The sequence below is a fragment of the Vicia villosa genome, linkage group LG7, assembly GCF_029867415.1.
Source record: "Vicia villosa cultivar HV-30 ecotype Madison, WI linkage group LG7, Vvil1.0, whole genome shotgun sequence".
In the NCBI taxonomy this organism is placed as follows: domain Eukaryota; kingdom Viridiplantae; phylum Streptophyta; class Magnoliopsida; order Fabales; family Fabaceae; genus Vicia; species Vicia villosa.
Window position 1 is genome coordinate 74,744,908 of NC_081186.1, and position 72,089 is coordinate 74,816,996.

At 33.2% G+C, this 72,089-nt stretch overlaps 4 protein-coding genes and 1 long non-coding RNA gene across 6 annotated transcripts in view; 1 reads left to right on the top strand and 4 right to left on the bottom strand.

The window, feature by feature from the left end:
- The first annotated feature begins 937 nt into the window (after positions 1-937).
- LOC131619355 (uncharacterized) lies at positions 938-1,602 on the top strand. Its single transcript, XM_058890459.1, has 2 exons — positions 938-1,102; positions 1,228-1,602. Exons 1-2 carry the CDS (start codon positions 938-940, stop codon positions 1,600-1,602), a joined length of 540 nt encoding a protein of 179 aa, XP_058746442.1.
- A 1,933-nt stretch (positions 1,603-3,535) lies between these two features.
- On the bottom strand, positions 3,536-6,944 carry LOC131620847 (uncharacterized). The gene is made up of 3 exons (XR_009289313.1): positions 6,727-6,944; positions 6,206-6,265; positions 3,536-5,744 (listed from the first exon to the last, which is right to left on the bottom strand). It is a non-coding gene; the product is annotated as an uncharacterized LOC131620847 (long non-coding RNA).
- An 11,379-nt stretch (positions 6,945-18,323) lies between these two features.
- LOC131619356 (uncharacterized) lies at positions 18,324-31,364 on the bottom strand. Its single transcript, XM_058890461.1, has 10 exons — positions 31,239-31,364; positions 20,387-20,441; positions 20,200-20,257; positions 20,060-20,102; positions 19,910-19,987; positions 19,735-19,803; positions 19,479-19,644; positions 18,991-19,299; positions 18,642-18,850; positions 18,324-18,521 (listed from the first exon to the last, which is right to left on the bottom strand). The coding sequence occupies exons 1-10, from the start codon at positions 31,362-31,364 to the stop codon at positions 18,333-18,335; spliced, it is 1,302 nt and encodes a 433-aa protein (XP_058746444.1). The 3' UTR covers positions 18,324-18,332.
- Positions 31,365-36,789: 5,425 nt separating this feature from the next.
- LOC131620848 (ABC transporter B family member 25, mitochondrial) lies at positions 36,790-54,667 on the bottom strand. Of its 2 annotated transcripts, none has more exons than XM_058892025.1 (20): positions 54,269-54,667; positions 53,926-54,153; positions 53,547-53,721; positions 47,392-47,453; positions 46,861-46,904; positions 46,435-46,537; positions 46,105-46,212; positions 45,813-45,896; positions 45,631-45,691; positions 45,013-45,158; positions 44,642-44,758; positions 42,809-42,894; positions 41,428-41,516; positions 39,586-39,641; positions 39,204-39,284; positions 39,049-39,114; positions 38,852-38,944; positions 38,266-38,330; positions 37,715-37,850; positions 36,790-37,382 (listed from the first exon to the last, which is right to left on the bottom strand). In XM_058892025.1, exons 1-20 carry the CDS (start codon positions 54,512-54,514, stop codon positions 37,239-37,241), a joined length of 2,190 nt encoding a protein of 729 aa, XP_058748008.1. In that variant the 5' UTR covers positions 54,515-54,667; the 3' UTR covers positions 36,790-37,238. The 2 variants fall into 2 exon arrangements, with proteins under 2 accessions (XP_058748008.1, XP_058748007.1); XM_058892024.1 differs by having other exon boundaries at positions 54,242-54,667.
- A 10,920-nt stretch (positions 54,668-65,587) lies between these two features.
- Positions 65,588-72,089, bottom strand: part of LOC131620849 (sister chromatid cohesion protein SCC4) — a 13,814-nt gene continuing 7,312 nt past the window's right edge. Inside the window, exons 8-13 of the mRNA XM_058892026.1 lie at positions 69,476-69,622; positions 69,233-69,322; positions 69,008-69,132; positions 67,903-68,108; positions 66,233-66,357; positions 65,588-66,148 (exon numbers count right to left, since the gene is read on the bottom strand). Of these exons, the coding sequence (XP_058748009.1) occupies positions 65,954-66,148; positions 66,233-66,357; positions 67,903-68,108; positions 69,008-69,132; positions 69,233-69,322; positions 69,476-69,622 (888 nt within the window). The 3' untranslated portion in view covers positions 65,588-65,953. The remainder of the gene's footprint in view (positions 66,149-66,232; positions 66,358-67,902; positions 68,109-69,007; positions 69,133-69,232; positions 69,323-69,475; positions 69,623-72,089) is intronic.

Consider the following 72,089-nt stretch of genomic DNA (forward strand, 5'->3'; position numbering starts at 1 on the left):
TCAAATCTTCCCGCTCAAGTCCTTTTCGACATGTGGCCATATAGTTATATTCGAAAATGTTACGGAAATACATTAAGCTTCAGTACTTTATGTAATTTTCCGCGAAATGTCTAAGTCTTGGCAAAGATATCTTCCGTGTTAGCTTCGAGACTTCTCTCCTTCGTTTCAACTTAGACATCTTCTTGAAGCATGGCCATCAGTAGCCATTTTTTAAATCTTCGAAGATGGTCATCAGTAACCATCATTCTTCGAACTTAAAACCTTTGAAGATCAACTTCTTAAACGAAATCTCCAGCTAACACTACCACTGCTTGAGATTGTTGGTGTTACATTAACAAAACTAACGTTTTCAGTTGCTTTTGCATATTTGGAACACGAAAGGGAGGAGAACTTCACATGGGCACTAGAGAGGCTCAAAGAGTTGTTCTATTCTGAGAAGTTGCTACAAGATGTCACGGTGACGGACTGGGAACTTGCATTAATGAATGTCATTGATTCTGTGTATCTAAATGCGTCTCGTCTACCATGTGCGTGTTAGCTCACCGGCTACCAGATTCTAGGCATACCTATACCTTTGGAATTTATTCATGTGTTTTGGACAAAATTGTAAATTTCTGAATATATGGTGAGTCCTGACGAGGGGAAGTGGGATTTAGAAGAGGAGTGCGAAAAGTTGAAGCGAAAATTTAGTACTATGGATATTGTGGGTCAAAGGGCGTTGAAGAAAAAAGTTCGTGATATTGCCTATCCATCCACATCTTCAATATGTCCACCGCCGGTCATATACAAACCAAAGAGAGGAGTTAAGAAGATTAGAAAGGGGGAAGAAAGTGATGTGCATCGTGATCCAATTCAGTAGGAATATGCTGATGCTTCGTAGGAGAGTCAGACTACAAAGAGATCATGCACACAACCAAGTAGAAGTCAATCGTCAACCATGCAGATTGGTAAGCAACCTTCTATCAATTCTGCAAAAGCCAAGTACTTGTCCCAGTTTCCTGCCTTCTTTCATCCATACATCGATGACATTGTTGATGTTGAACCGGATGGAAATTGTGGTTTCTGTTGTATTTCATCTGCATTAGGATGGGGGAAGAAGCATGTTATGATGTTCGAAGATAGCTTCATACTCAAATCCAGCAACACGCAGATTTGTTTTCCAAGTTATTCTATGACACTATCTCTGATGTTAGTAATTCATTACTCGTAAAACACTTGGGTTTTCAGGGCAAGGAGAAATGGATGACGATTCCCGATATGGGTTACCATGTTGCTTCTAAATACAGTGTTGTATTTGTTTCTCTTTCCATGAGAATGAACATAGCATTTTTCCCGCTTCTCATAGCTTCACCCCTATACACGAGTCGACATACGATCATTGATGTTGGTTTTGTCAACAGTAATCATTGGGTTCAGATAAAGTTGAGACTCGGTTGTCCACTGTCGTTCGTCACTGATCGGTGGAGGAATAATTGTTCTAATAATGCAAAAGCATGGGAATCAGCATATGCGAGTCGGTTTACACACTGGGAAACACTGGCAGGAAACTCAGACATTCGGAAGAATGTTTCTATGGAACCAGAAACTGTTGAGATATTATAATAATACATATGCATGATATTTATTCTATTTATATATCAAGACCGTTTGATATTTATTCTATTTGTGTTAATCAAGTTTAAAAAATAAATTTAACTCCCAGTATTGAATATTTCTGAAAATTTGAAATTTCTGATAGTTTTATATATTAAAATCATATCGGAAATTTGAAATATCGGATAAATTTCCGATATCAGATATTTTAAATTTCCAGTATGAATATTAACTAGTGATTCAAATCGAAAATATAAAATTTTCGGTACCGAAAATTTTATATTTTCGGTATAGTTCATCATGCACAGTAATTTGGTAAATCTTAACAAATTTCTGATACATTTGCAATATTTCCGATACGAACCAGAAATTTCAGACTATCCGGTATTTTTGCATGGGTAAAGTGGTCAAAACACCACCCTTAAGGAGTGGCAGATATAAAAATGGTGTGGTAAGTTAATTCCTCCATGATCTGCCACAAGTGTTACCCAAGACAATTTCCCAATTAGGGTTTTCATCTAAGAACTCTTAATCTTCCTTTTATAAATAGGGTCATGCTAACATGTGCCCTAAGGGCACATGTTAAGGTTACTATAATTAGAAAATATTGAATGTAATTAAATGCAATTAAGTTATATTTAAAGTATCAATATATTAAATGCACGTGTTCCAAGAGAATATTTCTTTAAATATCTCATTATCATGTGCCCCAAGGGCACATGTTAGCTTTTCCCTTATAAATATTACTCGTAGCTCATATCTAGGTACACATTTCTTTAAACCTCTCACACACCATCCATCAATGACTTCATTACAAGTGCTTGTAAATATTAATTATTTAATAAATCTAAACATTGAATTATGTCTTAGGTCTTATGAAGGAGTAAGGTTTTTACACATATTAAGAAATATAATGATATTGTCATAAAATATTATATTTTTATTAAATTAACCTTATTAATATATTAGAAGTTGTGTACATAGTTATAATTAAATAACAATTTTTTTACATTGAAAACTTAAAAAAAAAAACATTCATTTTAAAACAGTTTTTTTCTTCTAAAAAACACTCATTCTCATTCTAAAACGGAGGGAGTTGTATTTCCTATATAGAGCAACCACCATCCTCAATCACTCAATTCTCTCAGAACACATAGCTTCCAATATGAATCCGACTAATACCAACCTAAAAAATATTTAGTACTCAACATGTCTCAAATAAAATTACTTTTATGTCGACAAAATCTAATAAAAAACACCTATCTTCCACTATCCCATATTTTAAATGCTTTGAAAAGAAAGTGGCAGTTGTGCATTACACGAGACTTAAAGGCAAATTAGGCGAAGATAATAAAGTTCATTCACCACACCACACACACGAATGTCAAACAAATTGTCTCTAGAACACTATAGCTCCAAGTTCCAACCTCTAGCTTAGTGGTACACGAAACGAAAAGGTAAGGTTTTAAGTTCCAATTGCGCGGCTAAATACAGTATTTAATTCCAGGCTCTGCAAACTTGTTCAGATTCCAGAAGATTGATCGGTCATGCAATAACTTCTACAATTTTATACTCCACACAAGGCAGAGAAATATGGGTATATGACACATATTCAAAAGTTCTACAAAGAAAAATGCTTCATTCGAAATTAAATATTAAAAAACAATTTAATTTAATAATTTATATTTTCATATTTATTTTTAGAGAAAAAATTGTATTAAAACATAAATTATTATAAAATATCAATAAATTAATATTAGTATTTTTCTTATTAGTTATTATCTCTTTTTAAAATTATTTTAATATATTAATTAAAAAATAATTTAATGTACTTATTCATAATTTTTTACATATAAATTAATTGACATAATTACAATTTAATTTCTCAAAAATATTATAGTTTTAATAAAAGAAAACTAATTGTTTTTGGACTTAGGCCCTCCATTGTATAAAAAAAAAAAAACTTACTGTCTAAATAATTTGATATAATTAAAATTTTAAATAAGTAATTTTTAAATCAAATGTTATTAAACAGGAGAGAAATAGTTTGAACAAAACAATTGATACAAAGATCAATCATTTAGTTGGTCCAGTGTAATTGACACTGAACTTAGTAGAATCTGACCACACAGTTCGATTGCTGCAATTATGATCGGGAGGAAGCTGAAGCAACTACAATCGGAAGAAAGTTGGAACCACTATATGTCAAAACTGGAATGATTCTTATTTTCATTGCCATCAGCGATTACAACCTTCACTTTAATGCTAAACCAAACATGATATTAATGCTTTAACATATTATCATGTTTGAGTCAAGCTTGTGATGAATCTTACAATAAAGTAAAACTTGTGCAGGTTTAGATGCTATGCTTTGCCCAACATCATAACTCAGCAATGGTCTAATGGAACGTCACATTACAAGCATACAATCTTTGTTTATTATGAATCTGCATTCAAAAATTTAGGTCTTAAGCCACTAACTGACTATGATTAGTTTCATTTGTACGACACATGTAACATTTAATATCCAAGTAAAATTGCACTTGACTGAAAAGTGTGTAATTCAGATATCCATTGCCTATTACCCTGTGGTTTTTCTAACGATGCTTCGTTGGTTTTCCATTTTACACTCCGGTGAAAAATACGTACCTGATGATAATGACAGAGCAGAATGAGACAACCAAAAAAAGTGTTGTAAATTGCAATCAGCAGAGCAGGCAAACATGGTAAGCAAGCAAACACTATTTTTCATCGAAAAAAAGCGTGCGTGTGATGGGGACAACATTGTGTTTTTATTCGGAATAAAGTAACCGACATACACATACTGCATGCAACATTACACCACAATCAATGCTGTCATTCACATAGTTCTAATCTAACAATAAGTTCTCAACCAACAAACCCCCCAATCACAGCCTCACATGCATAGTAAGCAAAAAAAAATATTCAAAAAGTTAGAGAAACAATAAGAGAAGTGATCCATGTTTTTTTTTTTGAAGAAGTGAATATGTTTGGTATTACAATGACATTAAAACTTACACTAACATTACATAGTTTCATTGGTAAACACATTGGACATTTTCCAATGTATACAAAATGAACTATATCACATATTATAAGAGAAAACTTACTTTTTTTTAAATTTATGAAATGATTAATTTATTTGGTCAATATATGAACTAGATACATTAATCATTAAATACACCTAAAAGAGTGTGAACAAGAAAATTTTACATGAATTTCCCATATACTAAACTTCAAAACATATATAGATGTGATAAATTCCATCATTTGTTTAGTAAAATTGCAAACCAAGAACACTGGGTGTCATTCTATAATTAAAAGGTTCTAATAATACCGGATCTAGCTACCCTGAGCAAAGATCCTTTCCAATTATTGTAAGGAGCACCTCCATTTTTTTCTTTTAAGAAATGGAGGATAAAAAAAATGGAGAGATCCTTACTTTATCTGTGACACTGCAAGAAAGAAATATCAGTTCATTGATATGAATATTGCTTGTAAATAAATACTACAATTATGCAATAATGCAAAACACAATAAAGCTAGAACCATTATTACCACAAAAACCCTTATTTATAATCTCTGGCAGTACTTGAGATTCTTGATCATATTCAAGAGTTCTCCCAGGGCAAAACCCTAGATGAAATTAAGAGTTCATGGAAATAGAAGTATGTTAGTTAACTAACTAAAAAAATTTAACATGAAACCAATTATTGTTAAATGAGCTTAGATCTCATCTCAAAAATTAGATCAACTCCATAAATTGACCCAGCAGCTTGGAAATCTTGACAATATGTGATACTTCCATACATCCATACAGTCCAACACCATTTATACATTCAACAGCTCAAAAGATTAACAAAATATGAGACTCCAATACAACAATAGATAGTTACAATTATAAGCAAGGTAAGAGAGAATATTATTAAAGAGAGAAAAAGGGAGCTCCCTTCAGTCCAAGCAAAGAGAAGAAAAGGAAGAAATTTACCTCCTGCATCATTCACACATTCACAATAGCATTCTATCATTCCTTATCTATTGTGTTTGAATCAATGAGTCAGCAGGTAATTCTAACCCCTTACCCTTCCATGAGTGGACTGAAGGAAGCTCTCTTCATCTATCCATAATTCCTATTAATAATAATAATAATATTAATATTAATCCAAACACCAAACACCAAACCATGCACCAAAAATATAATATTTCAATAGATCTAAAGAAACAATATTCACATATAATTGCAAAAAAATTGTTCAAAAAATAATGTAAATGGTTTTCAGAAGAAAAGAAAAAAAACATTCAAAGAACCCTAACCCTAAATCTTAAAAACTTCCAATAGTACAAAAAAATTGAGATTTTCTCACCTACATCTCCCTTCACCAAAGGAGAACTTATTACCCCTAAATTGATTAACATGCACTATTCAAGAACAGTATACACATCTACTTCCCAGTTTAAATTGTGAACATGATTAAACCAAATAATAATCATAATTTAAATTAATTTTATTATTAAAAAAAGTCAACTTATGTGTTATAATCCAAATAACTAGCATACAAATCAAATCAAATCAACAACAAGTTGAACTTACTTAGTTTGAGATTAAACATTCTCATAATGTCATGAATCCAAAGCTTCAGCTAAAAATAAGCTGGAAAAAAAGTGAGAAACAACATGATAGGATATAGATAAAAAAGGGTAAAGAAAATATGAGTTATGAGAGAAAACATGTTAAATCTAATGAAATTAAAAACAAAGCAAGTAAAAATTAAGGGATGATAAAAGGGGAAAGGAAGGGAAAGGAAAGGAGAAGAGATGAAAGGTTAGATGAAAAATGAAGAAGTTTAAAAAGGAAAAAATATATGAGAGGGAGAGAGAGAGAGAGAGAAGGAGAGAGAGTGACTGTGTTGATTAGAGTCAGAGAGATTAAAGGAAAGCGATTGAAGATCTTAATAACCACACAAATCTGGAAAAAGCAGTATTTTCCAAAAGAAATGAAAACAAAGGTAAGCAAAGATTAACTTTATCTTTTTCACAGCAAGGGAATTTATGACTTTTGCAAAGTTATATACAAGAAAAAAGAGAAAACAAAACTAGAGTTATTTCTCTTACTTGTTGCTACAATTCCTTATAACAAATCAATCAACTCCTGAAACTGAAAGAGACCATTACCACACTCACACACAATCCAACCTATATCATACTAGTACTGTTTATGTAGTGTAGAGAAAAGAGATAAAAAATGTAGATAGTGGGATGAAAGGTGGGGTTTCTTGTTTCCACTTTAAGTCATTATTCATTCTCTCTCTCTATCTCTTCTTTTCTGCCACTCAACTCTAGTACTGTACTACTACTATTTTCTATTACACTCTACTATGACTACTCAATGTTTTTTCTACTAGAAAAATTATTATCCATATAAACATCCATTTTAGTAATCTCATTACTAAGTACTAACAACTCAATTTAGTGGAAAATAAATTAATTAATCTCACTAGTAGTTATTTATAATTAAGAAGAAAATAGTTTTCTGGATTATTAAAAAATTCAATTAAGTATAATTAACTTTTTAGATATTGTATAAAATATTGATAAAATTTATTATAATGTATTTCTTTATTAAATTTAATGAAGTGTTGAAAAATAAAATATAAAAATATATAGGATTTAAGAGTTATAGCATTAAATAATTTAGTAATAATTGATTTTTGGTTATAACAGTGACTGGAAGTGTATTAACTTACATTCATTATATTGAACTATTAGTAAACTATAATTAATTTTGCTATAATCAATAAAAATTTAAAACTATAAATAAATATTTTGCTACAATAACATAAATTCTTTACTTTCAATACTTGCGAGAAATACAATAAAAATAATGGCGATTGAAAAGTTGTTAGTAGAAATGGAAATAGAAAAATCAAAAAGAGTGAGAAATATTATTGAAATAGAATTATTTTATTTATAAATATGGCTTTCAAAGTTTAAATAGGATCATATTATTAACTACCTTCTACTTAGGAATCAGATATAGAGTTAGCAATAATCACATGCATAACTAGCATTAATCAGATTTGAACTATCAATAATCATATATTGAAATATAAATAACCACATATTAAACTGCCAGTAACCACATACTGAGTTTTCAGTAATAGATAGAAGTAATTCATGTTCAGAAGTTGTTATTTCGGAAATTGTTGTTTCTACATGCTTCAAAACCTTGCTTAGCGCAACTGAGAACTTGCATGTTCAGAACATTAGCTCAACTTCTGAGTTTTATGAGCATAGTTAATTTTCTTATGTGGCACTTGAAGTTTGTGTATTTAAACAACTTTGTAACTAGTTTTTTCATAATGAATGCATCAATTGAGTTTTTCAATCAAAGTTTATTATAATTGTTTTCTCTCTCTTCTACCATCTTCATCTCCATCTTCAACCTTGTGCTCCAATAATTGGTATCTAGAGGTCCGATTTGATTCACAGAGAAACACGAGTGTACGTGAGGCGATATTGATTCATTCTGTTTCGTGAATTCGTGTTAAATTACTGATCAAAATCGTAAAAAATTACATTTTTTTTATTTTGTGGGATCAGGAAACACGAGTGTTTGGTGAGATCTGAATGAGTTTCAGTGCACAAAAACAAAGATGGACGACTGAAATACCTTGAATACAAAGCTTCTAGTGTTTGATTGAAAGAATTAGGATCGGTGAATGATTCAAATGCGTGTGTTGTTTGGTGCTCAAGACGCTCTTGATCTTGTCACCGACGGTTACGTTTCGGTTGCAGCACATGCGACGGATGAACAAGCAATGTGTAGAGAGATACAAGGAAAAAATATCAAAAGGCATTGTTCTACATCCATCATTGTGTGGATGCGAATGTGTTTAAGAAAATTGATGATTCAACGACGGCGAAGGTTACGTGGAACATATTGGCACCGTGCTACAGCGGTGATGTATCATTGAAGAAGGTGAAGCTTCAGTCTTTACGTAAGCAGTATGAGAAGGTACTTTATTATATCTCTAGAGGGATTCGGATCACAAATGAGATAAAATCTTGTGCAGAAACTCTTTCTGAACAAGTAATCATTGAGAAGGTATTGAGTTTCCTTACTCCTTAGTTTAATTACATTGTTGTAGCAATTGAACATTCTAAGAACCTGAACACAATGAGAATTGAAGAGTTGTAGAGCAGTCTAAAGGAACAAGAGTTGCGTTTGACTGAGAGAATCTCTAAAAGAGGGGTTGAGGAGGCTCTGAAGGTGTATTATGATAAGAAGAGTCAAAAGCAGTCTTGGTCAGGAGCCAAGAAAAGACATGGTGATGGTATTTAGAAGTCATAAGCCTCCAATTCTGATGAGAAGAAACATCATAAGGTAAATGATAAGTGTGACAAGAGAAAGGTTAAATGTTATAATTGTAATAAGTTTGATTATTTTGCTAAGGAATGTCGGTCAAACAAAGAAAGGGAGTCAGAAGAAGTAAACATAGCCAGAAGAGATTTTGATGATGAACATGTTTTATTGATGGCTTTTGAATCTAATGATAGATATTTGGTAGACTGGTGGTATATGGACATTGGCTGCTTAAGTCACTTACTTAAAAACAAACAATGCCTGATTGATTTTAACTCTAGAAAGAGGACAAAGATTAGATGTGTTGATGATAAGTACCTTAATACTGAAGATATGGGAATCTAAAGCCTAAGTGGAGAATGGTAAAAAGTGTTTTGATCAGGGATGTTTGGTATGTTTTTGACATGAAAAGTAATATCTTAAGTGTAGGTCACCTCATTGAGAAAGGTGTCTCAGTTACCATGAAGAAAATATCTTGAAGTTGTATGATTCTTTTTAAAAGTTGATTATGCAATATAAGCAGGGAAGCAGCAGAACATTCAAGGTGAATGTGGAGACAGCTGAAACTAAATACCTTAGCATAGAAGTTAATAATGAGTTATAGCACAAGAGATTGGATCTAAGTTCTAATAAGCTGGTGTTGCAACACGAAAAATACCTGAGTGCATCGCACACTCGCAACAGAGTCGCCACCGAACTTTATTTATTCCAAAAGGAAAGGGAAAATATAGATAAAATCCACGAAGAAAAGAAAGGTGTCATCGCAACCAAATTAGGATTTGGGAGTCGGTTATGCAATGTGAAGGTAGTAGCACCCCTCACATCCGTTGTACTCAACGGGACCCATTTAATTAGACTCGTGATCAGATGTTAGTGTGATGTTTACTTGCTATCTTCTAATTATTATGCGAGAAAAATAGAAAGAAAGAAAAAAATTGTTATTATTTTTCTATTTTTATTAATGGGCTCGACAAGATTTCAGAACCTTGTGTCTGCATATTCCCTCGTGCAATAGGAAATTCATAGCTAACGCAGTCCTTAGAAAACCTAAACATTTTAGGTTTGGGCGACACAGACGAGTGTCAAGACCAACACGGACGAGTGTTCGAGATAGAGTGCTAAAATGAAAGGTTATAGGTTGTTTAGGTCAACGCGGATGAATATTGAGGAAAAAGGAAAAAGGATGTTTGACAAGGCGTTGGATCTCGCTCCTACGTTTTCTCTGGTGCAATGAGGTACTCAAGACATATGTATTTCTGGGAACTACGCTAGGTTATTTTAGGTTTTAAAAAAGGAACTTGATATAGATCAAGTGTTTTGCCTTTTTTGAAAATAGTTTGGTTTGATTTAAGGTTTTAAAATAGGCTTGATAATGATCAAGTTTTACTCGTGTTGGTTTGAAAATTGGCTCGAGTAAGGAAAAAGGTTTTGAAAAGGACTTGGTGTTGACCAATGGTTTATTACATTTGCATGGAAAATCGATTTGGTATTGACCAAGGTTTATTCGTAACAACTGAAAATGATTTGAAAAAATTTGAATGAAAAAACCTCAAATTGACGAATACTTTTCTTTGTGAAAGCGTTTTGGTTTGTTTTTGAAAATATTTGTGGGATTTTTTTAATATGAGAGCAATTGAAATTAACAAGTGCATGGAAAAAATAAAATGCGAGCATTTAAAAAAATAAAAAAGGAAATAAAATAAAAGGGAGTGTTGGGTCAAAAATGATACAAAAAATATAAGAAAATAGTGGCATAAGCCTAAATGGGCGTTGGGTCTGCAGCCACTAAACAAAAAAAGCTGGAAAAAAAATAAAAAATGAAAACAATGAAATGGATGACTAGGATTAAATCCGAGTTTGTCTCTTTAAGAAAAACAACAACATTCATCCTTTATTTTGGCCATAATTTGCTCAATTTTTCATGAAATTAAGCAAATGAATCATGAAAATTCATCCACTTGATCTCACAAACAACATGGAATGCTCATAATTAAAAGATGAGAAACTAACAAAAATGAAGAAAAAAAATTAAATCTCATTTCATCACTTTTACTCATGAAAGTTCAAGAACACTTTAAACTCTAGATTTTGAATCAATGGAGTTTCCATGTAACATTGTGATGATTAAGATACTAATTTAGTGAAACAAGAATGAAAATGAAAAATAATTAAATAAATAACAAGCATTAAAAGCCTACCTAGATAAAATTCAAAAATAAAAAAAAAATGACTTGAAAATTGGAGAGAAACTTGTGCAAAGTTTTTGCTCTACTTTTGTGAATGATTCTTGGTGAGATTTGTGAATGAGAATGAGTTTATTTATAAACTCTAAAAAGGATAGTTTAGGAATTAAGAAAAAGGAGGTGAGAAATGTGTGAGTACATTCTAAAGGCTTATTTAATTAAATAATGAATAATGGTGCAATAAATCCATGAATAATGATGCAATAAATCCATGAATAATGATGCAATAAATTCATGAAATAATGATGTAATAAATGAAAGATATTTTGTGTCTTCTAGAAACTTGATTTTTGTTTTATGATGCATGAAAATGATTAATAAAATTTAAATAGATATTTTTCAAAATGCATAGTGAAATAATGCAATTTTAGTCAATTTCTTTTAACATGTAAAATGTTGACTTTTCTTAGACTTTTTATTATGATGTATGACATGATTAATGAATATTCCTAATGAAATAGTGTGGTGATAAATGATTTTTCAACAATGATCAACGAATTTTTGGTCAAATTTCACAACACATGAAATATTGACTTTTGGTTTACTTTTGATTTTTGAATGAAATGAATTATAATGCATGTGTATATGATTATGATGGTTTTATTTGATGATAAAAATGCACATGACTATAAAAAAAATAAAAACTTTGGCAAATGAACATGTATCAGATGAACTTAGAAACATGTCAGACATAAGTGGGGTATGACAACTGTTACATGGCATTCTTGAGATTGTTAAGCCTGGGAAGCCATGTGAGATATACATGAAAGGTAAGCAACCTAGATTGCCATTTGCATCAGAAGTGGATCTAAGATAAAAGCATGCTTTAGGAGTAGTGCATTATGATGTATGTGGGCCATTTAAAGTACATTCACTTGGAGGAAACAAGTATTTTGTGTATTTTGTGGACGAGTTTACAAAGATGACATAGGTAGAGCTCATCAAGTTTGAGAATGAGGTGTTTATTGAGTTTTAGAAGTTCAAGGTGAAGGTTGAAAAATAGAGTGGTCAGAAGTAAAAAATTATCAAAACTGATGGTAGAGGTGAGTACAACTCTATAGAGTTCAAGAGGTTTGGTGAGGAGAATGAAATTGAGCATGGGGTGACTGCTCCATACAATCCTCAATAAAATGTTCCTGCTGAAAGAAGAAATAGAACTTTGCTTGATACGACAAGGAACATGCTGAAAGATAAGAAGCTCCCTCGCACCTTGTAGGGTGAAGTTGTTGCCACTGCAACATATGTGCTCAACAGGTGTCCAACAAAGAATCTGAATGAAACTATTCCTTTTGAGAAGTGAACTGGAGATAAGAAAAGTGTAAATCATTTTAGAGTATTTGGTTTTGTTTGTTACAAACATGTTCCAAGTGCAACTAGGAAGAAGGTGGATGATAAGAACAAAGTAACGTTGTTGATTGGGTACCACATTACAAAGTGCTTATATGCTTTATTGCCAAGTCACTAAAATATATGAAATTAGCAGAGATGTCATTATGAAGGAAGCAGAAGTATAGAATTGGAGCAAGTCTCAATCTAACTCTGGTGCAATGTTGACACCTGAGATAAATTTCGAAGGAGAACCTGCCTCTGAATGGGATTCTGCCTCTGAAGATGAGCCAGAGTCGAAATATGACTCTGAAGCTGAAGTCGAGTTTGAAGGCGATTCTGAATCTTAAGGTGAATCTGATTCTAATGATGATCCATACTCTGGTGGTAATCCAACCTCTGACGATGGTCAAGCTTCTGAAAATGAAACTTATGAAGGAGGACCAACTTCTGAAGATAGTCTAACATATAATATTTTTCCAGCATCTAAAGAAGATTATAAACAAGTTGAGAGACCCCAAAGAGTTAGACAAATACCAAGAAGATTCACAAAGTTTGACATGTTGCAAGATATTGAGATAGACTCTGAAGGAGAAGTCATTCAGTTTTCCATGTTAGTATACTCTGAACCAGTTAGTACTGAATAAGCTCTCAAGAAGAAAGTGTGGTTGAGGGCCATGAAAGAAGAACTTGAGGCTATAGAAAGAAACAAGACTTAGGAGTTGTCTGAGATTCCAATGGAGAAGAAATCCATCATTGTCAGATATGTTTTCAAGATAAATCTAAAGCTATATGGATGAATTAGCAAACACAAAGCATGGTTTGTAGCTAATGGATTTCTACAGAAATCTGGTATAGACTACTTTGAAGTGTTTGCTACTGTAGCTAGATATGAAACAATTAGATTAGTGATTGTTATAGATACAAATAGGAATTGGTCTCTGATGTGTTTAGATGTGAAATATGCTTTTATGAATGGTCTTTTGAAAGAGGAAATTTTTGTGCCATAACCTCATGGATTTATGAAAAAGAATCAGGAAGAGATGGTGTATAAGTTGTATAAAGCCTTGTATGGATTAAAAAAATATCCTAGAGCTTGGAATATGAAAATTGGTTCATTTTTCAAGCTTCAAGGATTCAAAAATGTGAGATGAAATATGGGGTTTACGTTCAGCATAACTCTGAAAGCAATATGATTCTAATGTGTCTCTGTTTTGATGACATATTGCTAACAGGGAGCTGTTCAGATGAGTTAGTTAAGTTCAAGAAGGTGTTGATGAATGATTTTGAGATGACTGATCTAGGACATGGTATATTTTCTAGGGATAGAGATTATGTACTCTGAGAAGGGTATAATTTTGCATTAGCTTGAACTTCTGAAGAGATTTGAGTTCACGAATTGCAAGACTGTAATCACACATGTTGAGACGAACAAGCTGGATTATGATGTTGATGGTGATGATGTAGATCCTATAATTTTTAAACAGTTGGTTGGTCATTTAGATATCTTTGTAACACCAAACTTGATATTTGCTATACAGTTGGAATAATGAGTAGGTTTATAAATAAGCCAAAGTGGTCATAATGCCAAGCTGCTGTTAGGATACTGAGGTATATTAAAGGGACTATGAGGTATGGAGTGTTGTTCCCTTCTGGTGTTAAATCTGACTCAGATATGATATGCTATTCAGACTTTGATTGGTATGGAGACATAGTTGACAGAAGAAGTACTTCTGTATATTTTTCAAGTATCTGGGAAGTCTCATTTCATGGTACTCCAAGAAACATGTGGTTACCTTGTCAACTTGTGAAGCTGAGTACATTATAAGTGATTTGTCTGTGTGTTAAGTTGTTTGTCTTATGAACTTATTATAGGATCTAAATATTAAGGCTAGCAAGCCTGTGAGGTTGATTATTGACAACGAATCAACTTTAACCCTTTCCAAGAATCCATTGCTGCATGGAAAGAGCAATCACATTGAAACGAAGTATCATTTTTTGCAGAATTAGGTTTAGAATAGAGTGCTCGAAGTTGTGCATTATAGCACTCAGAAGCAACTTACATATATGCTGACTAAAGCTATTAAGACTGAACACTTTATCCATTTGAGGGATGGAATTGGTGTTGTAGATTGTAGTTAGATGAATATGATTTAAGGGATGGTGTTAGAAGTAATTCATGTTCAGAAGTTGTTGTTCCAGAAGTTGTTGTTTCTACATGCTTCAGAATCTTGCTCAGCTACGCTGAGAGGTTGCATGTTCAAAACCTTAGCTCAACTTCTGATTTTTATTAGCATAGTTAGTTTTGCTTACGTGGTATTTGAAGTTTGTGTATTTAAATAACTTTGTAACTAGTTTTTCATAATAAATACAAAAACTGAGTTTTTAGTTAAAGTTTGTTATAACCGTCTTCTCTCTATTCTTCCATCCTAATCTTCATCTTCAATCTTGTGCTCCAACAGTGATCACATGCAGGAAAAAATGAGTTACACATCTAACCAACTTATCTAGCTACCTAACAAACTCCTAGTTAGTTATAACTCTTATTTAGAATTATTACATTAATCCCCCATTATTTTAAATGTTTACAAGTCCTAATTGACTCCTTAAATATTCAAAATTCTCAACCTTCAAGACTTTTGTAAAGTTATCTTCCAATTGCTCCATTGTAGAACAATGTATGATTTTTATCATGCCTTTCATCACTTGCTCCTATATAAAATGAAATATTGTCTCAATATGCTTGCTTCTTCCATGTGAAACTAGATTCTTGGCCAAGCTTACTTAGCATTTGAAGTTTGTGTATTTAAACAACTTTCTTACTAGTTTTTCATAATGAATACAACAATTGAGTTTTTAGTCAAAGTTTATTATAATTGTCTTCTCTCTATTCTTCCATCCTAATCTTCATCTTCAACCTTGTGCTCCAACAATGATCGCATGCAGAAAAATTGAGTTACACATCTAACCAACTTATCTAACTACCTAACAAAGTCCTAGTTAGTTATAACTCTTATTTAGAATTATTACATTGATCCCCCATAATTTTAAATGTTTATAAGTCCTAATTGACTCCTTAAATATTCAAAACTCTCTATCTTCAAGACTTTTGTAAAGTTATCTTCCAATTGCTCTATTGTAGAACAATGTATAACTTCTATCATGCCTTTCATCACTTGCTCCTATATAAAATGAAATATTGTCTCAATATGCTTGCTTTTTCCATGTGAAACTAGATTCTTGGCCAAGCTTATTGCAAAATACAAACACTAAAAACTATTTTTGACGGCTCTCTTTTTCAATCAAAATCACTAAACATGTTTTTAGAGCATATCTAGTTGACAAGGAAATTGTCAAATTGATTAGAATACTTTTTATAACTGTCTAATCAATTAGATAAGGGAAAGTTTAGTCAATAATCAATTATGACAATGTCTTAATGAATAGTAACGAATCTCTATCAAAACCTTTCGATTTGGACAACTATAATCAATTATTACAAGTACCTAATGTATTAGCAAATCGATTAGGTCATTCATTTGGCCCATATTTTTTTCCTAAAATACATGATTTATTGGCTTATAAATAGAGAGTCTCTATACTATTTCAAAACATCTAGAAAATGTGAAACACCTTAGTTTTCTTCTCTCAATATCCCTCTAATATCATTTCCATTTCTTTACATTTTTAAGCCATAGTGCTTTGTGAGTGATCTTGAGTTTTGTGAGGAATTTGTTCTAGGTGAGAGATTTATTGTAAATTTACCAAGAGTTTTTTTCTCTTGCGTAAATAATTTCCTTACGAAGTAATCGTGTTTTTTTAGCTAAACCACTATAAAATCTCTTTTAAGATTAGCTTAAGTCTATGTTTGGTATGTGAGCTCCACTATTGAAGAAAAGCTCTCTTTTTGGTTTCGTGAAGAATAATCAAGGAAAAATATTCACAAGGGTTCTTAAGCTCAGTCTGGTTAAAAGCTCTACCAGTTCGAGATCAGCCTGGTATAATATCTCACTCAGTTTTCGAGATCAAATTGTGTAAAAGTTCGGTAGGTTTGAGATCAACGCGATAAAAATCTCGGTTCAATTCATGGTCAATTCGTGTAAAACCTATGTTCGTTTTAGAGGATAGCCAACTCAAAACTCCATCTCGGTTCGAAACTAGCCAGTGCAAAATATTAGTTTGGTTTTGAGACTAACCGTTCAAAGCTCCATTTTTCAGTTTGGTTGGAAGTTAGCATGAAACTTTAGTGAACAAAGAGGTTCACAGGCTTAACTTTTTAAAAACTCTCAAGTATTATTAGATACTCTCTAGATCAGTTCTTGGGAAGAGGAGTAGGTCACTTCGTTAAGACCATACCTCTATAAATATCTGGTGTGATCTCTCTTTCTTTAACTCTTTTATTTTCAGTTTAATTTCTTATGCATATTCAAACACTTTTATTAAAATGTTTTCAAACTCTGTTTCAAAAGTCGATTTTGATTTAAACTATCATTTTCTAAATCTTCACAACTCACCCCTTCTTTTGTATGGAGTCACATGTTCAACAAAAGTGACACCATATATTGTGGCAACCAGGTTTAGAAAATTAATGGAATATTTAACAAAGATGGAACATACTATTGCTTCAAAATTAATTGAAACTTAAGTTTTCTTGGAAATAAGGTATTAAAACCAATTTGGAGCTCAAATTAAAGTCTCCATTGCCACTAGCCTCCACCAACTAAGACATGTGAGTAAGATGATGCCTAAATATAAGTTCAGGAATGTCTAAGACAATGGAATATATGGAGAAATTCCTAAATGCAACATGTAAACAAAGTCAGAGAAGCCATATACATCCACAACCATTTTTTTTTAAATTCATGTTTAGAATTTGTGAATATATCATCCATAATATAGAAAAGGACATCGTAGAATGTATCGATCTAATATCAATTTTTCCCTTGATGAATGAGATTGGCCATATGAAGTAGGGTTGTTGTGATGGATATAAATTTTATTATAAAAAACGTGAACCGATAACAAAATCGAAGACACATGTCATGCTTTTCATTATAAGCATCACCCTATTTCTCATTGTAGGTGGAAACAAATGTGGTAAAATAAGAGACACATTTTCTACCCACCTAAATCTTGTTATCAGAGACATTAAACCAACTTACACCAATTCCATTAAGATGAACACCAATGATAGACGACACTTAAACTATTTGTCACTATAAATGAATTACATTTGTTAGGTCCTTAAAAATGTTTGGCATCGCATAACTAAATAATTTTAAAGTCCATGAATAATTGGTATAAGTATGTTTGCAATGTAAAATATTTTACACTAAAGTGCGTTAAAATTATACTCATATTTAAAAGGATAGTGTCTAATGTTTTCTTACATTATGTCATATATTATTATTATTAAATATTTATTTAACATTCCAAAATTTACTAATTTTCAAACTACTTTCTACCATTCTTTTCAATTTTCAGAATCTTGTTTTATAAGAACTAAAAATATATTAAACCCGCACAAGTTTAAAATCTTAAACTATTTCAATAACAAAGCCAGAAAGACAAATGCTATGATTAAATAATAAAACATGAGATTAATTTATAATCCAACAAAGGCTATGATCCAACAAAACAAACTCAAATTTGGCTATGATCCAACAAAACAAACTCAAATTTAGCCTACACACAAACAAGCAAATAAGTTCAAGTAACCAAATCCAACAGTATTGAGTTTTTTCATTATTTAGTAAAACCAATGCAAGAGTCACCATCAAACCCACCTAGAGCTTAAGATCCAAGTCCAGCTCTGCAATTTCACCATCATTTGTACTTGTACCCTCTCCATCTTTCTTTTTTCCTTCCCCTTTTGATGGGTTTATATTTCCTCTCATTATATTGTTGCTAGATGGAATAGGACCAGATGATGATATGGAATGTTGTAACATAGGAAATGGGCCCATAGGATGTGCCTGACCAAGAATTATACGCAACTCACTATAACTATTTATAGGAAAATTACTAAAGTATTGCTTGGCTTGGAATAAATTATTCTCATTAGTTTGATTGAAATAAATTGTTGATGGACTCACCAACCCTTGAAAATACCCATACTGATTTGGCTGTGAGCAGAAAAAGTTGTTTGCACTATTAGATGTTCTTGCAAAGTTTGAAGCTTTAGAAGGCCAAACTCCCATTTGGCTTGAACTTGCACCAGCACCAATATCTTTTGAACTTGAATCCATATTTTTGTCAAGAGATAGTGGTATTGTAATCGAGGAGTTGTGCTTTCTACCGCCACCTAATTGAAAATCGCAATTTTTTGGGGTTAGATAGCCATTACATATATACAAATTGACATTTGAAAAAACATATTATGCTTGGAGTGGCTGTCACTCCAAGCTTAATATGGTACAAATATGTTAGGATTTAAAATATTACCATTCTTGTTGCACTCTCTTCTGTCTTGGCAGCTTAAAAGAGAAGTAAGACCAGTAATCGAGTTTACTTGTTTAGGAATATTTATTCCTGATGCCTGTGGATTCAGTTTAGTTTTGGAAACATTGTTAGAGACATATGATGATGAATTTCCGAGACAAAGCGTAAAAAATTGTTCATTATCAAGTGTTTTGGCTGTTTGTACTAGAGATGGTTCAACAACTTGAGGAGTGATCTCTGTTTCTGGAATATTTGGGAGGAGTGATCTCTTTTCTCTTTCAAGTTCTGTGGAAGGAGTGCCAATTTTGTTTTCTGTGTCAAGAAAATATGAAAAAAATATTTATTTACTTAAAATCATTTCAATCATCCAATAAAATTTAAAGAGGAAACAATCAAAATTGATCTAGAAATTTGACATTTTTAACCCTAGATTTCATGTTGCATGAATTTTGATGTTGTTAATCATAAATTTCTAGAATAATGTGACTTACCAGGAAGAGTGTGACGAAACCTTGCATGCCCTATGCTTTTCATTTTTTTAACTTGAGGTATTTCACCTGGTGTCTTTTTAGTTAAAGATTCCGAATGAAATCGTTGAAGGCTCGGAACACTTATATCTTCAAAAACTCTCTTTGCAAGACTAAGTAAAGCTTCAGCCTGAAATAAATTATGTTCAACATAATAGTATACATCATAAGTAAACAATAAATCTCAAGGTTACAAGATTTTCTTTTAATTTAGTCATACCACTCGGTAATGTCCCGAGTCTTTGTCATTATAATACATAGCATTGAAACACAGTCGATACACATCAAACTGCACATCATTGAAAAATAGGAAGATTTAGTTGAATGTATTTGAGAAATCAATATATAAAAAGAGAAATGACCTTTTCTAATATGATAATTTGTTATTTATTAACCTTAAAGGCATCCATGCTCATGTAATGTTCCTTGTTGATTTTGTCTCTTATTGTTGCAAAATCCAACGATTTACATACCTTCATAAAAATAATTTAACATTAACAAAACTCAATAGTTAAATAAAATAATAATAAATGGTAAAAACTTACATTTGGATTAATAGGTTTAGCAAATAACTCATCTAAGCCGCTCCTACATATTTAAATAAACCATTCACTATAATATTAAAATGATTCACTATATTGTTAATATGAAAAGAGAAATAATCATAAATTGATATAGTTTATACCTTTGTAGTACATCAAGGACAAATTCAAGTAAGTCTTTTTTAGGCATAGCATATGACACTGCATAACACAATAAATAATAGTTCTCTATATTAGTGGTTAATCTACAATAACTGTCGACCTAAGGAAATGGAAATTAAGGTGAAAAATACACAATTTAATTAAGATAATTAATTTGATAAAGTTTACCATTTGTTTGTGAAGTACTTCCATTCTGACAATAGTAGTGTCCCTCCTGTAGAAACTTTAAGATATGGAAGACAATGTCAATAAACAAATAAAATACAAAGAGCGTGTGTTTATGTTTATTATTCAATAAATCAATTTGAGGTTTCATGCTTATAAAAAGATTTCATATGGGCTTTGGATGATATTCAATCACATTATTATGGTCTCACATTTGACTTATTAGTTTATTTCACCAAATAAAAATGTAGATAGAACTATTGTATCGATTCGATTTCCATACCAAAATTTGGTCTACTATGACGAAAGATTTTTACTTGTGATGACTTAGGTGAATGTCGCCAATTAAAGTGGATAACAATACTAAGAAAATTGAACGAAGAAATTTTTCAGAGTTTGTGTGGAGGTGGATATCACCCTACTAGTGGCAAGAAAAAATTGGGTTAATGGTCACTATTACAAAATATAATATGAAGGACTGCATATAATTTGCATGTGTTGCAGATGCTATGGTCGCTTAAGTCAGAATCGTAATTTTAAATCCATCAAATAAAAGAAATATCATGTCAACCATATTGTTCAATTGAAGAAAAAAATTCAAATGAATGCTATCATGATTTCCTAAAACTCTCAAAAACCATAGCTTCATATCACGCGTCTGTAATGCATGGACATGCGCTTCCACGTATGTTAAGTCAAACCCACGCACCTCCAAAATATTCAACAATGACATATGATGCATGTGCCTGCCACTCCCCTACATCAAATATTTATGTCAGATATATTGATCCACGCATGAATAACGTTACTATACCTATACAAATAATCACATGGAACATTGCTTGTATAACACTAAATAGTCACATCCATCAAGCCATTAATATGAGTGATCCTTTCATTATCTATATCATTGATGATACTAATCAACCTAACGATTTTTATGGAGATTGGATTGCTAAATTTTAGAAATTGAATCATGCCATAAATATCCAAAAAAATGCTCATTTGACCAAAAAGGAAGGAATGTCAAATTAAATAAGAACCGATTTTGGCCAACGCCCTCCCTTAAGACTAAATGGGCCGAAATTATATATTCCCCCCAAAATTTAAAAATCGGACCCCCTCCATATCAATAACCATGAATTCCCTTGACCCTAACTCTTCAAAAGGTAAAATACAAAGACATGATGTTGAAGAATGTCCTCCTAATTCTAACTTTTTCTTACCCTTGAGCTAAATAATAAAAATCTAGCAAATATTAATTTTCATATTCGTTCTACCACTACACCCCTCATATGAATCAAACACACTCACTCCTTTGAGTGTCATCAATCTAGTTGATGAGTTAACTGACCTGTGACGAAGAAGATAACACCTAAGAAGTAGAGATTGCAAGCCAAATCAAAATTATTTAAGATGAGTAAAATACATTTATGTTTTACTTTTAATTTTTTGGTTTAATGGTTATTTTATCTTGGAATTTGAGGGATGCTCAAGGAAGAAATTTTGGTAGAGCCCTTAAAAATTATTGTAGACACTTTAGAATGGATATGGTTGCTCTTCAAGACACCAAATGTAGTGGTTTCAAGGCTTACAACTTAAAGTAAATTTTGTATGAATATGGGGATCAAGGTGTTAGGGTTCTCATGAGGCATTTGGTTGATGTGGAACCAAGGCGACTTACACATTACTCTAGTTCAAGAAAATAAATGTTTTCTCCATATTAATGTTGGTGATAATAATACTCAAAAGTCCCTACTAAAACTGATTTATTCTAGCCCTAGAGAGATGAAGAAAAGGGAGATGTGGAAGGGGATAAAGATGTTATCCGAAATATCTCAATCATTGGATAAACTAGGGGATTTAAATGAGATAAAAGAGCTTGGAATGAGAAAAGGCGTGTGTGACTCAATTAGTCTATATGTATAGAGTTTGGTAAGTGGATTAATGACTCTCACATGAAGGAGATGACAATGATGGGTTAAAAGTTCACTTGACGAGGGCCTCAACGGGAATAAGTAATCGTATTTTTAAAAAAGCTTGACCTGGTCATCTACAATGTTGATTAAAAACTCAAATTCTCAAAAGGATTTGTTAGAGTTTTGCCGCGAATAAAAAGTGACCATCATCCTATGATTGTTATGTTATTGAGGAGCCTAAAATTCCTCCAAGTTGTGACTTTTTGAAGTGGCTTGGGTTATGCATAACAATTAATCCTTGGATGCGTGAAAATGGATTTTTTAGGTGTTATTCAGTTAGTTTGTTAGATGGTATGACTACTCTTATAGGAGTGGAATAATGACACTTTTGGAAACATCTTTATTAGGAAGAATAGTTAAACTTAATATAATTGTGAACAACTCGCATTATGGTTATAGTAGATACCTAGAGGTTTTAGAGTATGATCTTCATGACCAATTAACACAAAATATTTATTAGGAAGAATTTTTTTGGTTTTATAAGTCCAAAGGTAAGTAGATTAGATGTGGGGATAGAAAAACTAAATATTACCAGTCGAAGAATATTATGCATAGAAGGAAAAATAAAATCATGGCTCTTATAAGTTATAGATGATAATAGATAGTGGGAGTTTGAACCTAAGAAACTAAAAGAGATGGTAATGCATCATTTTTCTGAGTTTTTTCATGAAGATCTAAAGGAGCCCATCATTTCCTTTTTCTTTTTCCCAACTTATTTGGAGAATCATCAGGTCACTCTATTCATTATGCCTATAATGAAGAAGTTAAGAAAGATATGTTTGATATGAGCTCCCACAAATCCCCAGAAGAAGATGGTCACCCAATGTTTTCTTACCACCGTTGTTGGGAGATTGTAGCTCCTTCATTACACTATTTTGTTAGTAGGGCCTGGATTGACTACTCATGAATTGGTGGTGTGAATGATATTGTTTTGGTGTTTAACCCTAAATTGACTAGCTAGAATTTCTTACACAGTTCTGTCCTATTTCCCTTTGCAATATGATATATAAACTTGTCACTAAACTTATGGTGAATCGTATGAAGGCTTTATTGAAATGTATCATTTTCGGCAATAGTCTATCTTTATCTTAAGTAGGAATAATCCTCATGATATTATTATAGTCCTTGAGAAGATCCAGGAAATTAAAAGAAAGAAGAGCCAAAAGGTTTTTATGTTAATAAAGAATGATTTGGAAATGACTTACGATAGATTGAATTTGAAGTTTATCACTCAATGTCTCTAGGATCTAAGTTTCCCAAATAATTAATTGATTTAATTTATAATTGAATATCTTCTTCGTCTGTCAATTTTTTATGGAATGGAGACAAGTTTGATATATTTTCTCTAGCTGGAGGTATTCATTAAGGTCAGCCCATGTCTCCTCATATTTTTGTTATATGTATGGATCATTTTCCACATATTATTCATTATCATGTTGATATAGGTTATATGAAACAAATGGATGCGGGCTTGGGGTACCTCAGGAAATCACCTCCTTTTCAAAGAGGCAAATATATAGAAATATTATTGCATCAAACATTTTTTGGATTAATTTTGTAAAGCCTCAGGACAAAAGATTAATTATGATAAGACGCAAAAAATTTATCGGCCAATGCTGATACCCAACTTTATCAAGAGATCACACATTAAACATATCTTAGAGAGACCCTGAGCTTGAGAAAGTAACTTGGGGATAAACTTAACTCATGATAGAAGTTTTATAAATAGGTAAGGCCGTATCAATGAGCAGGTACAAAGGTGAGTAAGCGGATAGAAGGATCATACTTAAGTTTGGCCGGTAGAATTACCTTGTGTCAATTAGTGTTAAGTTATATCCCTTACTTTCATATATAGTATGCAAAAATATATATAACTACTTGTAATAAGTTGGATAAACATCAAAGATGGTTTATCCAGGGAGACACACAAGCGACTCACAAGGTTCATTTGTTATTTGGATGTTTGTTTTATTTTGGTGGCTTAGACATCAAACAAACTCAACTAATGAATTATACTTTTATGTTTAAAATTATTTGGAATTTATTGAATAACCCTAACAATTTATGGTGGCATGAGCTTGTTGACAAGTATTGTAGGAATCAAAACCTTTTGGAAAATATTATATACTAGTTAAATGATTCCTTGTTATGAAAATCACTGGCAAAGTTGTGGGACAAGTTTCAAAATAATATTAATTGGAAGTTCGGGGACAATACAAAGGTCAATTTTTAGCTCGACCATTGAATTCCAACAAAGAAACCACTTTTCTTTAGTTTTTTTCTAAGCGAATATTATTGTGGATGCCACCTTGATGGTAAAATACATGGTCAATAGAAAAGGGAATTGAAATCTTGAGTTATTTCAGAGTTTGCTCAGCGAGGAACTAATTAATCATATTTGGCTATTCCTCATCTTCCTCCTCTTCCTGATGATGGTTCTGATAAGTTAGAATGTGGTAATATTAGATATCATGATTCTATATGGGTAATGCATATACTTTTCGTGCTTCATATCTGAATGTTGTTGATCTAGATATAGACAAGAATATCATTTGGAAGTCAAAAGGCCCCAACCGAATCTAGACATTCACCTAGTTCATGGTACATGATAGAATTTTGACAAACTTGAGGTGCCACAAGTGGAACTCAACAATCCCCACTAATTGTAGCTAATGTAGGGATAATGAAGAGACATAGGTTCATGTGCTTAAAGATTGACCTTATGTAACAAATGTATGTATTAGACTTGTGCCTTTGAAAAAATGAATTAATTTTACTTTTTTTCGTATGGATTGGGTCACATACAACCTTAGAGAGAATATTGCGGCTTTTCACAAAAGACAATGGATGTATATTTTATGATATCGTGTTGGTACTTGTGGAAAGGGCGAAAATAAATGTTTGAAGAAGTTTTTTAGCGACCAGACAACCCAACAGATACAATCATACATGTGGTGAAGGAGATCAATAATAAAAATCGTGTGCGGACAGATTATAGGTCCCTAAACCCATAGATGAAACATGTTCATTGGTGTCTCCCAAATAGCAATAGGATTAAGCTCAATAATGATGGTACTTACAAAAAGTCTACGTCCACAATTGAAAAAAGGAGGCTTATTAAGGGATTCCTCTAGAAATTGGGTGAAGGGATATTCACACAGAATAAGTTTGTACGGTGCTCTTACTACAGAATATGGGCGATGTTGCATGAGATGGAGTTAGCTTGGCAAAAGGGATTTAAAAATCTGGTGGTCGAGAGTGACTCTAAATTTCCTATAAATATGGTCAACCAAGAGATCATGGAGGACCATAACTTCCCAACCTTAGTTTGTAAAATCAGGAAAATGGCTCAAAAGGATTGGCAGATCAAGTTTAACCATTCTTGGCGCGAAGTGAATTAGTGTGCAACTTGGCTGGCAAAATACAACCTTACTTTTAACAAATATGATATATTCATTCTTCTAAATCTTACGACATATGCATTACAAATTATGCTAGATGATAATATCTCTAAGTTCTCATTTCCTATACCTGTTAGAGTTTCTTATTTGTCCGTTTTTTATTATATTTCCTTGGGCCTTTAAGCTCTTTTTTTGTTCCTAAATAGAATGTAGAAAAGGATGATTAAGTATGGATACAGTGGTTGATACATTCACCATGTCTAATAAAGTGTGCATTTTTTTAGATGGAGGTATTGAGTGGCTCTCCCAACTTTTTAACGAAATTTGGGTGTCAAAGAAAATGTCAAGTTAACAGAGAAGAATCAATTGCATTATGATCTATAAGAACACGGGGGATGAAAAATTGTGCAAATTATAAGGGGATTAAACATATGAGGTATGTCATGTAGTTATCAAAAAAGATGATTGAACAAAGACTAAGAAAAGAGACTCTAGTTACTGATAAAAAATATTGGTTTTATGTTTGGGAGGTCAATCTTGGATGCGTTCTATTTACTATGACGTGTGATAGAGCACTGTCAGATGGATCAACGAGACTTGCACTTGATTTTTATTGACTCAAAGAAGGCGTAAGATAGAGTGTCAAGCCAAATATTATTGACAGCCAAAGAGAAGAAAGGTGTAAGGACTGCCAATGTTCGAGCTATCTAAGATATGTTTGATGGGGCATGGACTTGTGCAAACACAGGGTGAAGAGAAACATGATTTTCCCATAACAATAGGATTGCACAAAGTTTCAACCATAAGCCCTTACATTTTTACTTCAATTTTGGTTGTACTTACAAAACCCATCCAAGAGCTAGCACAAAGATGTATAATTTTAGTAGATTATATAGTCCTACTTGAAAAGTCAAATAAGGATCTAAATGAGAGGTTGAAGATAAGCCCTTGAAGCACATGATTTTCGCCTAATAAGTAGAAGTAAGACAAAGTATATTTAATGTAAGTTTAGAAAAGGGCGAAGAATTTCTAACATAAAGGTGAAAACTGGAGATCATATCATACCATAAGTTAGAAAATTTAAATATATTTAGTCGATAGTACAAAATGACAAGGAAAAAATAAAGAGGCATAAACCATCGAATTCATGCCGAGTGGCTGAAATGAATGGAGGTCTAAGGAGTTTTATGTGACACAAAAACACATTTGAGTAGCCAAAGGATATTATTTTTTTTGTAGAACTGTAACATTTGTGATGTTGCACATGATAGAATGTTGGATAGTTAAGAATCAATGAGAATAAACTAAGTATATAAGAGACGATGTTGTTGCATTAGATGTATGGTAAGATTAGAAAAGATAAGATTAAAAAATAATAATATTATAGAGAAAGTTTACTAAAAATGGTGAAAAAGAGTAAGGTATTTGAGCATGTAGAGGTAGAGAAAGACACATAAAATTTAAGAGAAATTATTAAAAAAAAAATCTTGAGATTAAAAAATTACTATACATAAATATGTTCAAGAATGAGAAGTCATAACCTGGATTGATGAAATCATTTGCAGATGAGGTGGTGTGTTGGCCGAGTCTTTATTTCTTTTTAATTCTTCCTTTCTATCTTCTAAATCTATATTTCCTTGACTTCTCTTCTTTCCATTTTGCTTTGCTTCATCTTGAAACCATATTGGTTTTTTTTCTTCAGACCCTGATACATATATGAATGAAGGCGCATAACTTAACACACATAATTGTAATCATCCATACCATGCTTAAAGATATAGTAAAACTTACTAGAGTATCCATTTTTATTATGTCTCAAACATTTATATCTCTCTATGCATTATATAACAAATTTTGAAGCAATCTCACTGGTTTAATGTTTTTCTTATAAATAAATAAAAAAAATTCAATATATGAGAGGATCTATTCTTGAGATTTGACACTTAATTACTCAAAAATAAAAGTAAAAACTCCCTTTCTCTTTGATCTCTAAAATGTACACTTTTAACAAAAATAATATGTGCAATATTTAAAGTATTAGATTTATATAACTATTGTGCATGAATTTTATCTTTGAAAAACATACATATATTTGTATTTTATTATACTTTTTTTAGATTCTAATGGTTATTTATAACATTAAATTAGTAGTTAAAATGAGATCTCATCATCAGATCTGATGGATGAAATGAAAACAAATTATACACACAAAAAAAAAAAACATTTGAGAAGAAATAGAACAATTAAAGTTTAACTATATTAAGTGAACTAGACAATTAAAATTTGCAACATTAAATTCGATTGATTATAAAAATATAACACTACATCAATTGAATCAAACAATTAAAATTTGCGACATTACACATGAAAAAAATAAACAACTAAAACAAAACACTAAAGTAGTCTATAAAAATATACATACCCATATGAAGTAGATAGATCAACTCGTTTGATAAGCAAATGAGCAAGGTCGTCAACTTGACCTAAGAAATTGTTAATCATAAGATACAAAGAATATAATTTAAAGAATGAAGAAAATAATTTGAAGAATGAAGCAAAAGAGAGAGTAAGAAATGTACCAAGTTCAAACTCAAATTAAAGAGAGAACAAACCACCTTTTATAGCAATTTATTTGTACTTAAAATTTTTTACCTTCAAAGAACGAAGAACGAAACTCTATAGAATTGTAACCTATAAAACAAGATGTTAAGAGTGGTTGCCAGATAAGAATTTAAATTAATATGCGGCGTTTTTTTGAACTTTTTTGAAAAATTAATTTTCAAATTCAAAATAGGTTATATATAATTTCTAAAATGTTACTTAATTTTGGCATGAATATAATGAATTTTTGGTTGTCATTTTACATATGACAAATATACTTTCTCATAATCCATATATTTTTGTTATTGTGACGAAATATTCACTATCTTTTAGTAATGACTAATATCCACATAGATATATTGGACAAACACGTTGAGATGGATTATATCATAAAAAAATTCAACACTCATAATGATATAGTTTAAATTTTTGTCAAATTGTTTAATTTTTTAGTGCTCTTGCTTGATTTTACAAATTCTATGATATAAATATTTATATTATGCTATATAAACCACATATCCCATTTAATATTATTGACATATTATTTTAACAAATCATATTTTGTGAATAATTAAATACTAATATTGTAATAAATTACATCAAAAATAAAATTATTTCAAAAATAATTAGCATTCGATAAAAGAATTATATTATTTGAAAAATAAATTATATTTTTTATAAAATATAATATAAATAAAAATATGAGTAATATTTAATATTTCTTAAAATGGAGATCTAATATATAGCAAAATTTATTGAGGGACAATGAAAGTTCCTTAATAGTCATTTATTTAATAAGATATAAAAAAATTATTTAAAATATTTTATCATGTTTATCCATGAGTTTTTTTGTTTCAAATATCATTTTGTTAAAAAATAAATTGTATGCTAAAGAATGGTATTAGTTTTTTTTTTTATTTTTAAATTTAATAAAAGAGAGAGAAGCAAAAATTAATTTTTAAGTACTTGTATTGAATTGGCACAGAAAAGTATAAAAAGAATAGATAAAATATTTATTTTATAGACTTTTTTTTCAAAAACATAAAATATTTTCTCAAATTCAACAATTCATTCAATATAATTTAAACATGTAATGATATTGCATTATTTTTTTGTGTAAATAAGAGGCGTGTATTTTGCATTTGAATCTTCTCAAATAATATATTTAATTTATAAAAAGATAATTACAACAAATAAAATAATTTTCAAATTCAACAATTATATTCATTCTATATATTATAAACATATAATGATATAACATTGTTTTTTTTTTGTGTTAACAAGAGACGTGTATTATGTATCTGAATCCTCTCAAATATTTGATAGATTTATTTGAATAAAGAAATAAACTAAATTATTTTGGATTTATATGGATGTATCATGCATGAGTATTTTTAAAATAAGAAATAAGATGATTAAATTCTAGATATTGGATTGAATATTTGGTCTTCATAAAATCATGGACAAGCATATAGACAAAGAATGTTTATCCCCATATATAGTTTAAGGCATAAAAGATATTTAAAATATTTCAATAAAGTTTATTTATAAGATTTATTGTTCAAATATCATTTTATTAAAATTTAAATTGTGTTAGCTAGATATTAATATTTGTGAAAAATTTATATATAATAGAAAAGAGAGAAACATAATTAGACAAAAATTCATTTTTTTTAGTACTTGTATTGAATTGCGACTGAAAAGCATAAAGATAATAAATAAAATATTTAATTTTTAGAAAATTTTTTCCAACATATAATTATTTTCTCAAATTCAACAATTCATTCAATATAATTCAAAATTCAAAATAATTTAATTTATTTCTTTATTCAAATAAATTTACCAAATAAGACAGACTTCAAATGCATAATTCACACCTTTTGATAACATAAAAACAACGTGATATCATTAAATGTTTATATTATATTGAATAAATTATTGAATTTGAAAAATATTTTATTTGTTATGATTATTTTTCAATGAATAAAATATATTATTTATTCTTTTTATTGTTTTCCATGTCAATTTAATTTAGAGAATATTCAAATACAAAATACACGCCTCTTATTAACACAGAAAATAATGCAATATCATTACATGTTTAAATTATACTAAATAAATTGTTGAATTTGAAAAAATATTTTTGTTTTTGAAAAAAAAAACTCTATAAATTAAATATTTTATTTTTATATACTTTTCTATGCCAATTCAATACAAATACTAAAAAAATGAATTTTCGTGTTGTTTCAACTAATTATGCTCTTCTCTCTTTTACTAAATATAGTTATTTACAGAAACTAATATCATTCTTTAGCATGCAATATTATTTCAACTATATTATTTTTTTAACAAAATGATATTTGAAAAAACAACTCATGCATACACATTATTAAAATATTTTAAATAATTTTTTTATATCTTATTAAATAAATGACTATTAAGGAATTTTCATTGTCCATCAATAAATTTTGCTATATATTAGATCTCGATTTTAAGAAATATTAAATATTAATCATATTTTTTATTTATATTATATTTTTAAAAAAATATAAGTTATTTTCAAATAATATAGTTCTCTTACAGAATGCTAATTATTTTTGAAATAACTTTATTTTTAATGTAATTTATTAGAAATTTACAATGTTAGTATTTAATTATTTACAAAATATGATTTGTTAAACTAATATGTTAACAATATTAAATGGGATATGTGATTTATATAGGATAATATAAATAACTATATCAAAAAATTTGTAAAATCAAGGCAGAGCACTAAAAATTAAGCAATTTGGCAAAAATCTGAACTATATCATTGATGAATGTTGATTTTTTTTTATGATAGACTGCATCTTAACATATGTTTACAAGACTTACTGCATATGCTACATCGGGTCTTGTGCAAACCATAGCATATATCAAAAAACCTACTATATAAGCATATGAAATGTTATTCATATAAGCTCTTTCAACACCAATACTGGGACATTGATCAATACTCATCTTGAATTGAGGGTTTGTCGGAGTCACAACAGACTTTGAATTCCACATACCAAACTTGTCGAGAATCTTTCGTAGGTGTGCCTCTTGAGATAAACATAACTTCGACTTCTTTTTATCTCTCTAGATGTCAATCCCAAGAATCCTTGATTCTGCTCCCAGATCCTTCATATCGAATTCCTTATTGAGTTCAGCCTCAACCCTCATTACATCTTCGACATTGTTGCTTGCTATGAGAATATCATCCACATAAAGCAACAAATTAACAAATGAATTACCAAGTCGAAATTGGAAGTAAACACAGTGGTCGAACTTGCTTCTAACAAAACTTATGTGTTCCATGAACTTGTCGAATCTTCTATTCCACTATCACGGAGATTATTTCAATCCATATAAAGATTTTTTTAGTTTGCACACATAATCCCCATTCCCCTTTTAGACATACCCTTCAGGTTGCCTCGTCAGGATCGTTTCATCTAGATCATCATACAAAAATACAGTATTCACATCCATTTGTTCCAGTTCAAGATTGAACTGTGCCACCATGGCAAACAACATTTGAAAAGATATGTGCTTCACAATAGAAGAAAACACATCATTGAAGCCGACACCTTATTTCTGAGTGAAACCCCTTGCGATCAACCTTATCTTGTATCTTTTTGACGCCACTCATTCGATTTCTTCCATAACTTTGAAAATCCACTTACAGCTGACTAACCTTGCTCTAGCAGGTTTCTTGATTAGTTCACAGGTGCGATTATCATGAAGAAATTTCATCTCATCATTCATGGCCTTCATCCATTCAGTTTTATTTCGTCTCCTTATAAATTCCTTATAGTCTCTAGGTTCTTCGTTTAGAACCTCATTTGTAGAGATTAAGACATAAGCTATAAGATTTGCATACCCAAGTCTCTGAGGTGGCTTGATGACTCTTCTCGACCTATCTCTTGACAATAGGTAATCATTGACAGTTTCCTCAACTTCCTAATTATCTTCTACTTCTTCTACGACTTCATCTGGGATATGCAATTAAGATTCAACATGCTCCACCTCAACAGGAATATCTACTTGTTCCAACTCTTCGTCATATATTTCTGCACTTCGACCAACATCATTAGTATTCTTAAAATCCATTTCAGCTTCATTGAAAACTACATCTCGACTGGTGACACTCCTCTTGTGACCTGACTCTAGGCACCATAGCCTATAAGCTTTGATTCCTTCAGGGTATCCCATGAACATGCATTTCAGAGCTTTACGTTCGACCTTGTCTGGCCTAATATGAGCATAGGCTATGCAGCCAAATACTCTCAGTTTATCGAGATCTGATGGATGTCCCGACCAAACTTCTTTAGGTGTCTTCATATATAACACAATCGAAGGACATATGTTTATCATATATGTTACTGGCGAAACAGCTTAAGCCCAAAACACCTTATTTAATCCATTACTAGTCAACAAACATCAGACTCTCTTCAAAATAGTTCGATTAAACCTTTCAGCCACACCATTTCTTTATGGAGTACCTACAGTAGTTCCGTGCCTTACAATATCAGAGGCAACACAAAAACTGTCGAACGCCTCATTGCAAAATTCAAGGCCATTATCGGTTCTCAACCTCTTGACCTTTGTGCTAGTTTGATTTTCGACCAGAGTCTTCCAACTTTTGAAACTCTCAAAAGTTTCATCCTTAGTCTTCTGGATGAATACCCATAATTTTCTGAAATAATTATCTACTATGGATAGAAAATACCTCGCTCCTGAATGTGATGGACACTTGGCAGGCCCCCAAAGACCAGCATGAATGTATTCAAGGGATCTATGTACATATGGTTCACAAAACTTTAGCCTTTCGACTTTGTCTCAACCAAGCAGATTTTGTTTTCCCAATTCGACCAGACCCCTTTCACTGACTTGGTCCAAGCTCATGTGTCAAATTTCTGTCTTCGACAAAGGTTTCGTGGATGCAATATTTGTCGAACCACTTATAACTTCACCCTCAGGGGTATACAAGCCTTGTTTTTTCACGCCTCTCAAGACTTCCTTCGACCCCTTCATGACTCTTAGGATACTTTTCTCTCATTGGAAAACATACCCTTTCTTGTCGAATTCACCAAGAGAAATCAAATTTCTCTTTAAATCAGGCATATACCTGACTTCAGTCAACAACCTTATTGACTCATCATGGAGTTTGAATCTCACAGATCCAACACCTACAATCTTGCAAGCTTTGTTGTTTCCCAGCAATACAAATCTACCATCTTGATCACATAATTCCTCGAACAAGTCTTTGTTTTGAGTCATGTGCCAAGTGCAACCTGAATCCATAATCCACTCCTTACTCAAGTCATTGCTTGAAACCACAAGAACATCAGATGATTTGAAATCATCTTGAACAATGGATGTATTGTCATTCTCCTTACCTCCATGATCTTTCAGGCGTTCAAGGCACACCTTTCTTGTGTGACCCTCCTTCTTACAAATATACCATCGAATACTAGATGCATCGCCACTATAAGACATCTGCTGACTTTTACATTTCTTCTTGTCGAACTTACCATCCTTTAGCAAGAATTTTCCCTTAATGGCCAAACCTTCACCAACCGTCGAAGGTTTATGCTCCTTTCGTTTGTTAAGTCCTTAGAATACAAGGCTGGTTAAACTTCTTCGAAGGTCTGAGACTCCCTTCCATACAAGAGAGTTTCTTTGAAGTTAGCATGTGACCTAGGCAAAGCGCGCAACAACAACAATGCTTGATCTTCATCATCAATCTTCACATCAATATTTTCAAGATCAAGAATCAGCTTGTTAAACATATCCAACAGCTCAACCAACACTTTGTCTTTAATCATCTTGAATAAATACAAAGCTTGATTCAGGTAGAGTCGATTTACCAGCGATTTGGTCGCGTACAAACTTTCAAGTTTCACCCATAACCCTGATGTCGTCGTCTCCTTTGATACCTATCGAAGAACCTTATCATCAAGGCTTTACAAAATTGTCCTGTGGGTTTTCTCTATTATGGTTGTCTTTTTTTCCCGTTATCACAGCGTCCATATCCGCCACTCCCTTCGACGCTTCTAAACAACCCTACTGAACCAGTAGGGCTTTTATCTTCAAGTACCACAGACTGAAATCGTTCACTCCTGTGAACTTTTCAATCTCATACTTTGTTGAAGGCATCTTCACCACGCTCACCGCACCAATTTGTTGTGAAAACGATGGCAAGGACATAGTATAATTGGGAGTATAATGGAAAGCAAGAAGAACAACAACGAATTGGTTATAATTGTTATTCTTTACTTTCTCTTTTAATCAAAATTACAAGTGTCACAAGAATAACAAATAACCCTTTAACCCTAAATTAGTATTTGCCGTATGCAATGATGAGAGACTAGTATGTTACTTATAATAAACCTAACATACTAAACTGATAAGCTTCATCACAAATACCATTACAAGCTAAATTATATAGCTTTTGAGTATGAATTTGATCTTAGAAAAACATGCCTATGATATTTGTATTTTATTCTACTTTTTTTTTATAGATTCTAACTGTGATATTTATAACATTAATAGTTAAAATGATATCTGATAATCAGATCCAATAGATGAAATGAAATTTTACAAAAAAGAGAAAATATTCTCGAAGAAATTGAGCAATTAAAATTTAGCTACATCAAATGAATCGGGCAATAAAAATTTGCGACATTAGAGTTGATTGATTATAAAAAAGTATAACTACATCAAGTAAATTAAACAAATGAAATGTGCGACATCGCACTTGAAACAATAAATTATTAAATCAAAACACTAAAGTTGATGAAAGTATCCATAAGGTACAAAGAAAATATCAACTCGTTGGATAGACAAATGAGCAAGATTTGTCAACTTTACCTAAACAATTGTCAACCATAAGGTACAAAAAATATAATTTGAAGAATGAAGCAAATGAGAGACTAAAAAATTGAGTTCAAACTCAAATTAACGAGAGAATAAACCACATTTTTATACACATGCGCAATGTATCTATACTTAATAGTTTCCACCTTCAATGAATGAAATTCTATATCATTGTAACTCATAAAATGAGATGTTAAGAGTGATTTTTGGTTGTCATAGGTTATATATTTTCTAAAATGTTACTTAATTTTGGCATGAATATAATGAATTTTTTGCTGTAATTTTTTTGGATATGACAAATACAGTGCATCACTTTTTCATATTCTAAAATATTATTTATAAATATATCATAGTTACGAAATATTCACTATCTTTTAGTAATGACTAATAATTATAAAAATATATTGGGCAAACAAATTGAGTTGTGTTCTATCATAAAAGAGATAATTCAAATTTCTCTTAAATTGATTAATTTTTTAGTGCTATTGCTCGATTTCACATATTCTATGATAAAAATATGGGTAATGCTAACATGTGCTCTTAGGGCACATGTTAAAAAACCTACATTTAAAAAATTTATCTTGAATATATATATATATATATATATATATATATATATATATATATATATATATATATATATATATATATATATATATATATATATATATATATATATATATATATATATATTTTTATAATTAATTCAATATACAAGTTCCAATATAAAGTTTTTTTATTTAGGTCTTAACATGTGCCCTTAGAACACATGTTAGCATTACCCTAAAAATATTTATATTATCATATATAAAATCAATATTAGATAATGCTAATTATTTACATGGAAAATAAATTATCTAAAAAATAATTAGTATTCTTTAAAAGAATTATATTATTCGAAAAACAACTCATTTATCTAAAAAATATATCATAAATAAAAATTATTATTAATACGTAGTATTTATTATTTCTTAAAATTGAGGTCTAATATATAATAAAATTGATTGAGGGATAAGGAAAGTTTATTAAAGGCTTTGAAACCATATTAGAGTTTCACCTAACTCATCCTTACAAAATTGGTTAATAAGTTGAGGAATATCCCTCTATATATACTCTTTCAATGCTCTATCTCCAACCAATGTGGGACTTTAAGATCTTCCTAATAATTAGCTATCACTATTTTTGCTAGACCGTCAACTTATGGGACTCTTCCATTTCGACCAAATAATAAAATGCTAGTGCTTACTCTTTAACTAGAACATATATTTCTCCTTGCCATACTTTTCGTTACATACATGATCTTCTGTTATGTTTCAGAAAGAAAAGAAAAAAAAGATGTAGCCAAACTAGCTTTTCCTTAAACCCTGTTAAAAACTCTTCTGTAGGCCAAACCACTGACACAGACAAGCATAATTCTAAGAACAGCTGGTCCAAAGAAATAGATAATCTGAATATTGCTAAAAGTGTTTTCATAAGAATAACTGATAACAGGAAAGAAAACAATAAATATTTTTCTGGGATAAAATGGTTGAACTATGCCGCTCTATAATAATAGGGAAAAAATCAGCTGCAAAATAAGCAGTTCCTAGTCTAACACTCCATATACAAGGAAGCACTTCTTGCTATTTAGAAGTGCTTTAGTATATGCAATAATACAATTTATAATCTACTTAACTATAATAATACAAACTCTTGCCGTCCACAGAAAGCCGATCCAACTTCATTTATCTAACAAGGATGTGTGCTTTCGAACACCAATAAATTATGTATGAATCTTTCAAATCCATCATTATAATAAATCGATGTGCCCTGCTGCATAACCCAACAATAAGGAGGGTGATACTCTTGCTGAAGAGAGCTTATAATCGGCACCATATCACCAAACTTCAAAATGGTCTAGAATACATGCTCTATTAACATTATGCAATGCATTTCTCCCCCTCTCTTGAAGAGAAAATATGATTTTTATTAATTTTATGCTCCCAATTTGATGGCTGCGTCAATTGAGTCAATAGAGTTATTTTGTTGTCCCCAAAGCTGCGCATATCTCCCTGCATTTTCTAAGAGCGTTTCATGTGGTCCATGCTCAACCACCTTTCCATTTTCCAAAACAATAATCTGAACATTGCCAAAAGAAATCTTTTAATATAAGTTATTTAATGGCAAAAAGGAATATATAGGATGGATATCTGAACTAAGATAATTTATCATAAATCTACTGTTATGAGATCTACTTTTTTTAGTGTTTTTCCTTACTATGAAGATATGTCCAACATATAGACTGCTAATCAAACTAGATCAATAAAATGCATTCTGGAATAATTTGTGCAAACTTTACATAAAATATGTAATATACATGATAAATTTTGTGAATAACAGCAACACATTCTTATATAGTTTACAAAATTCAGAACTGTTCAAGGATGTTAATCTAAATAGAGAGGGCTTACCTCATCACACTGCATTGCAGTGGTCAGCCTGTGTGCAATGAATATGGAAGTTCGATTCTTTGATACTGACTTCAATGCACTTAAAATCTCTGCTTCTGTTGTGCTGTCAAGAGCACTTGTAGCTTCATCACACAACCTACAAGCAAAATACAGAAATTAAAATAAATTGGACTAATATAAAAAGTGAGTGTATGTATGGGTATCCAGTTTTAAAAATTGTTTCAGCTATCAAAACTGTAACACTTGTAATCTAAAATAGGAAAGCACCACTCAAGTTTTAATAGAAATTACTGTACAACTATAAGACTTGCAATGTTGCATGAAATTTAACATTGAGTAGTACAAAAAAACCAACAAAAAAATAAACAGGATATATAGCGATAAAACATTAGATGAGTGGCAAGAGAAGACAAGGATTATAAATTCAATCATTAGACATTTTTGGGCTAGCCCCCACTATAGAAAAGATGATAGGGCCTCATCATAGGTTGTTTTGGGCATGTGTTGACAGAAGCCTGGCTAGAAGGAAGATAAAAAATCAGAATACTCACAGTATAGCAGGTGCTTTTAAGAATGCTCGGGCAAGAGCAACACGCTGCTTCTCACCACCACTTAGCTGTAAAAAAGCCACAGTTAGTGAAAAATTGAGATCGTCATTGTAAAATTTTATTTACATTAGGGAGGAGAGGACACAATAATGTGAAGTTTGTGTTCCTTTCTTTCCCCGCAAGCATGCCGATAGGGACTCGGGTGTCAAGGGGTGCCTACGTCCTGCATCGAGTAGTAATAGAATACTCGGTGTAGTATTTAAGTGGCTTAGTTCTTCTCCATTGATAGCCAAATTTTAAGAGATGATTCTTCAAAGTGCTTGTCCACATCAAGACACAACTATTGCAAACTACAATCATCACACCAAAGCTATGCTAAAGAAATTGCATCTTTTATATTGGTTTTATATTAACTTGCCATGTGATCATGTCTGAAATAACAATGGATTTTCTTTTATATGCATCTATATTATGGGTGACTCTTCCAATGACTTGAGATTTGCAATAACATAACCATATGTATCCTAAATAAAATATCATAAAAGTACAATACAGAAAAACATTATCTAGAATAAAGAGGTTTCAACACCTTGAGCCCTCGCTCTCCCACAACAGTGGAGTATTTCTCAGGAAAATTCATTATAGTGTCATGGATTGCTGCTTGACGGGAAGCTTCATAGACCTATCATGTAAGCATACAGTAATAGGCTAAGAACGAGTTGGAACCTAACAAAGGAAATCTGTAAAGTGGAAAAGCAATCAAAGGTGTAGCACGACAAAAGATACCTCCTCTTCTGTTGCTGAAAGCCGACCATAGTGAATGTTATGAAATATAGTATCATTGAAAAGTACCTGCACATAATCACTCAGGTTTCACAGTTTGCAAGATCCATTAAGGCAAATAATATGTGATTCAAGAGATAGATGTTTTGTGAACTTACAGTATCTTGTGGAACAACGCCAATAGACTTTCGTAAACTCTCAAGGGTTATATCCCGAATATCTTGATCATCTATCTTTATCTGTAAAGTACAAGTTGTGAATGGAATGGGAGAGAAGCACGTCCATCTTATATATAAAAGACAACGACCAAGCTTTACATGTATCACGTATCAAACCATGGCGCTGGACTCTAGTATAAGCCCTAATGATATAAGACACTCTACTTGCAAAAAATAACTTGTGTACACATCTTTAGAGCCATATAGCACAGATGTGTATAAATCTAGTGTCTATCAATCCAAATAGGACAGTAAACATTAAATGTCATAAATAGCATGGCAATATAGCTTAAATCCAATAAAAAGTATATTCATTTCTTACACTTCCAGAATGGGGATCAAAAAATCTGAATAGCATTCTGAGAATGGTTGATTTTCCTGTCAATCATGAATGAATGTGAAACATGTAAGAGAAAAAAAACACAGTTCTAACATAGACTATTTACAAGCCAGAAAATAAAACACAACGATATCAAAATTTTGAATACCAATGCATTTCATGTTTTAGAAGTCAGTATAACTGTATAACACACAAGATTTTATGGAAATTAAACATCAACACAAAAGGGGAACTCATGGATGGGTTGTCAACCATGGTTTTCCATCAGATACCTTGTCAGTGCCTTAAAGGCCACAATGGCAATGCCCATTATCATTCAACAAAGTAACAAAAAAGGTGAAGCAATAATGGAAGCCTCAAATGAATTTCCAGTGAAAAATAGAGTGAACCAGTGGCGCAAGTTTGCTTGTGATTGGGGTGGCTAATGCCTCCCTAAATTTTTTGTTCCATTGATTAAAGTCTATATGTAATTAGAATATCAGCAGTGTGTGCATGGGGTGGTTACCATATTTTAGGTTTGGTTTTTTAAAATTATTTAGGTTAAATCAGATTATTTTGACGAAATAATTTTAGGTCTGGTTTATGAAGATATGGTCTTAACATGAGTTTATAAGTGGTGGTAATCCTCGTCTTACAAGCCTGTTTTGTAAGGGTTGAGTTAGGCACAACCATAATTCTAAGACTCTGGATCATAAAAGGAAGATCAATCACAAAGAATCTTATTATTGGGAAAGGAAGGATCATAAAAGGAAGATCAATCACAAAGAATCTTATTATTGGGAAAGGAAGGATCATAAAAGGAAGATCAATCACAAAGAATCTTATTATTGGGAAAGGAAGGATCATAGATTCATTTGCCCAGTTTTGTTGCAAGTGGCCCATCAGATTGCATGATAGTACGACAAGAAGCCAGACCAGAGCCAGGTTGGTAATGGGAGCAGGTGTTGGAAAATGAAGAAACATAGCCGGAATCATAGAAAGGTGTTTTACACAAGTGGAGTGAATGCTAAAGATACTAAATTATGGAAACAAAAATTGTACCACTATTTGAAAAATTAAACAGAGAACTGGAAACTACAGCAGCGTAAATATATAAGCCATCAAACCGAAGGTTGTGTGAATTAACAAATAATTTAATGGAAGAAAGTGCTATACATTTTAATTCTGAACAGACGTGACATGGTGTGAGAAAATAAATAATAAAAAAGGAAGGAAAACTTGAGGATCTATCTCAATGAACAATAAGCTTTTCAATCTCGGCGATACAGACATCAGAAGAAGCTCATCAGCAGCCAGATGGTTGATAGACTCTAGCCAAATGCTCAGTAACTGCTACCTGAGTGGCCATCGAGTGCTATTGTAGTACCAATCATTGGTTACAATTGGGAGAGATGAACAACAGCACAGGAGTAGCCATCACCCCAGCCATTGTTAATTATACGACCCCTTCACAATTTTCACATATATTACAAAAAATAGGTAGTGTATTATTGTGTCCATTTTGTGTACAAATGCTCCTAAAATAGCATCTTCCAAGATACTTAGTGGTAGTAATTAGGGGTATATTTGGAAAAATAATAAATGTATCTACTAATTTGAAATGGGACTTATGTTTAGGGACAATTTTTGCCATAAGGTGCGTATAATTAGGGACAGAGATAGTAAGTACCCTGAGAAAATCATTTTTGATATAGTGCTAAAAGGGTAAACATATATCCATGGAACAATTTTTCTTTCTGACCATAGGCAGAAGAAAAAATTTCTAACAGCTTTGCACATAAAATAATTTAAGAATATAAATAATCTCATCATGGTGAAGCTTACCACTTCCACTAGTCCCAACAATTGCAACACTTTTACCAGCTGGTACAAGTAATGATATTCCATCCAGTATCTTTCTTTCTGTGAGGTAACTGAAGCATGAATCAATATATAATCACAAATATTAGTCAAAATACAAAAGTTGTATTTGATCAGCATGTTAGCTTTTTAATATAGCAAATGATATTTTTGCAAATGCAAATTTCCATGCCTTCCATTCTGCAACTAATTAGCAAGCAAGATTCAACTAACATTATTATTTATAAATATTCAAGAAATATTTAGGTATGTATTTTGGAAATTTTGTGGTGAGTTTTTCTATCTGTACAGATTTGTGTTATTCAGGAAAACCCCGTGAATCAATGGATCTTCAATTAGATTTAGAGCAGAGATTTATTACAAACATAAACCAGAAAGGTGGCACTAGTTTATCTTTTACTTTTAGAGAAACAATATAAAAATAGATTAGTCTATTCTTTTCAAAAAAAATATTAAACTAGTTTATTTTAAAGAAATGAACCGAACATTGAAAACTCATACGTGTTTTGAAAAGTGTTTGTAACAGGCATTTTTCTTAGACTTATTCTTAATTCTAGAAAGGGAAAAAATGAATATGCAGGTATTTTGGAAGTCCTGTCTAGTTTTAGATGATTATTCTCATTCTACTAATGCAGAGTCGAATATTTGGAACTCTGTTGGAATTCATATTGGAATAAGTTACAGCTGGAATTTGTTTCAAACAGTACTGTTAACATAAAATGTTCCTATTCCTAACTATTATATAATTCCATGGTGGATATATAACTATTGTAAGATGTGTAATAAACACAAGCAATTCTCAAAACACACTCCAGAGTACAAAACACAATCCAGAACCTTTTGTTTAAGAGAAATTGTGTTTGAACTAAACCCGGCGAATATTAGATTAGAGTATATGAATAGAAATACAAGTGTTACAGTTACCCTAAGTACCGTAATTACATAAACTCAATTAATAACTATCATACTTATGTTAATTCCTCCTGAAAATATGGGGTTTTAGATATAGACAGAAGAAAAAATATAAACATTTTTTAATCAAGAAATTGGTTTTATACAACTGTGGAATAAAAAATTGTGTATTTTTATCTTTTTAAGTATTGTTAAACATTGGAACAAGAAGTTGTCTTAGTTTGTTGGAGTAACAAAAATTTAAGAATTTTGTACTGTATCTCATTAATAGATTTACAGATTTAAACCGTCCCATAACTATAAAAATTAAAAATGAACCAAAAAAATCGTCCCTTCAAACATCTTTAAGAAAATCAATCAAATCTTATCTGTTAGCCAAAGGTCAATTAAAGGAACGGTAGCATTATTATGGAGTAAAGGGACAATCACGTACCCAAAATGTACATTATCAAATTGAACCCTCCCCCCAGTAAGTTTGAGAGGTTTGGCATTTTCTTTGTCCTTAATGTCTGCTCTTTCCTGTAATTATATTAAGAAAAACATGTAATATCTCAAAGTCATGCAAGAAAAGAAGAGTTTGGTAAACATAGTCACATACACAGGATGTATTCGAAATTCAGATAAATGAAGCTACAATTTATGAGGGGAATCATAATTCGACACTATTCAGATTGCCATCTAGATTAGGAAACATTATATACTTTGTAAAAGATCCATTCGTAGAACTGACACCTTTGATAACTGATTCCAGCCTAGGAAACCCTAAATATCATGGGATCCAAAATGAGTGTGCTTCTTTTTCTACCTAGGCTGACTTTGTATAATTCTAACCTAGGTGTGTAATAGAAATAACTGAGTAATATTCTTATATTCTTTAATTTCTAAGAATTTGCATCATGAACATAGTTACAGAGAATGTATTTCTTATGCAAGTATTCCGATAAGTTCACTAGAATGTTGAAATTTCATCACTAGTAGAAAGAACTAAACCAACTAATTTATTTAATATATAAGCAGAAAAAAAGACCAACTCAAGAAATAATTCAACAAATGGTATTCTTATATATAAAGTTGTATAAACTAGGAATACTAACAATGAATCTACAAATATCTACAGATTTACTTGATAAAGTAGACCATGTCATGAATTATGACTTGATGCCTTTCTCCTTTATTATTTCTCTCTATAAATAATTATTACAACATATACAAGTAATTACCGCTAATAATTGCAATTTATGGGAAACAACACAATTTCTAATTTGTCTAATCTATGAATACAATTAATATTATTTCCTGATTCACACCTGCTCTGTTTGTTTTCATTTTCCTTCTCTGTTCCTCTTATTCTTCCTCTCCTTTGCTATGTTTCCCCTGTTCTGATTTCCCCTCAAACCCCTATCTGTTTTGATATTTTCCTCATCTGTTATGCTATTACTTTTCCCTCTTCGTGTTCGGTACTTTTTTCTTCTGTTCTGATACTATTTTTCCCCTCTCTCTCTCTGTTCTGATTTTCTTTTCGTGCTTAGATATCATTTCCCATCAGATCCTGATCTGAACTTTCTCCCATTGTTTCCTTGATTATTATTGGTATTTAAATATAAGTTTTGATGAAGAATCTGATTTTCTATTACTAATTATGAAGATTTCATGAATTTTCAGTTATTTGTTTAACTTTAATTAACTGTTTGTATTATTATTAATGTAATCTGTCCAAAAAATACCAAATAGCGGTCATCCTGCTGTCCCACATTCGGGGTCAGTTGCTCAGCACCGCTTTTCGGAATTGACTACCTAGTTTTCAGCCAATTAAGTCACTCCATTCTTGTTTTTATGTAGGTATGTTATGTACCAAGAAGAACTCCTTGGATGGAAGCTCGGATACCAGCATTAGGAGGAAACTGGTATTTTATTACAAAGAATAGGGGAAATCTACATGAATACAACAACAAACTTGTAGAACTTGGAGAGTATGCAGTTCCCAATGGCCCAAGGCCACAATTCTTTCCAAAAATGATGATATCACTCCCTCCATTCCCTTCTCTTATGAAACTTATTTCAGCCTAGCCCTACAACTAACCCAGTCTAATTATTTTCAATTGAGTAACTCTCTGGGTGGAACTACCTAACACTTACATATCGTAATATATGTATATCGTGTTCACACACACAAGTCATCAGGTGAAACAAAGAAACTTCATAATCAAAAATACACATTTAGAATTCAAGAGGAAGATAACTTTTTAAGGTTTAATGAGGAATATACCTCAAGTAATTGGAACATGGATTTCATGTCAATTAGACTCTGTATAGTTTCGCGATAAACACTACCAAGGAAATTGAGGGGAAGAGACAGTTGGAAGAGAAGCCCATTTACCATCACCTGTATATTGAGTTAGACTATTATCCAGGTCATGATTAACTATTAAATATGGACAGAACTTTTATATTTTACTTTATTGTATATAAATAAAAACAACCAATACATTAAATCAAAGAGAAGCCTATTATAAAGAGACTGCAGGATAAGTGAGTGATCCTCAATATAAAAGAAAAACGCGTGCATTAAAGAACTAATAAAAACATCACTGAAGAAAAGTAACCCTCGACATAGAATTTAGTTTGATGAAACTTTACCAAATCACCAACGGTCATTGTGCCATTCATGATCCCATGAGAACACAGAACCATTGCTGTTGAAAGAGCAGCACTAAATATAGCATTTTGACCAAAGTTCAACAAAGCAAGACTGTGTTGGGTTTTCAGAGCAGCATCCTCATACCCTGAACAATGAGATCACAAATCACAGCAGCACAAGCACATAAATCAGACATCAGAACTAAGAAAGCATTCAAAAGTGAAATGACAGAAGCTGCTACAATAAACAACCTCAAGCCCAAGCTTATTGGGCTCGGTGCGTGAATAATATGGGCGGTCCACAAATAACGAATGTTGAATACTCCCTCTGAAATGAAATATAACCAAAAAGGTTATTTGAAAAGTTTATGTATCTGATCTTAATTTTAACCAGATACATCAACTTTTCATATATCATTTTGGCTTATATTTCCTTCCGGAGGGAGTATAAAATAGGCTTCCGTAGCATCCTAGGCTTTAGATTTCCAAAGCTTTATAAGCCATATTAAGGTCATATACATCAAGTCAGTGTGTGGATTGGGTTTATTGCAAAATGGCAGAAGTTGCTCAAGAACTCAGAGTCTTAAGCTCTATTTGACCAAAAGACCAATTACTTACTCTTTAGGTACTTGTCATAATGATCAGTTTCGTGAGCTTCATTATTGAAATATTTGACCGTCTGTAAAACAATAAAAAGAAAGAAGAAAAATAAACAAATCCCATAGTGATAGTCAAATTAAAGATAAAAGTAAACAGTATAAATAAATGAACACATTGGTATTAGTGAATGAAATGCTGACCTCATAGTTAATAAGTGAATCAATAACCCTAGTACTAGCATCATTATCTGCCTTATTCATGGCTTTTCTGAATTTAGTCCTCCACTGAAAAGACAGGAAAATAAGAGTAAAGAACTTTTCAAAAATCCATTTTTCCTACCAGTGCAGTTGCCCAATAACAAACATACTAAGAACTGAAAATACAAAAAGTGAAATGAAGTACAAAGGTTCCACAATGCCAGTAATGTATGAGAAGACAGATGAAAATAGAAGAGTACCAAACTATTCCAACCTAAGCATATTTCATGTTTACCTGTGTGATAGAAAGTGTGAAAACAACATAAGCGGCAACTGACAGTGAAGTAATCCATGCAAAAGGTGCTCCAAATTTGTAGGCCAGTATACCTGATACCATAGATATCTGGATGGATATGTGTTAAATCTGTTGAAGTTGTTCAAGATGAAAGAAGCAAGAGTCGGGATGATAAAAAAAATTGCAAATTCGTTATTGAAAATGATAGACAGAAACATAGACACCAGGAAGTCAAAGCGGAAGATACAATTCCCATAAAATATCTATTATCTAGTCTACGTAGGGAAAACATGACTCAACTAAGCAACAAGAATAAAAACTGAGGCATACCTCTAATACGGTGGGTACTACATTGAACACCATGGCGGAGAGAATGAAATTTATAGCACGGCTACCACGATCAATTATCCGACTTAATGCACCAGTTTCTCGACTGGAAAAAAAACTAAGCTTGTGAGAGGCATACACAATGAAACAGTAGACAAAAAGCCCACAAGCCGCAGAAGAGAAGCACAAATAGAGGTTAATATTAGCCACAGGACAGAGAAGTCTCTTCTCTGATATATTATCCTTCCTTTCAGTATTTCATTACATGCTCTTTGCCTGTTAGTTGTTACTTTACTTGTGTGATCAAACCATGATTTTCTTGGTTTTCTCAATCATTCATTCATTCATTCATTCATTCATTCATTCACACACACACACGTATGTAATAATAGAGACTGATTAGCCATTTCTGCATGGCAGAAACCATACCTTAGATGATATCGAAGGTCAAGGTCGTGCAAATGTGAAAAGACCTGCAACAGTCAGATACTAACATAAATTATCATACAACCAATTATTCTGTGACTTTGCAAAGAAGAAGAAAAGGTGAAATATTGATAGAACTAATTGGTATATATATTATACTGAAAATGGGGAAGATTATATCCCTTTGATCAACAATGGCATGGCAGCACTTCAATGGTCTGCCTACCTCCCAATGCCTTAAGACTCTATTCCTCTCAAATTACAAGACGCTGCCATCTCTAATCCTCCTATCTATTTATAGGCAGCATGCCTTATTTATTTGGCCTAACTACCTCTAAACAAAACTACTAACAAACTAACCAACTAACTAACTAACAAATAACAACTTCTTAACTAACAATACGAGACCTAACAGATATACACCGGAAGTTGTCATAATAAACAAAAAAAAAAAACTGTAAGTTACTGATACAAACAAATTTACAGAAAATTCTTTTACTTCTCAGATGAACCAAACTCATGAAAGTAGCATACCTTCCTTGAAACTAATCGAATTGTTCGCAGTGCTACCTTGGAAAACAAAGCAGTCCGCAGTTCTGCAAAAATGAGTTGTATCATTTAAATATAAATCAATAGAATGTATCTTGAAAAACCAAGGCTCTTCTCAAAGAAACATAGCTAAAAGTAACTGCGTCAATATTGTAATGCCAATATCAAATGGAGAAGAATCGCATCTACCATGTTAGCTCATGAGCTATTTGAGGCTTTGCTTGCTACAGCTCCATAAGTTAGACTTATTAGTTAGGTTTAAGCAAGAAATTTACGCTCGTTTAATTTTCAGATGTTGGTGTGCATGTGTATGCATGTATGCGTGTGTAGTGATAGGACAATTTTTATGAGATTGAGCAAAGTGAATTTTGACCATTAGATCTAACCATGAATGGTCACCATTCATGTATAATTGGTTAAATGGTCAAAATTCAACCATTAATGTATAATTTTGTGTGTGTGTGTGGATGGATGGTCTAGATTAAGTATTAACATTAACTCTTATTACCTATAAGAAATTGAATACACTTTAAGTCTTTCCCAAAGTAGCATATTATATGCCAATTTATATAAAAATCTTCACAAGCACTTGAGGAAAAAAGAAATAATCGAAGAATCTTACAAAGTAAAAACAAACAACAACCAAGCCCTGTCCCACTAAGTGGGTTACAAAGTAAAAACTTAAAAGTTATTTCAAATAGTTCTCATAGACATAAGCTAGAAGCTATTCCAAACCAAACTAGATCACAATATACTTTTGTTAACTTAAGTAAGACTACCTAATTATAGAATGCACAGTGGCAAATCAAACTTAAGAAGAAATAAACTGTTGGAATTATAAAATATTGGAATTATAAATTTGTATTTAGGAGTCAATACATGTACCTAGGAGTCTATGCCTAGAAAATTACATACATGTATCTAGGAACTAGCAACATCCTTGAAAATCTTATCTTGTATTTACTCTCTAGTGTGTATATAATCAAATTACTTGAGTGCATTAGGAACTCAAGCATTTTACCAAATATTCAATTCTCTACATGGTATCAAGAGCTCTCGATCTTGAGAGACTTGCTTCCGCATAAACCCTAGCCGTCTTCATTTCGGTAAATCCTATGTCACCTTCATCGTGACAATTTTTCCGCCTTCATTGCAGCCTTGTTACCCTTCATTGCAATTTTTTTTGTCTTCATTGCAGCCTTGTTACCCTTCATTGCAGCCTTGTTACACTGTCCGAAACACCTCACTCAAACCCCTCTTTATTTCTTTCATCTGTCAACCCTTTATTGCTGTCTTGTAGGCCCCTCTTGAGGAATATTTCATCTTCTTGTTATTTTTATTTTTAGCTTGCTTCTAATGGCTAAAAAAAATTATGCTGATTACTCTTTATCATTCACCGAGGATGAGGTGAATCATTTAAAGGTTATACTTGACTCTGTCAGTAAGCCTTTGGGTAGTTGTTCTCGACCGACGACCGGCTTGAGCGTATTCTCTCAATCCTTTAGTGTTTGCGATAAAATCCCTAAGAATGCTTGGATTTTGGACTCTGGTGCCACCGACCATATGACATTCAATCCCAGTTGGATTTCATCTTACACCTCCTCTGAGAAGACCCGTTATGTTACGGTTGCTAATGGTTCTTATGCTCGTATTGATGGCTCTGGGAGTGTTAACTTGCAACCTTCACTTCAATTACAGGATGTGCTACATGTTCCCACACTCTCTCACAACCTAATATCTGTTCGTAAACTCACCCGTGATCAGAACTGTAAAGTAATATTTTTCACTTCTTATTGTGTTTTTCAGGATCTTACCACGGGGAAGACAATTGGAGTTGCTAAGGAAAAGGGAGGGTTGTACTACCTATCTAATGAACCAAATTGTTCGAAGGTGTTGGCTTCCTACTTGCAGACTGAGTCTTCGGTGTCCTCTTCTCATTCCGCCGCACAAATTTGGCTTCAGCACAAACGTCTTGGTCATCCACCATTCTCTTTAGTTAAGTCTATGTTTCCTTCTTTATTTTTACATCATTCAGTTGAGTCTTTTAAATGTGACGTTTGTGAGTTAGCTAAACATCATCGTGTCTCTTTTACTCCTAGTTCCAATAGAAGTGTTGAACCTTTTGATCTCATACATTCTGATGTATGGGGACCAGCACCTATTTCTAATATTTCGGGTGCTAAATGGTTTGTATCATTTATTGATGATTGTACTCGAGCAACTTGGATTTTTTTGATGAAGGATAAATCAGAAACACCGGAATTGTTTATTAGTTTTTTAAATATGGTACAAACACAATTTGGCAAGGGGATTAAAAGAATCCGCTCTGACAATGGCAAAGAGTATGCCAATCACATCCTTTCAAATTTTACCAGTCAACGGGGAATAGTTCATGAATTTACATGTGTCGACACCCCACAACAAAATGGTGTTGCAGAAAGAAAGAATCGTCATTTACTTGAAGTTGCTCGAGCCATTCTCTTCCAAATGGCAGTTCCCAATTCATATTGGGGAGAAGCCGTTTTGACAGCTGCCTACTTGATTAATCGAGTTCCATCTCGCATGTTAGGTAATGTCAGTCCTGTTCAGTGTATGACTTCACGGTTTCCTTCTGTTTCTATTTTGCAGAGTCTCGAGTCTCGAGTATTTGGTTGTGTTGCCTTTGTCCATATCCATAAACAACACCGAAGTAAGTTGGACCCCCGTGCAGCCAGATGCATCTTTGTTGGCTATCCCCCAAACAAGAGAGGATACAAATGCTATCATCCTCCTAGTCGTAAGTACTTTGTCTCTAAAGATGTCACGTTTCATGAGAATTTAGCCTACTTCTCTCGTCCTCAGCTTCAGGGGGAGAGCATTCAGAATGTAGAATCTGATTCCGAATTTTTAGTCCTACCAGAGTTGCCCATGACTCCTCTCATAAGTCCTATTACCGGTCCTACAATTGAGTCTCCCGAGTCGGCTGTGAATCCTGTGTCAAGTCCTATTACTGATCCTCCTATTATTGATCCTGCTTCTCCAAATACAGAATCTGAGTCGCCTGCTTCTATTTTTGTCCCTCCTTTGTCGTCTGTTTTGCAGGAACCATCATCTTCCATACCAACAAAAACTAAGGCTGGTGAGCCAACCTTGGTGTATCAAAGAAGAAGTAAGCCCGACCTGCTCCAAACACAACTCCAATTGCCAGAACCGGAGGTAAGTGTTGAAACTCATAATCCTATTAGTGATTCCCATAGCTCTGACACTTGCGACACTAATACAGATGATTTGCCTATTGCTTTAAGGAAAGAGAAAAGGTCATGTGCCAAATACCCTATATCTCAATTTGTCTCCACTAAAAATCTTTCCTTGCAGCATCAAAGTTTTATTTCTGCAGTTGACTCTGTGGTCATCCCATCATCTGTTCAAGAGGCATTGAAAGATAGAAATTGGGTCCAAGCCATGGATGAGGAAATGAAAGCTCTTGAAAAAAATGGAACTTGGGAGATTGTTGATAGACGGGAAGGCAAGAAACCCGTTGGTTGCAGGTGGATCTATACAGTCAAACACAAATCAGATGGTACTCTTGATCGTTACAAAGCCAGACTAGTAGCAAAAGGATACACACAAACATATGGCATAGATTATGAGGAAACCTTTGCTCCAGTTGCGAAAATGAACACTGTTCGAATCTTATTATCTCTTGCTGCTCACTATGGATGGGAATTACAACAATTTGATGTCAAAAATGCATTCTTGCATGGAAACTTAGAAGAAGAGGTGTACATGGAAATCCCGTCGGGATTTGGCCCTTCATGTGGATCCAACAAGGTGTGTCGATTGAGGAAAGCCTTATATGGGCTAAAACAATCTCCTAGAGCATGGTTTGGAAGATTCACAAAAGCAATGGTGTACTTAGGCTACAAGCAGAGTCAAGGAGATCACACTCTTTTCTTTAAGCACTCGCATGAAGGAAAACTGACTATCCTTCTTGTTTATGTTGATGATATTATTATTACAGGAGATGATCAGGCAGAGAAACAATTGCTAAAGGAAAAACTATCGGCAGAATTCGAGATGAAGGACCTTGGACAACTCAAGTATTTTTTGGGAATTGAGGTTGCTTACTCAAACCAAGGCATTTTCATATCTCAAAGGAAGTATATACTCGATCTCTTGCAGGAAACTGGGAAACTAGGATGCAAACCTTCAAGTGTTCCCATAGAGCAAAACCACAAGTTGAGCCTTGAAGAAGAAAGTGCCAAAGTTGACAGAGTCCAATATCAGAGGTTGGTAGGAAAGTTGATTTACCTGGCACACACTAGGCCTGACTTGGCTTATGCAGTCAGTGTAGTGAGTCAATTTATGCATGACCCGAGAATGCGACACTTACAATCTGTTGATCGCATCTTGCAATACCTCAAGGCTACTCCAGGAAGAGGACTATTGTTCAAAAGAGGTGGAAGTTTAACTATAGAAGCCTACACCGATGCTGACTATGCAGGATCAATTAGTGATAGAAGATCCACTTCGGGTTTTTGCACCCTCTTGTGTGGGAACCTTGTCACATGGAGAAGTAAGAAACAAAATGTAGTGGCTCGATCAAGCGCTGAGGCAGAATTTCGAGCTTTGGCTCAAGGAATTTGTGAGTTACTTTGGATGAGGATCATTCTAAATGATCTGAAAATACAATGTGAAGGGCCTATGAAGTTGTTCTGTGACAACAAGTCAACAATCAGTATTGCTCATAATCCTGTTCAGCATGACAGGACCAAACACATTGAGATTGACCGCCATTTCATCAAAGAAAAACTAGACAGTGGTTTAATAGCTACATCCTACATTCCTTCTAGGCATCAACTAGCAGATGTGTTAACAAAAGGCTTGCCACCTGATCGTTTCAATCAATTGACTTGCAAGCTGGGAATGATTGATATCCATTCACCAGCTTGAGGGGGAGTGTTGGAATTATAAAATATTGGAATTATAAATTTGTATTTAGGAGTCAATACATGTACCTAGGAGTCTATGCCTAGAAAATTACATACATGTATCTAGGAACTAGCAACATCCTTGAAAATCTTATCTTGTATTTACTCTCTAGTGTGTATATAATCAAATTACTTGAGTGCATTAGGAACTCAAGCATTTTACCAAATATTCAATTCTCTACATAAGCTATTGAATTATATGCTACAAGATAAAACGTTATTGAGCTCATAGCGAGTTGAGCTTGAGCCAACAAAATGAGTTCATTTCTCATTGAGCTTGAGCCAAAGGAATTATTATTGAGCCACCTGAGCCAAGCCAAGAACAACTCATCTCATTAACAACCTCATCTCATTGACGACCGTACTAGCGGCAGCACTGAAGACGGATAAGCTTGCAAAACCCGTTTAGATCACAAGCAATGGTATGGACAGGTGCCTAAAAATGGGAAAACTTCTGACATGTTTATTAGTAGCTATTTTAGCGATTTTTGTAATACTTTATTCTCTTTTGGGAAGATCAAACCTTGGGTAACTATTGGGTTTGACTATGCTCTCAAAGAGTTTGAACTTGAAGTCACACTATCAAGTTTCCATGATTCTTAATCAGTTGGGAAGCTTGGGTTCCTATGAGATGAGAACTTCATTAGCCAAGCTCATGGGCTCAATCTTTGAAGATCTATCTGAACCATGGTAAATATTTATTGCAAATTCAATGTTTAGCTTTCTGAGAATTTGGCATATTTTAAGATGCTCTTTTTCCTACAATTTGTGTCACTAATACTATGAACATGTCTGTTTAAAGGGTGTTGTGGTTGTCGTGGCACAATTGTACTCCTATTTCTGCTATTTCCTTAGCATTGTTTTCATAATTCATTTCACCTCTTAAATGTATACTTTATCCCAGCTCTCGCTACTAGTTGGCTGACTTCTCTTTCTCATATTTCTTTAAAAATAAAGCTTATTTTTCCAAACAAAATGCAAATTTAAATCCTTAACATGAATATAGGTCCAAATCCATGGAGTATAAAATGTAACTTCAACATGTGCTTTCAGAAGCGTACTCATTAAAATTTAGAATTTTAATGACTTCCAAGTCTATACCAAAGGTAAATCTAGCTTTAATAGGCAGACAAACAAAACAAGTATGTCAATCATTTCATTTATAAATACCGTTGAAGGCAGAAGCTCCAGAACGTGCAATCCCATATCCAATCAACACTGCCACGGGAGTAGCGAAAAGCGCCATAGCAGTAGGATTCGAAGCAACAGCGCCAGCAGTGCCCGTGGCAGTATTCAACCAATCCACTGCAAGCTTGAATAAGAAAGGGACCTGAACATTCACAACCTGAAAGATAAAAAATATAGCATGAACCGCACAAGTGAGTGACTTAGCAGCAAAGATCAATCACCGACAACAATAATTATTAATCAACATCACAAGCGAATAAGAAGGCGTCTGCAAGAGCTAATTTGGGCTTGTGCAATTGTTCTACATAAGCAATTTATCTATTTAGCAAAGGACAGTAAGTAAAGTAACCATATGACTAACCTTAGCTCCAACAAGTAAAACTAATGCAGCAATAACCCGAAACCGAAATTCGAGATTATCTTTCATCCAAAGGTAACTCGCAAGCACTCGAAGGATCTTAATATCGGCAACTTGTCCACCAACAACTGGAGGCAATTTAGCAACAGGAGAAGAACTTTTCTGGTTCTGACTTCCATCATCAGTTTTAGCTGAAGTTGAGAACAACGCTCTTCCATCCACCTTCGAATTCTGTTCAACACAATCACATTAAAAATTCAAAACCATTAAAAAAAATCAAAATGAAATAAGAAAAGTTCAGTCAGGCATTTGAACAAACAGGTTGTGGTATGAATGGATTGGTTACTCTGCCATATGATGATGATGAGGAGGAGGAGGAATCAGAGAGAAATCCTTTTACGGAGAAGAGTAAGTTTGGGTATGTTCTGGTGTTGCGGTTATTGTAACTGATTCCGTTAGTGTAACCGTAACGGAAGCCAGTTGCGGTGGGAATTGAGTAAGTTGTGGCGATGGCGGAAGAAGATAAAAGTGATCGGACACGAGTGCCGCCGCCGGTGGTGGGTCTGGCGTACCTCGAGGCGGCAGCGAGCATTTTTGGGAGTGTGAATGGAAGAAGGTTCTCGAAGACAAGAAGAAGAGAAAGAGAAGGAGAAGGAGAGAGTAATAAAACGCAGAAAATGCTGGTGTCCCCTTTTCCCCTTTCTTTCAGTCAAGTTCATTCATTTTGCAGCGAGGTTTAACGTGTGTTAATTTTTTATTTATTTTTTAATTAAATGAAGTCAATGCAGGTTCATTCGTCCCCTGCTAGCACAATAAGACTCGATACATTCCGAACAATTTTTCTTTGAAAGGAAACTTAACATTTCATTAATAAGGTTAATTTTATTACTGCCTCGCTTTTTTTTTTTAAGTGTTCTTTTAGAGAATTTTTTTTATTTAAATGTCATTTTTATAGTTTAATATTATAATTTGTCGATTATATTCTTATTTTTTCAATAATTCTCTTAATTAGTTATTAATTAAAAGAGTGTTGATTGAATTAATTTAGAAAGAGAAAATAAATTAGAGTATAATAAAAAAAATAACTCTAATAATTCACTATTTTGATTGAAGAGCTTTTATGCTACAACAACACTTAAAAAAGAAAGGCGGGAGTATTAATAAGGTTTGTTAGTACTAATTGAGGACTTGAGGTGGTAATAAGCTTTATGTTAAATTCCGTTTGGTTTTGTTGGTTTATTATTTAAAAAAGTTTAAATTTTATGAATAGATAAAAAAGTATATGTAAATAACTCAATTTTTTAATTATTTTTTCATTTTTGTTATAAATCTCTACGAATTGATTACTCAATCGATGAATTTAATAATTTACTAATGAAAATTAAATGAGAGAAAGGACACAAGAATTTGTTTAGGAAGTTCACCAATCGTCCTCGTCATGGCTATGTCTACCCCCAATTTCAATCAGATTTAAGATATTAATCTTACTTTGCAAAAAGTAGTTTACAAGATAAATGTAACAATTCAACCTTACAAACCCTATGTTCGATGGTGATCATAACATTTCTCTTTTTTTTATCTGAGTTTGATCAAGTCACCTAACAATGCCAATATGATTCATCGTCTCGCGCTAATCCTTTGGAATAAACCATCGTTCTTCAAAGCTTTCACTCGGTCGAATCCAAATTGCAAATTGTTGTCACCTAAGATCTCCAATTAGTTCACTGTCCCACGCTACTCCTTTACAACAACCTCCCACTCTCAAAGCTTAACTTGATCCAATCCAAATTGCAAAGATCTTGTCAAAACCCCCAAATCAACACCATGATCTTGATGGATAAACCCTCACCGTTTTCCAATGAAATCTCCCAAAGATTTTCAATCCAATACACTAGTACACCGACCTAAAGTGGACGTTATCAACCTAATTTAGATGTACCCAAACAAAAAATTATTATGTGTAGTTTATTTGTGTGTATGCATAGATGTAAGGTTGAAGATGAAGAGCAATCTTTGTAGGTGTTTGTAGTTTCATAAAGTTTAAAATGATGCATGTGTGAAGCATTCATATGTGTGCAAGTTGGAGGCAAAAGGAAAATCTAGAAGTTTGAAAAAGAATGTAATTTTTCAGAAAAACTACTGCATGTGTCAACACATATTAATGCATGCATCAACCTGTGTAAGGTTATGTGTCAACACATTGAAACAAAAGCTACAGGCTTTAAAAATGTAGTACACGTGTCGACCTGTCCATGGCAAGTGTCGACACATAAAAGTAATTATTTCAGTATGTGTCAACCTGGGAGGTTGTAAGTGTCGACACATTCAAACAGAAGCTACAAGCTTTATTATTTATCCACATGTGTCGACTCAAACAATGTATGTGTCGACACATAGGCTGTGTATTGAGTAAAAATTGGTTTTTAATGCATGAAACTGATTTTGAATGCTGTGAAATTGATTTTTAATGCATGATACATTTTCCAAACATGTTCTAAGCGAATTCTAAGATCCCTAATATAAAGATGCACATAATGACTCAAAGATGTCGTCCAATATACAAAAATGATACAATTTTCCTATTTTTGACATCATGCAAAACATCTAACGAGCAAGTACACTCACAATGGAGACATGGAAAAGAAAATAGAAAATCCAGAATGGACCATGGTGGGATCATCAAGAAAACACAAAGGAAAAGGGATCATGATATGAGAGACCAAAATGAACATCATAAGAGACAATATAGTGGGATGCAAAAATGGCTTTGAGATTTTTAGAGTTGAGGAATAAGCATATGCAGATAATGTACCATGATTATGACTTGTAATGTGAGGGGCTTAAATAAAAAAGCAAGACACGTTGAGATTGGACCATCTTAAAGCACATCAAGTGTCTTGTGTGGAAATGTTAGAAACCAAAGTAAAGAGAAATAATGATACTAAAGTGAGAAAGAGCTTTGGCAATAATTGGAATTGGCTTGACAATTATGATTGACATCCCAATGGTAAAATATGGCTAATATGGAGAGCAGACAGTATGAATCTTATAACGCGGGAATGCTCTGACCATTGCATACACTATGAGGTACTTTATATTGCAGGTAGGGGTAGAAATAGGCTGGGTCGAGCTAGGCTTTGTCAAGCTTGAGTCTGGCCTGTCAAAAAAACTAAAGCCTAAGCCTGGACTGTAGCCAGTCGTAGGATTATTTTTAGGCTTGAGCCTAGCCTTTTCGAAGGCCTAGTTAGCCTGTTAGCCTACTTAAAAGCCTATTTGTTTTAGACATATGTAAATAAGCATTTAAAATAATGTTTAAATAGACTAACTAATTAAAAAAAGAAAGGGACTAAAAATTTGTTTGCATTGACTTATTTTAACTTACCTATTAACATTAATTCTGTGAGACTATTTGTTTAAGAAAACTTATGAAAACAATGCTCATCATGGGTTTTCATCTTATTTTCACAAGGTCTTCAAGATAATCAAGTTTTATTCATGTATTTTAATTCAAAGTACAAAACATAACATAATGATAATAAAAAATTATTCATATTTATTTAAATAGGTCGGCCTAGTATGCTTAAAAGGCTTTGTATAGGGCCTGAGACCTAGCCTTTTTAACTATATAGGTTTATAAAAAAGCCTAGGCCTTCTCTATTTAAAAAAAATGTGTGGCCTGGCCTGAGCCTATATAGGCTAGCCTGTAGGCCCCTGTTATCGGCATGGCCTATTTCAACCCCTAATTGCAGGCCAAAGAATGTTTTAGCTAACAGTGGTGTATGCCCATAATCAGATTGCAGAAAGAAAGAAGTTATATAGAGACATCAATGTCTAAATTTTTCGATCAACTCCAACTCTCTAGCCATCAACGTTGACATATGCAACGTCTTTCGACTCAGTGTGTTAGCTACGACATTGGCTTTACCATGATGGTAGTTCAAATCAAAATCATAATCCTTCAACAAGCTGAGTCATTTCCCATGTCTCATATTCAACTCATTCTGATCGAACAGGTACTTCAAGCTCTTATGATCACTGAACACTTTAAATATAGAGCCAAACAAATAATGCCTTCAAATCTTAAGCACGAACACAATGGCAGCCAACTCTAAGTCATGCATACGATAATTCTTCTCATGAACTTTAAGTAGCCTCGATGCATAAGTCATAACTTGTCCATTCTGCATCAACATGGCTCCTAAGCCCATCTTAGAAGCATCTCAATACACGGTAAAAGATTTAGTTGGACTCGGAAAAATCAATAATGGAGTCGACATCAACCTCCTCTTAAGCTCTTGGAAACTCTCTTCACACTTCACATCTCACACATAAGCATGGCCCTTCCTAGTTAGCTAAGTTAACGGCAACGCCAACTTGGAAACGCCCTCAATGAATCTAAGATAATAACCAAATAACCCAAGAAAACATCGGATCTCAGTGACATACTTCAGAGTCTCCCACTGCAACACATCCTCTACCTTTGATAGATCAACATCAATACCTCTACTAGAAATCACATGGCCAAGAAAACTCATTTCTCTTAACCAAAACTCGCACTTTGACAACTTAGCATACAACTGCTTCTCTTGCAACAATTTCAACACGACCCTCAGATGTTCAATATGCTCTTCATCAGTCTATGAATAAATTAGAATATTATCAATAAACACCACCAAAAACATATCCAAATACGGATGAAAAATCATGTTCATATATGTTAGATCCATAGTTTTAGGATTTACAGCAATTTGGCTAAAATATGGTTCGTGACAGATGTTGAGTAAGATGTCATAACATCTTTATCAAAATGATACATCAAAGTGTGAAGGTTTCATTAATGACAAATATTATGACAGGTTATTGTGACATGCTGAACCAGGACATCAATACAGACTATTTTAAATCTTGACAAATTTGATTTAATTTTGTGATATTTCTTTTAGATATATCTCAATAACTTTCGGAGGTCAAGAAGATTTAATCTGGAACAAGTAATTTGATCTCCAACTATACATAATTTTCTAAAATTGGATATTGAGACAATTTAGGAAACTTAATGTTTTGTTCCAAGATTTAAGGAGTTTTTTTGCATAATTCGAGCAACTCTTAACTTATGGATCAAGTAATATTTGGGTGAAGATTTTGAAGCCCATGGATTTCTAAGTAGTATTTAAAGAGGAACCTAACCTAATGTAGTTAAGCTTTTCACAATTTATAAAATTAGGGGAAGTTTAGAAGTCTTAGATTTTGAGAGTCTCTTGTGTTTTCTAAGTCACCCATGTATCTTTTGATACAGTATGGTAGACTGAGTGTTACTAGATTGTTTGTCAAGTTATTATTCTCACTCATAAGGTTTTAAGCAAAGAGTTGAGTATTGTTCTTGGTTGAAAATTTTAAGCAAGACTAAGTATTTTGAATTGGAAGTGTAATCTTCTGGCTTGTTTTGATAGTCACTGGGATTGAGACTGTTTTATCACTAAGGTGATTGGTAGTAGGAAGTGAGACGGGGATCTCATATCTAGAAGGTTCTAGCTAGAAGTTGCGCAAGATAGAGATTAGGCGAGAAGTTGTAAATTGGGATTGTTTAGGCTTTGAACTAATACTATCATAGTGAATTTTATTTTTGGCTTGGTAGCTCCTAGAGTAGGTGACGTTGCACCGAACTGGGTTAACAATTATCTGTGTGATTTATCATTCTGCAATTTATTTTTGCATAAGTTACAGTTTTGATATTTGGTTCTGTCAGTCAACAGATGTCACAACATTTGTCCTGACATTGTGTTCTAATGTTGTATTAACATGTGTTGCAAGGGTCATAATTTTAATATACTCCATGAACATACCAGAAGCGTTAGACACATCAAACGACACCACTGAATACTCGTAATGATCGTACCTCGTCATGATTGCAGTGTTTGGAATATCTCTAGCCCTCACATGAATCTGATGATATCCCGACCTCAAATCAATCTTGTTAAAGACACAAGCATCCACTAACCTATCCATCAAATTATCAATCCTCACAAGCGGATACTTTTTCTCGATTGTAACTTTATTCAAGTGTCGATAGCCAACACATAAACACATAAAACCATCTTTCTTCTCTACTAACAACACTGACGCATCCCACGGTGAAACACTAGACCGAATAAACTTCTTCTCGAGCAAATCCTCTAGTTTCTTTTTCAATTTGCTCAACTATACGGCAGACATTCGATATGGAGCCATCGAAACAAGACTAACACTAGGTACTAAGTCTATCATAAACTTTACCTCACGCTTTGACGGTAAATCACTATTTTCCTCAGGAAACACTTCTGAAAATTCACAAATGATAGGCAAATCACTTATTACTCTTTTGCCCTTGGCATCCAATGAAGCTAACGCCATAAACATTATTGCACCATCCTTCACAGGTTCATCTACTTGCTTAGACACAAACAGATCCTTCTCTTCCATGAACTCTGGAATTGACATTATCTTGTCGAAACAACTACTAGTGACATGGTTGAACTCCAACCAATTCATAACAAGGATAACATTGATTTTTCTCAATGGTAGACAAACTAGATCCATCCCAAAATTCTTACCAAAGATAGTCAATGGACAATTCAATCAAACCGACGTCATTAAAGGACCTAGAGCCATAGTATCAACGATCATACTCCCATTTATAGAAGTCAATTTGAGGTTCAACCTCTTAAAACAATCCTTAGAAATAAACGAATATGTCGCACCTGTGTCAATAACTGCTAGTGACATGGTTTAACTCCAACCAATTCATACCAAGGATAACATTGATTTTTCTCAACGGTAGACAAACTAGATCCATCCCAAAATTCTTACCAAAGATAGTCAATGGACAATTCAATCAAACTCACGACGTCATTACAGGACCTAGAGCCATAGTATCAACGGCCATACTCCCATTCATAGAAGTCAATTTGAGATTCAACCTCTTAGAAGAATCCTCAGAAATAAATGAATGTGTCGCACCTGTGTCAATAACAGCGATCAAGGATATACTATTAATAAAACATGTACCTCGAATCAATATGCTTTCTCATTTAGTCTCTAAAGTAGACAAAGCAGGGACTTTCCCTTCTATATGGACCTTCTTTGGCTTCTGAGAATTAGTACTAATGTGTCCCTGCTCTCCACAGTCATAGAAAGTTATCCCATTACTCTTACAATCAGCGGCCTTATGACCCGTCTTCCCACACTTGAAGTACTTTGACTCAGAACTTTAGCACTCATTAGCACGATGTCCCATAACACCTCACTCGTAGAACTTGACAGGAGCTGGAGTCTCTGGTGCACTTGGATTTTTCCCATCAGAAGTCCTCTATTTCCCCTTGTCAACAAGAGTCACATATGGCTTTCCTCGAAATTGTCTCTTCCCTTTCTTATCACTAAGACTCTTGTAGAGAGCATACCAAGCTCTATTATCCTCATCAAAAATTCTACACTTATTCATCAGTACATGGAATTGGTGAATCTCCTAGTATCTAATACACATCTTAATCTCTGGATGCAAGTCGTTCTCAAACTTGATGCACTTAGACCCCTCAGCTGCCACACTATTATAGTGTGGACAAAATTTCACCAGTTCTTGAAACCTAGCAGCATACTCAGCAACAATCATATTTCCCTACTTTAGCTCGAGGAACTCGATCTCTTTCTTGCCACACACATCTTCGAGAAAGTACTTATCTAAATATGCAGTTCTGAACACAACCCAAATGATCTCTGTACCCACATTTTTCATCCTCTGGTGTGCATTATCCCACCAGTATTCAGCCTCTTCTTCCAGCATATGAGTACCGAAATGCACCTTCTGAACCTCAGTGTAAGCCATCACTCGGAAAAATATTCTCAATCCCTCTGAGCCATGCCTGCGCACCATCAGGTTCGTGTCGGCCCTTAAAAGTTAGCGGGTTGTTTCTCCAAAACTTTGCCAAAGCACGAAACTCGTCATTCTCTCCAACATTCTATCTATTGTGTTGATTCTGAGCCATTGCTTGAGCCACTGATTCCAAAGCTTCGAAAATTGCATCATCGTTTCTTCCTCCAGCTATATCTATTCACTTAGGCAAGCAACATTAGAAGAAACAAAACATCGACAGTGTTCACACACTAATCAACCACTAGGGGACATACAACACAAAAATCACAATTCACATTATAAAACACCACGATATTGTCATAACTCATACTCAACACAACATCAAAATTCGCATCAATAAACATTTAATCGATTAAATAATTTTAATCTAATTAAGTTCTCTGATCCTAGACCCAACAATAGTACAACAATCAATTAGAAGTCAAATAATCAAATTCTGCACTTTATACTCTCAAACAAACTTATTGCACAAACTGCATAACCATGATGCCCTTCATCGACATCCAAACCAACCCGTCACCACTGTGATGTTTTGCTTCAACACGCGACTGAGAGCAATGACAGTATACTCATCAATGCTTCAAAGGACATGGCACCCGTTAGCGACCGCAACCTACACAATTTGCAATTTTGCTTTGGAGACTATTCTCAATTTTTTATCCAAAACCTATCATACTCACTATAACATATTCATAACACATGATTTCATCAATTTTAACACATTAAAATCCCTTTTTCCCTAAAATTATATTCATCCCAAAATCTTCAAAAGGCCATCAATTGAGGATATAAAACCACAACATCAACAAGAATTTACACCCAGCAAGGTACACGAATTTCATCATGAAAAACAGATTATAACATCAAGGAATCACCAATTTTCAAATTCATATAACAACACAACAAAACATGCACATTAATACCAAACATATTGGAGGTTAATGCCTCATCTACCCTACCCCTTATGCATATACCCTTTATTAAGATTATTCTACCTTTACCTTAATTCCTAGCAAGAAATCAGAATTGGATTGAATGCTCTCCTCTCATCCAAAACTCCAAGTTCTCCCTTTTGCCTCTAGCCGCTTTTTTCACAATTCTTTCTACATAATGTCAAAATATTTCTAAACCTAGATTCTCCTTTAATTTATATAGTTAGGATAATCAAATTCAATTTATAATTTCACTCCTCACTTACCAATATTATTATTCCTTCATCCCCTGTATTTCTCTTAGTTTTAACTATTGGCCCATTTTCTTTATTTTCTATTTAAGTTAAATAATCTAATAAAATACTATTATTTTAATCAACCTCTCTCCCTTCTAATTACTCCTCACAATCCCACCATAGGGTCACACACTCCTATCACCCATATTTATTTAATTAATATTTCTCAATAAACAAATAAATAGATAAATAGAAAAAATTCATAATATATCAAATAATTTCAATAAATCTAAAAATTGGGGTGTTACACCTGTTACTTTCAAGATGTTTAAGTAACACTTTTGATCTCCCTTGAACGTACCCACGCGTCCATCGGGTAGTGAATATTTTAAGCTTAAGTGGCATGTGGATAAGATCTCCCCAAGCAGGTTGAAAGTAAGCCTCCATAAAATGATGTTGTAGGGGATGTGGAGTCTAATACGAAATACTTTACTTCTATTGTCCTGGCGCTCTCCCTTGAACTGAATGTTGTTTCAAGGGTGATGTGGCCTGTGACTTGTACATGTTCGTCTAACAAACCAATCAGGAACCCTTGAAAAAATCTAGTGTTATAGGGATCCATATGAAGCCCCTAGAAGGTGTTGCAGAACAAAATGTTTGCAGAGTTGTAAGATCAATTAACACTTGTTTCATATCCTAGTTGGCATGTTGAATCATGATGGCCATGTGATCATTGTTGTAAGGGAGTACGCTGATAGAGTCTTCTATTGAAAAGGTGATTCTAGGCTCCCACTCAAGGTCAATGAAATGGCAGTGCAAAGAGATCTTGCTTGGGTGTTCCCCTAGGTGTCTTAAATAAATAAGTGTAAGGAGAGTAAGATGAATTCCTGATTGGTGCTCCCTTAAAAGTTTTAAATAAATTCAAGGAGAGTCTTGTGAATTCCTACTCAATGCTCCCTTAAGAGTCTTAATAAATGCAAGAGCCCGATGGAGTACTATTTGATGCTTCTGTATAGGGCTTAAATAAATGCAAGGAGAGTCAAGTAAGTTCCTGCTTACTGTTCCCTTAAAAGTCATAAGTTATGGTCGGGCTCTGTTCTTGACTAAAGGTGTACAACTTATTGGAAACATCGGGGGTGCCTCGTTAACCCATGTGCTTGCAGAGGAAGAGAGTGCTACCTTGATATGCTATTTTATAGGTAGCAGTATTTCATGATTACATATCACTCATCTCCAAGACTTTAATACGACTATAGTAATGTATCTAATCTTTAATGTTCCATGTTGTTGAAACCTCCTTGCCTTCCAAATTTTTAAGCTTGTATGCTCCTCGGTATTTTAACGTACTTGGTAGGGTCCTTTCCAATTGAGATATAGGTTGTCTTTCCTGTAGGGGGTCTTACCTCTTTTAGCACTAGGTCTCCCTCATTAATCTTTCTTGGTTTCAAATGGTAAAATGAATGTGAAGACATCAATTTTAACATAATCTACAAATACAAAACTTTCAATTCAATGTTTAATCATCAATTTTACATAATCCACATAAACAAAACTTTCAATTTAATGGTTAATAATCAATTTTAACATAGTTTCTCCATTTCATTTGACATGATGTGTATTGTGCCAACATGATGTCATGTATCTTTGTTGTAATCTACAAAGCAACATGTTATGTTTAAAATAGAACGCCTATCGTGCCTGCGAGTGAGGCATGTTATGTTTAAAATAGAGCGCCTACCGTGCCTGCCAGTGAGGCATCACAGTCGCTGATGGAGAAAATAAAGCGCCTATGGTCTTTTTTAAAATTAGAGGATCAAAATGAATTCCGAGTGCAAGATACTGAGACGGAAAAAAAAATATTAAACATATTTTTATTTTGTAAAAAATTATTAGTTTACCACTATTTCCTTATCCTCAAAGTTGATAACTTTATGAAGGAGAGTCTGAAACCATCCTGATCAAAACTCCAACTTGCCTCATGAGTTTGCTCTATAAGAGGACTGCAACTAAAGCTCTTACAAAAGGATTTACTTTATCATTATTGAGTTCAAGATGAAGCAGCTGAGATTTTCCAAAGCAAGGTTGTATTGTATACCCATACGGTTTTCTTTGCTGTAAATTGGCATTTCCCCATACATTTACAAAGATTAATGACTCAATCTGGATTCAAATTCGAGACTGCCTGTTAAACCAGAAGAGACTTGAACCATTTTACTCTAGCACTATTAAATTCCCACCTCCAACAGATTACAGATTCAGATTGGAAGCACCATCACCAAATACCAATGGCTGCCAGCACGAATAATTGAAGCCAAGGCGCGCCTAAGCATGATAAATGCTAATACAACTTATCATCCCTGTTTTTTTTCTAATCTTAAACAATCAAGTACACGCCAAATGTGGTAGAAAATGGGCAGAAACTCCATATTGCATTTCAGAAAACAAGGGCAGAAAAAGTATATAGAAAAAATGAAATTCCTTGTCAAACAAACATTTCATCAAAATGTAGTATACATGGAATTTTATCTGTTTAACACTTCTGCATTTGATTTCCAACAAGACATCTCTAAATGAGAAAGGAAATTGACATCTGTGAACTAAATAAAAAACACTATAAATAGCCGAGTTGAACACATTAAATTATAACTGAGATACATAATACAACATATTCTACTTTTTTTTCCTCTAGATACAAAAACCCTGTTATTATGTTACAATGTTAACATGTTAACCAGTGAGTTCGTCCATCTATCCTACTTGGTGTAACTTACGAGTACATCCTAAATTAACTGTGCAGGATCTTTAACAGTGATGATGCATGCATGATAGAGAGCCTTGTTGACAAGAGGTAAGATGGAAACCTGATTGGTGAAACTCTTCAACCTGCTTGCACCTTGGAACAATTACCTGTGATTAATTCACAATAATATACAGGGTTCACTTCAATGAGGAAAGCACTAGCTTCTTCGTTTTCCACGTCGTCTACTGCTACTATCATCTATATCAATTAGCCTTGATGGTTGAAAAGGTGAGGGTGCTGGCAGGCCAATAGATTCTGGAATATCAAGATTGACACCCGCAGATTGGGCATCCATTTTACGCTTGATGTTCAACCCATGTTCCTGCTGAACTTCAAATCTTGCTTTGTCAATCTGTTAATCAAAATGGTGAAACAAACTATGATTAACTAAAAACCTAAACAGAGAGATAGAGCGGCTTTGATGAGATGAGCTTACTATTTCAATATGATAAATGGATGCTTGTGCTTCAGCCAGTTTCTTCTGCAAATCTTTCGATATTTTTGCTTTATACTCATCATTCTCCATTTGGCTTCCCTTTTCTCCTAATTCTTTATATAAAGCTGCAAAAACCAAGTATAACATTTTTTCAAAATACATTTTAAAAAAAGAAATGAAGAAAACACATCCATTCACTCATCTATTAGCATATAAAAGTTGCCGTTATCTGACAGCTAATGTATCGGCTAATTACCAGACTAGTTTTCTACAAATACTTGTCTGATGGACTGAATCAAAGTTTTGAAACATGAGTTTATGAAAAGTTGTTAAGTCTATGTAGGCTCAACTCAGAGAAGATCATAAGATCTTGCGGGATTATGTTAGGGACCCTATTTTGGGGCTAGGCCTAATGAATTGATTACAGCCCAAACTCTATCTCATGGCCCCAAGGTGTGGCAAGTTTACTCAAGGAAGGGTAAGAGAGTATCCAAAGTATTGGAAGGAAAGAATCTAGGAGTATATCTAAAGAATAGCTTTGTATTCAGTTAGAATGGAGAGCATCTAGCCCTCCATAGGAGCCTAGCTGTGTAGCAGTTGTGATTGTCAAGTCAATCCTTCTGTAAACTTCCTCAAAGAAAAAATAACTCATTCTCATTTTCAATCGTCTTATTGTTTTTCTGTCTATTTTATTACTGTTTCATTAGGTCCTAACAGATTATGAGTGAATCACGGTTTTAACTACCCACGAACAATGAAATTACTGTTTTTTGCACCACACAGCCTTAGCATTCAACTGTTGTTGCATTTTTGGTTTTCTAACCAAAAAAAGCTTGAACATTGTAATTTTAGGCATGCATTGGAGAAAATAACCATTATTTTATTGACTAGTTCAAATACCCTCAAACTTGTGATTCTATGTGTATCTATACGAGTCTACCCAAATTTACATTAACAATTTTGTAAGCAAGCTGGCTCGACTTTGATACCTAGAGTCATAAGTCCATACGATTTTATGAGTTAAGTCGGGAGTTTGAACAACCATTGATATAATCAACACATTCATTCATCCGATAATACTTGCAATTTACACAACACTTCCTTTATGATTTTTCCTTATCATCAGGAATCTCTCTGCTACACTTTCTCGAATTTTCTTGAATTTCACACTCTAGTTAAGCAATTATAACTTCAAATTCTTTTGCCAGGAGAACAGTATAAAAATAAATGACTGGCCTTTGATATTCTAAAACACCAACATATATATCAAAAAATGATTTCTAACAGAATCTACAAACCAACATCAGATGACTAATGCCAATTTAATTAATCCAGTTCACATGAAATTCTGATTTTGAAGGGCACCTGCTTCTTAGATAAGATTGGCGAGGTTAGAGTTGAGCACATGTAGAGAAAGGAACTAGGAAAAAAATTATAATGTTTACAAGTATAGGTTCCATGCAGTTCAGAGAGAAAAGATACCAGGCCCTCTTAAACAATATTTATCAACAAACCAGAACAGAGCACACTGCAAGAAATGCAAGACACAGTGGAAGCTATCTAAAAACACAGACAAGAATAAAATAGTGTGTGCTCTGCAATCGATAACTTGGGCACTTTTAAAAGTAATAAAAAAGATATGTTAACAATAAAAAACTATTAAGTAGTACCTGTCAAAACAGACAGTACCCAGACTTGAGTAGGAGCATCAGAAAGCTTCTTTGCCAAGGTCAAAGACGATCTCAATATCTCCCTGGCTTGTACAGTGTCATGTAATACAAGGGCCAAACTGCCAAGGGTTGTCAAATATTGGGAGAGAAGCTGATGGTTCCCCAAAAAACTATGTGCCAGCTGCAATCCACTCGCCAAGCGATTTCTACAACAAATTTAAAACTAAGAGAAAAGAGGAAGAAATAAAAACATCAAACTAAGGCACATAGACTGTTCTTATTATTTGTATCCATGTAATGTGTTAGAATATTAAAAGATATCTTATAATATCTTTATATTAATTTAGTGTCTTCATATTAATTTAGCATATCCTAGAGTATCTCTTAATATCAGATTTAACATTAGTTATTATTATCATGATTTGTTCTGATTTTCTAAACTGATCTGTAGTCCTCTTCAAGCTCATGAACTTTGTGCTTCCAGACTTCTTCACTCAGACACGTACAAATTCAAGTAATCATGAGATACTGAGAATTTGTGGTCAAATATGGTAAATATTTTCTTTGCGACAGATGTTTTCTGATCTTTAATTGCAATTGCAGACATAAATTAATTATTAACCTTTGCTTATTATTTCCAGGGAAAAAACCACTTCTATTTTTGAAGATGAAATAACTAGCTCTGTTAGAAAGCTTTAGATGATAAGCTATTTTGAACACAATAATCTAAACCAGAGTAAGTTATTTTGAAAAAATTGAAGAACGATAGCTGTGCGCAAACAATGCAGAAATATGTCAATGTTATTGTTTGTATTAGCAGATTAATTCAACCGAAGTCTTGGGGAAATCTTCTGCATTGATTTAAAACATTTTGAATCAAATAGATATAGAAAGTAGAAACATTAGACATACAAACAAGACTAGAAATTGGAGATTCACATCCAGAGTCCAGACAAACAACCTTGATGGAATTTGAATAAAAGTTACACGAAAAAAATCACTTTTATAGAAAGTAGAAAATTTTCCATACAAACAAGACTATAAATTGGAGATTCACATCCAGACAAACAACCCTGGTTTGGATAGAAGTTATACGAAAAATTACCTTGCTTCTTGAATATCCCGTTGCTTCATCAATAAAAGACCATAAGCAAAAAGAATGCCCGTTTTCTCTCTAACTCCTACAAAAGAATCCATTATACCATAAACTGGCCTAATCAAATCAAGTGCCTGCAGGCAAAATATGTTTTGGTTACAAAATAATGCCCATGGGTTCAACCTGCTTCAAAAAAAGTAAGTAACACCAATTCAACTAGAGGTATCACTACACCTGTGAAGTGGATTCAGCATCACCAATGCAGATATAAGAAACAGCTGCATAAACCTGGCACATAGTTTGCATGGATTTGCTGTCTGTAAGCTACACAAAAATATGAAGTTATATCAGGATGACCATTAAAGTATCCCCATCAACAATTCATATCATTATCTAAACCAGCATATGAATGTATCACCAGTAAAAAAGCTGAAAAGAGTACGTCTTGATCACTACAAAAATATATACTATATATACCTTTACTGCTTCAATATAATGAAAGGTGGCTTCGTTATAACAGCCAACAGAATGAGCATATTGGCCTCTAAGCATCTCAATGATGCATTCACGTGGCTGTAATATTGTCGGAAATCGCATGAACCAATTTTTCATCTGTACCAATGCCTGAAAATTTGCACAGAATGCCATTAATGATTTCAAGTATAACAGGATGCAAATTCGCTGCCAACTATTCAATCCACTACACTAGTTGGAAACCACGTGAACCAATTTTTCTTCTTTAACAAAGCATGAAAATTTGCACAAATTGCCATTAATTATTTCATATTTTAAGTATGACATGATGCAAATTGACTGCATACTTTTTAAATCCACAACACTGGTACAACAAACATATCACCAAAAGCAAGCCGGCTAATAAGGTGGGTATTAAATGAGATTTGAAGTTTAACAGAATACAATGCTAAGTTATTACATCTTCTCTGTAGAAAGAAAGAATATGAATAATTATTAGATACACTACAATATATAGCGACCCTCGTACTTATATTAATAGGTTAAAAGAGTAAATAAGAAAGACAAATGGGCCAAGTTCATATACTTAGTACCAAACTCTAATAATATAATATTATAATATAACTCTGAATACTCCCCCTCAAGCTAGAGCATATATATAATCATGCCCAACTTCTTACAAATGAAATCACTACGCACTTCATTCAATACATTTATAAACAAATCTGCTAGTTGATCTCTTGTCCTAACATAGGAAGTAGATATGAGATTTTCTTGAATCTTCTCTCTGATAAAGTGACAGTCTACCCCAATGTGCTCTGTTCTGTCATGAAAGACCGGATTTGATGTAATATCACACCACAATTTCATAAGACAATTATTCTCAAATCCCATCTCATCTATGATTTGTCTTACCCATATCAGTTCACAGGTAGTTTGAGTCATAGCCCTGTATTTTGCTTCTACACTTGATCTTGCTACTACATCTTGTTTCTTACTTTCCCAAGATATCAAATTATATCCGAAGAATACACAATATCCTATGGTAGACTTCTGATCCATTGGACATCCTGCCTAATCTGAAATCTGAATCACAAAAAGCCTCCACCTGCATACGCCCATGATCTTGGTACAAAAATTGCTTTTCTGGAACTTTCTTCTAATACTTAACAATGCGGATTAGTGATTCCCAATGAGTATCATGGGGGAAGACATAAATTGACTTACAACACTTACAGGAAAAGCTATATCAGGTCTCATAACACTTAGATGGCTGCTGCGAAATCTGAAACTGTTTAGATATTAAATTCTTCATCACTCATAATTATTGAATGCCCTTCATTTTGTGGATTGAGAGGGTCAGGCTAAGACAATATTAGCAAAGTGAGGATTAGCTTGTGCATGGGGACAACGATATCAGTAGTGACCAAATTCTCCACAACCAAGCACTGGACAGGAGCACCACGACCACCACCCACACGACACGACCACCACATCCTCCTCTACCTCCATTACGAAAACCACTGCGGTCTCCAGATTGCACAGCTAAAGCTAAGCGGTGAGAGACTGCATAACCTGAGAGAAAACATCACTAAGGTTATCAACCTGCTTATTGGGCAAAATTTGGGATCGAACCACCTCATACTCTGAATCAACACCAAAAAGCCAACTCAAGGCTCCAAGTTTCTTTTGTTGAGTTAACATCTCTTTGACAGATTTGCATGCTAGAAGAAAAGTCAACTCCTCGGTATATTTCTTAAACTCCAAAAAAAAATCCATCAATGTACGCTTATTCTGTTTGGGACGGAAAATCTCTTGCAGAAGAGCGTAAATGTGATTCAGATTATCAATTTTACCAAAAATAAACTTAAAAAAATCCCACAACTCTTTCACAGTCTTGCAGTGAGTAATAACCGCCTATCAACAAAATTCATAAGTAAGGCTGAAATACGTTTATCCTCTATTCCAAATTGTTGCTGCCTTCGACGCTATTTTCAATTTCCGTTGACATTATTTACCCAACAGCACAGCAACATACACAATTTCAACTCGAAACTCACAAAAACACACTGAATTAATGTAGAACACCACCAAAACGCCTGCTAAATCCAACGAACTTCTATCAACTCTCAAAAACACCGGAACCTGTTCCAAAACCACAAACCATCTGCTGCCGAATATGCTCATTTCAGATCGCACACAAAAAAAAGAGTAAAACAGTTATTTCATTAATCTGCAAATTTCTCCATAATTCGGTCGCCAAAAAATACTTTCACCACTCTAGCATGCCAAATCGGCCTTCTCTGAAGCTGTTGGTAGGGTTCGGTTTTTTTTACGGCGAACCCCAGTAGACTCTAGATACCATGAAGAAAAAAGAAAAGATATGAATAATCAAACAGATCCACTACAATGTGCAGTAACCTAACCTCTAGATACATAAGAAAGACAAATGGGTCAAACCCATATACTTAATACTAAACCATAGTAATATAATATTATAATATAACTCTTAATATTCTCAATCTCATCCTTGTTCTTAAATGACTGCGGTGACAGAACAGTGTTGCAATTTTGTGGCAAAGATGTCACTTTGAGGCCATGTCAGGGCAGTTTTTAC

Coding starts and splice junctions, on each gene's coding strand:
- LOC131619355 (XM_058890459.1), top strand. CDS start 938: ATGCAGATTGGTAAGCAACCTTCTATCAATTCTGCAAAAGCCAAGTAC. Junction 1,103..1,227: donor TAGGATGGGGGAAGAAGCAT/GTTATGATGTTC, acceptor TTGGGTTTTCAG/GGCAAGGAGAAATGGATGAC.
- LOC131619356 (XM_058890461.1), bottom strand. CDS start 31,364: ATGAGTATTGATCAATGTCCCAGTATTGGTGTTGAAAGAGCTTATATG. Junction 20,103..20,199: donor GTCCTTGATGTACTACAAAG/GTATAAACTATA, acceptor TTAAATATGTAG/GAGCGGCTTAGATGAGTTAT. Junction 18,522..18,641: donor ATGGGTATTTTCAAGGGTTG/GTGAGTCCATCA, acceptor ATTCTTGGTCAG/GCACATCCTATGGGCCCATT.
- LOC131620848 (XM_058892024.1), bottom strand. CDS start 54,514: ATGCTCGCTGCCGCCTCGAGGTACGCCAGACCCACCACCGGCGGCGGC. Junction 41,517..42,808: donor TTTGATAATGTACATTTTGG/GTACGTGATTGT, acceptor TTCATGCTTCAG/TTACCTCACAGAAAGAAAGA. Junction 38,331..38,851: donor TGGGAGAGCGAGGGCTCAAG/GTGTTGAAACCT, acceptor GCTTTTTTACAG/CTAAGTGGTGGTGAGAAGCA.